At 44.3% G+C, this 60,948-nt stretch overlaps 1 protein-coding gene and 1 pseudogene across 1 annotated transcript; both read right to left on the reverse strand.

Moving 5' to 3' along the window:
• Positions 1 to 16,112: 16,112 nt before the first annotated feature.
• GMFG (glia maturation factor gamma) lies at positions 16,113 to 46,146 on the reverse strand. The gene is made up of 7 exons (XM_077479893.1): positions 45,999 to 46,146; positions 34,921 to 35,017; positions 34,734 to 34,783; positions 27,414 to 27,465; positions 22,219 to 22,299; positions 20,468 to 20,541; positions 16,113 to 17,008 (listed from the first exon to the last, which is right to left on the reverse strand). Exons 1-7 carry the CDS (start codon positions 46,140 to 46,142, stop codon positions 16,937 to 16,939), a joined length of 570 nt encoding a protein of 189 aa, XP_077336019.1. The 5' UTR covers positions 46,143 to 46,146; the 3' UTR covers positions 16,113 to 16,936.
• On the reverse strand, positions 19,884 to 20,002 carry LOC143989552 (U2 spliceosomal RNA; annotated as a pseudogene).
• Positions 46,147 to 60,948: the final 14,802 nt, after the last annotated feature.

A 60,948-nucleotide genomic window follows, 5' to 3' on the forward strand; every position in this document is an offset into this window, starting at 1 on the left:
ACTGCATCATCCGCTACACTAGTTATAAAAAACGCCAATTTATTAATACCAAAACAAATGAGAACAAAGTACTAAGAGAAGAAAAAATAAAAAATAATGTGAAAAATAAAGATGAAAATAAATATAAAATGAAATAACAATGAAAATAAAAATGAGAAGAGAAAATTTGTAATTAAATAAAATTGAAATAAAAAATAAAAAATTGAAAAAATAATAAATTAAAATAAAAATGAAAAAAAGAATAAAATTATGAGGATGAAAATAAGAATAAAATTATAAAAAAAATTATGAAAAATATTGAAAGACTGGATAAGTAAAAAATAAAAAATATGTATATATCCAAAGAAAATTACATCCGCTTCCTCATAATTCATTTATGCTTTGCGATTTTAATATCTGATGTACCTTGTTATAATAATATTTGGACCGGAATCCTAAAAAGTTCCTAGAGGAGATGATCCATTTTATTTTTTATTTTATTTTTTATTTTATAAAAAATATATATACCTAGAAGAATTATTAGGATATACTAAGAAAAATCATAGAGGGTAATAAAATGAAGGTAATATGTCCTTCAGTTTCAGGTCTTATTACTGGAAATGTATTTATTATGCTGGGGAATTTTATATATATATATATATATATATATATATATATATATATATATATATTCACCTATTTTTTAAAAAGAATTATGAAGTTAAAAATAAAAAATTTGTGATAAAACAATTTAGATCCACATCTATATTCATTCCTTTTGGTTGGAGGGTATCCATTAAAAAAATCCACTTTGTTTCGTTTTGCGAAAATTTAATTCTCTTATTATCGCCTCTCCAGTGGCCCTTAATCTTATCTATGGCATAAAAAGTCATGCAGGTGGGGTCTCTATGATGATGTTCCCTAAAATGTCTCGAGACACTATGTTTTTTTTAATCCATTTTTTATGTTAGTTATATGTTCCCGAATTCTGACATGTAATTGTCTGGTGGTCCTGCCTATATTGCTTTTTGCATGGGCATTCCAATACATATGTTACATGTGTACTGTTGCATGTAATCAATTCCTTTAATTTAAACTTTCTGCCATTGGATTGTGAGTTAAAATTTGTTTTCTTTTTCTCTGTTTTTTTTACTGGTTCTACATGGTAGACACCTCCCACATTTAAAAAAGCCTTTTAGACTATTAAATATTTTTATTTCTTTAGGTGGATCCAGAGCATTATGTACTAGTTTGTTCCTTAACACTGGAGCTCTCCTATAAATAAAGCTGGGGTTTCCTGCTAATATAGGCCCCAAAATTTTGTCTGATTGTAATATGGGCCAGTGTTTTTTAATTATTGCTTCCATAGACTTATGTTGTCTACTTTCACCCGTAAGAAAAACCATATCTATTTTGTTGTTTATCTTCTTCTTTTTTCTCTCATCTGGTTTGTCTTCTATTGTTTATTTCTGTCCATTTGCTTGATTTTCTCTCTTATTTTAATTAATTTGTTTTTTTTTATATCCCTTTTCTGTAAATCTATTAATTATTATATTTGATTGGGTCTCATAATCTTTTGGATCACTACAGTTTCTGTATATTCTCAATAATTGTCCTTTCGGTATATTATTGATCCACTGCGGATGGTGACAGCTGCTGGTTGAAATGTATCCATTCTTATCTGTGGATTTGAAGAATGTTTTAGTATTAATGTGTCCATTATTTTTGAATATTTGTATATCCAGATAGTTAATACTCTGGATATTCCAAGATCCTGAGAAGGTTATGCCATAAATGTTTTGATTAATCTCATTAAAGAAATCCTGCAGTTCGGCCTATGTGCCTTTCCATAAAATTACAATGTCATCAATGTATCGTCTGTACAGCTTGATGTTTTTTCTTGGTATGCTGTATATTTGTTCCGCCTCCCACCGGTTCAGAAACAGGTTAGCCACACTGGGGGCATACTTTTCCCCCATGTCCACCCCCTTTGTTTGGGTATAATATTCTCCTTTATGCCAAAAATAATTGTGGTTCATGGCCAATTTTAATCCCTCCAGGATGAATTTAATTTGCTCCTCCTTCAGGTCAGTATGTTTATATAAGGCCCATTCTGCACTGCTCAGACCATCCTCCTGCACTATGTTTGTGTACAATGAATTTACATCAGTTGTTACTAAGATGTCACCCTCATTTGTATCTAGATTTCTAAGGTCGGCAATTAGTGGTTTACTATCCCTTAGATAGGATTTGCCTTCTGCTACCAGCGGTTGTAGATATACATCAATGTAAGCTCCCAATCTTGAAAAAAGTGCATCTATGCCACTTATTATTGGTCTTCCTGGTGGATGTTCCTGATCCTTGTGTATTTTAGGGACATAATAAATTAACAGAGTTTTTGGTGCGTCTGGGGTCAGGAACCTAGCTTCTTTTTTGGCCAGAATTCCCTTTTCTTCCCCACGTTTAACATAAAGCTTCAATTTCTTCTTGTATTCTGCTTTTGGATTTCCCTTCAATTTCTTATAGGTGTCTAGTACGTTTAAAAGTTTTTTCCTTTCCGTTTCATAATCCTTTTTGTTCAATATTACTAGTCTTTCCCCCTTTGTCTGCTGGGCGGATGATTATAGCTTTCTTTTTTTCAATCTCTTTTGTAGTACTTCAAATGTTCTTTTTATTTGTTTTCTTCACTTTAAGCTTCCTAATATCATCCTCCACCATTTTCTTAAATACAAGTAGACTCTCATTATGTTGCATTTTGGGGTTAAAAGTGGAATTATTTCTCATATTGGAATGCTTGAATCGGGATGGTTCTTTTTCCTTTTGAATGGTGTCTTTGGATGCGAAAACATTTTTTATGTTTATTTTTCTCACAAATTTTTGTACATCTATATAGGCTTCAAATTTATCCAGGTCTTTGTCAGGTGCGTATTTTAAGCCTAGATCCAATACCTTAAGTTCTTCTTCATTAAAAATAGCTTCACTTAAATTGAAGATACCCTTTCCTAATATTCTCTTCTCCTTTTTCTTCTCGATTCCTCCACTCTTCCCTCTTGTTCTTCTCTTCTTGTCACCTCTGGGCACTGTAGGGTTGGTCTCTCCTTTCTTCTTCTTGTGTATGATCCTCGTGTCCATAATTCCTTGGATGTTTGGATGCTCTTGGGTTCCACCCTTGATATTCCCTTTGACTCCAATAATTCCCCTGTCTCGGATTCCTTGCTGGATACCGAAAAGGTCTCCATCCTCCTTGAGGCCTGTAAGGACCGTTTCTTCCCCTGAAGGCTGGGGGCCTTCCTCCTTGGGCCCTGGAAAAAAAAATTTTGTCTGGGATGTGGTTCCCTATATGGAGTTTCTTGGTATTCGTACCTCAAAGGTGAATATCTATTAGGGTGTCTTGGTATTCTCGGCATAATAGGTGTGGTGAAAAAACGCTTGTATATTATATGGAAATGTGAGTAGCTTATTTTATTTGAATAAAACCTTTTAAAAAAATAAAGTTACGCTATGTGCATCCCCTTCTCTTTCACATGATGAATACATGAGATTGACAATCGCCAGCATAACGAAGTCGAGGAATTCTCACCTTTTTTGCTCCACAGTGGCATACCCCGTGCAATACCCCGGGAGGGGTTAGAGGCTCTGGTGAGTTCAGTAACAATAAGGGAACGTATTACTCGGATCACCCCGCACAACTCACCTGTGAAGGAATTTCCCCTGAGAAGCTTGTTTTTTTCACTCATGGGAATTTTTTTCACTCATGGGACTTTTCTGATAATCACTCAGGCACTTTGTATTTGCTTCATTTGTTTACACAAGGCACTAATCACTTTATTTAAATAGCACATGTCACTTCATATATATTTTTTGTTGCATGCTTTTTTTGCATTTTTGTGTGCTTTTTTGTGATAAACTTTGGTTATATTTATGGTTGATTTAGCTTTGTAAAAATCATAACAGTACTTGTGGTTTTGGATAGCACATTTATCACTTTTTAATATATCATCTGCACTGGTCACTTTACATGAAAACAACAGGAGGATTGCGCTGTTGCTTTATATTAATATTAATGATGCACTTTTTACAAGAGAGCCAAGAGAGATAAATTTACATAATTCCCAATAGGCCCTTTTTTCCTTAGAAATTCACAGAAGGATTATTATTGATTTTTCTCAACACGTTAAAAATAATTAAATTCATAAATATTATTGCGGGGTCCTTGCACATATAAAAATTACAGAGGCCTCAACACAGGGCATAGTTTTTAGAAGGATTTTTTTAAAGGTTCTTTGTTTTTCACGTGATGTCACTTATGCCAATTTGCCTAATATAAGATAAAAGATAACAACCTTAATGTATTTTTTTGATAAAATCTATAAGCAGGCTTAGACTAATACACAAATTATTTTCCTTTCGCTTATACTGTATAAAAAACAGCATTTCCCGTGTAGTTTTTAGAATTTTCTACCTCGCAAAAAGTGTGATTTAAACATAAAATTTATCAACCTAAGAAGCAGCGCCAAGACCTACTGTTTCATTCCTTTTATTTTTCATCTTGAAGCTCTGTATAGTGCATGAAGGTTCAGCAAAGCCAATTGAAATAAATAAACAAACACTTTTTTGTACCAGTGTCTGGCCTTACGGGCAATTAAGTATGGCACCAACAACTGGTCATTGAGGCCCACCCCTCCCATGTTAAGGTTGCATTCGTGGACACAGAGGGGTTTCTCCACAACACCACTCGCCGTAGGAATTTGGACTGCTGTATCTGCATGAAGCGAGGACAGAACGAAAACATTCTGTGAATCCCTCCACTTGACTTCTAACAAATTATTACACCTCAAGCAGGCTCTCTCCTCCCATCTAATTCGGGATTCTACAAGCCGTTGGGGGAAGCCCCGGTGATTAGATCGCACAGTGCCACATGTGCCAATTCCAAAATCAAAAAGGTGACTAAAAAGTGGCATGCTTGTGTAATAATTGTCCACATACAAGTGGTACCCCTTTCTGAATAAGGGTGACACCAAGACCCACACTATCTTACCAGCGCTCCCTATATAATCTGGTCAGTTTTCCGTCTCTATGTGACTATCTTTTCCCTCGTAAAACCATAAAACTATATGTATAGCCTTTGGCCCTGTCACAGAGCTTATACATCTTGACCCCATATCTGGCACGCTTGCTGGGAAGATACTGTTTGATAGACAAGCAGCCAGAAAACGTAATCAGGGACTCATCAACGCAGACAACTTCGGGAGTAAACAAGGCTGCAAAACCTTGGTTGAAGTGGTTTACAAGGGGCTGAATTTTGTAGAGCCAGGGTTACCCTGAGTTCATTGTCGCTGAAGTGCATGAACCGCAAGATCTGCTCGTATTGTGTCCTGGTCATGGGGGCAGAGAACATTGGCGTATGGTGAATTGGGTTAGTGGACCAATATGACCACAACTGACTCTTTTTGGTTATGCCCATGAGGTGGGATAGGTACAGAAAGGTCTTAAATTTGGAAACTGTAATTGGTCTCCAATCTCTGGCAAGGGTCAGCTGGGGATTAGTTGCGATGAATCGACCAGCATACAAATTGCTTTGGTCCACAATAGATCTATAGAGATCTTCAGTGAAAAACAGCAAATAAAAATCAAGTGACGTAAAATCAACTGTTTCCACCTAATTCCGGGTTGGCCAGTGAATGGGGGTGCTGCAGAAGTGGTGGGCTCCCAATTAGGATTGGCGAATGCAGCAGGAAGGGCACAATGGCTTTGACAGGCCTGTGTTTCTCTTCTTGGTGGCAGCGGGACACTACTAGTGCTTGCCACCTCACCAGCTTGAACTGCACTTATGGGACTCACCACGTCACCAAGTGTTACTGCAGTGCTGGATGTATGACCAGGATGTACTAGGCCACTGTTGCTTGCGAGTTCACCAGAAGGAATAGTGGCGCTAGAACTTCTCTGTTCCATACTAGAGCCCTGTGGTTCTTCCACCTCAACAGCAGAAGAAGATAGGGGTCTGGTATGCCTAACCTTGGCAGGGAGCACAACTCCGTCGTCAGAGCTATCTGTCAGGGTGCCGCTGTCATCTACAGGTTTGTATTCTGAGCCTGAATCTGACAGATGAGTGACCTCCTCTTCCCTATCTGTCATTCTCAGAAACATGTAGGCCTCTTCACTAGTGTACCTTCGATTTGACATTTTGGTCTCAAAATTTATTGGTACACTAGTGAGACTCAAAGGAAAAAAAGCTGTTAACGACTGATTCAAATGCTACCAAAAAAGACGTTAACGATCACAGGGATCAGGCCTGACACTGCGAACGCTGCAGTTATTTTTTGTGTTTTGTAAGTGACAGTGATCGATTGATACTGTACTTGGGTGGGCTGGGCTGGACGGAGGGGCTAATCGCAGGTGCTAGCAGGTATCTGGGCTGATCCCGTTAACAATGTGTTTTTGAGAACCCTAAACTGCTGGGGACGCTAGTATAGATCTGATCAGATCAGATATGGATCCGTTCAGACACTATACTACTAAAGGCGGCGCATGGTGCGTGCGTGGGTGTTAGCGGTACTGGCACTAATCTGACGCTGCCTGGGGCGACGCAGACCCTATCTGGTGCTAAAACCTAACTTTGATCACCCTCCGGGTGATCAGGGGGTTAAACCTTTATTGGGTAAAATACGGCAGGTGCCCTGACGCTATAAAATATAAAATATCGAAACTACATCACCAGTGACACTTATACACTGGTTTATAGCTGTTATCACAGGTGACAGGGGGTAATCCTTAATAAAGGTGTTAAACCTTTATTGGGGGGGTTAGGGGGGTCCCTAGACCTATCTGGGCCCAAGACTAATTACCCTAACACTGATTTATGTCACTAATGACACTAGTACAGCGATCAAAAAAAATCTGACTGCTGTACTTGGGTGACACAGTGACAGGTGGTGAAGGGGTTAACTGGGAGGGGTGATCGGGGGTGATTGGGGGCGAAATGTGTGCCTACATGACCTGGCGTCAGTGTAGCGTTGGTGTAACTCACTGTTTGATGCTCTCTCCTCTCGGTCTGGAATGAAATGACCGACACAATTGAGATGACATCACTTCCCTTGTCAGTGTTTACAGTTACACAGACAGGGGAAGGATCTCATTTGTCAGGAGCGATCACCAGGTCCAAGACAGATTTCACTGGTCTGGGCCTGGGGATTGATCAGTTCCTGATTGAATCCAATTGTAGTGGACGGCAGGGGGAGCGCTCAGTCTTTTTCGTCGGCGCTCAGTATTTTTCGGCGGCGCTTGGTATTTTTTGGTGGCGCTCGCTTTTTTTCGGCTTCGCTCGCTATTTTCGGCTCACAGTAGGGATCGGTGTATAACACGCACCCACGACTTTCCCCCGATTTTAAGGGGGAAAAAGTGTGCGTTATAAGCAGATAAATACGGTAGCTATATATATATATGTGGGTGCAGCTGCAGGCATCATTCAGATATTGCCACTCAAAGTCCAGGACGTCATATGTCATCCTTGGTCAGGAAGTGGTTAATAAGATCTTAATAAGTTTGATAATGGGTCAAGGAGAGCAGGGATTTGTAGAGCTGTGGGTGGAAAAGTCTCCATTCCCTGGTCAGTAGGGATGAGCTTCGAGTTCGAGTCTCGCAGGTTTCTGTTACATCAGAGGGGGGAGGGGTCACCCATATGTCATTGGGGAACCCCTGGCTTCCCTCGCTAGCATCAGAGGGGGCGGGGTCAGGTGACGGGTGGCCCCGCCCTCCTAATATAAGAAACGTCAGGTGCTGGGCTCCCTGCAGTGTCTCCTCAGTGGAGACAGAAGATGGATGCATGGATGGACTGCGGTGGACTGAAAATCACCCGTCGCTGGATCAGATCAGCCATAGCTGGACCCCGGAGAGATAATCATCCGTCGCTGGATAGCAAGAGTGGATTACCACCGCTGGAATCTTTTTTTTATTTTTTTTATTTTTAATAAAGGAATTTTTCAAAAGTGTGTTTGTCTTATTTAACCATTTTTTTACACTTTCTTTGTGAAATGGTAGGGGTACTTTTGTACCCCCTTACCATTTCAAACAGGGGGGGCTGGGATCTGGGGGTCCCCTTGTTAAAGGGGGCTTCCAGATTCCGATAAGCCCCCCGCCCGCAGACCCCCACAACCACCGGCCAGGGTTGTGGGGATGAGGCCCTTGTCCCCATCAACATGGGGACATGGTGCTTTGAGGGGTCACAGACCCCCAAAACATCCTCCCAATGTTGAGGGCATGTGGCCTGGTACGGTTCAGGAGGGGGGGCACTCTCTCATCCCCCCCTCTTTTCCTGTGGCCTGCCAGGTTGCGTGCTCGGATAAAGGGTCTGGTATGGATTTTTAGAGGGACCCCGCGTCATTTTTTTTTAAAATTTCCCTTAATATCCATACCAGACCTGAAGGGCCTGGTAATTGAATTTAGGGGAACCCCACGCTTTTTTTTTTAATCAATAAATAAATTGTCAGCTCCCGTAATACAGAGAACACTCATTGAGTGTTCTCTGTATTACGCCGCAAGTGATTTTAAAAGACTTTTTTTCCTGCAGAAATTACACTTTGTGCAGGGACAGTTCTAAGCACAGGAAACATGTGCCCCTTCACAGGCATACTATAGACACCCCCAGGTACGAAATTTAAAATAATATTACACTTTTATTGTTTCACTTTAATCATTATTAAAATCACTGCTCCTGAAAAAACTGCCGTTTTTAAAACTTTTTTTTTGCATTGATCCATGTCCCCTGGGGCAGGACCCAGATCCCCAAACACTTTTTAGGACAGTAACTTGCATATTAGCCTTTAAAATTAGCACTTTAGATTTTGAACGTTCGAGTCCCATAGACTTTAATAGGGTTCTAAAGTTCACACAAAGTTTAGGTCTGTTCGCAGTTTCTGGTGCGAACCGAACGGGGGTGTTCGGCTCATCCTTACTGGTCAGTACCATTACCAGATAACCAGATTATTAGTCACAGCTGGGCAGGCTTTTATATATATTAGCAGACTGACATTTAAAGTCAAAGTCCACCCTAACACTAAAATGTCTAAATCTACAGGCATCCACAATCTAAGACTAACCTGTCCAGCCCTGAAAAGAAGAAATCAATATACATACCTTTTTTGAAGCCGATCCAGTCCAGTCTCCAGTGGCGGAAGCTCTACAGAGGAGACAGCCGACTGGGAAATGAATGGGAAATGATCCCACTCATAGAGTTACTATGAGGCTTCCATTGTTGGCAGCCTCCTCTACACCCACCTCTACAGCAAAGCCACCACTGACAGCTCAGCGTATGATTGGATCGAAAAAGTTATGTATAGCAATTTCTTCTTTACAGGGTTAGATAGTTTAATGTTAGATCTTGGATGCCTGTAGATTTAGAGATTTTAGTGTTAGGGTGGACTTCTACTTTAAGGCTCTCTTGCTGCTGGATTGGAAGGCTGAGTGCTAACAGAATGCTAAAAGGGTTGAAGTGCTGCAAATTTGTTTTGGGGAACTCATTAGCCTTAATCTAGGCTTACCTGTAGGTAAAAGTCGTCTGCAAGGGTTTACAACCACTTTAAGAATGTTTAAAATATTGATTACCTGTGGCTCCTCTTTTAACGACCTGGTCGTTGGAATGGAACCTAGTCATTAAGTGAGGAGTACTTGTATTAAGGAAAATAGTTTTCATACTTACCATAATTTTCCTTTCCTGGATCCTCCTCATGTCAGCCTACTATGTGTCAGCTCCCCTCTGACCCCTCTAAGACAGCCTCTGACAAGCCTATGAAGTGTGGCTGTCTCCTATAGGAAAAGTTCCCTTTACAAGCCTCGCGACTGAGACCTGGGTGCGAAATCCTCAACTGGAATCTGGAGGATACAGGAAAGGAAAATTATGGTATGAAAACAATTTTCCTTATTCCTGGACCTCCTTATGTGAGCCTACTACGGGACGTAACAAGCAATGCGATTTAAGAAAGGGGGGGAAAAAAGACTCATAGAATAAATCAACCGTGCTGTCTAAACCCATTTACACAAAAGACAGCCGTAGAAAAAAACATAAGAAGTGCCTTGGAAGGCAGTCAGGCCAGGTCCAATCTACAGTGGTGAAAGAAAGTGTGTCAGGTCACCTTGAGGCGAGGTGACAGGTGCACACCGAAGGATCAGGAGTGCACCGCAAGGTTGTGGACCCTACGGCTGACTGCTGCGGACGGGGGACAGATCCCACTGGGGTTAGAGTGTAAGATTCCCTGGGGCGCGGAGTCTAAGAGCCAGCAGGTGTTCACCAGAGCCTCCAGTGGTGAGGATGGACTTGGCTGCAACTGGCTCCAGGTCGCGACCCCCAGGGTCCCCCAGCTCACACCCACAGTAGGCAACAGGAGGATAGGGAAGGTGAGGGACAAAGCCAAGGTCGGGGCCACAAGCAGACAAGAATAGTCGGGTACACGCCAAAAGGTCAGGATCACAGGCAAACTAGGATAGTCAAGACATGCCAAAGTCGGTAACGGAAAACAGTAGCAGAGCACACGGCAGGAAACAGGAAGCTAACACACAAAGGAATACACAATGGTTGATCAGCACTCATGGCCTGCAGTGCGCAGGTTAATATAGGGCTCCCTGATAGGGCCTGGGGTGGAGCCATGCTTAGAGGGGAGGTTATAAAAACCACCAGGTGGAAGTGGCTGACCTCTTAGTCTGAATGCATGGGGGAAGGTAAGCAAACACAGGAAGATCACTGCATAACCATGACAAAGTGCCAGCCACCCTGGGACTGCCCTAATTTTTGTGGAATGTGCTGTAAACTCTGAGGTGGAGGAACCCCCAGAGAGCTAGGCCAACTGAATCATCTTGACTGTTCAGGGAGAACTAATCCTTGTCAGTACAGTGAAACTCTCCTTGACCAACTTGGGACACAAAGTGGCTATCTTGTCTTTGACCGCCCAATTTATGCCAGGTAGGCCGAAAAGGAAAGAACCAGCTCAAATTCCTTCCATAATTCCATTCATTTATCATTTGGAAGGGCAGGGAGAGCCGCTTCCCAGTTCACCTGGAAAGCCTAAAAGAGACATCTTCATTTATTTAAAATTATTATTGTTTTTTTTCATCATAAAACTCACACAATCCAGATATTCTGCCCTTGGAAGCATTACAGTAAGGAATATTGACTTCAGTTTAGACAAAACAAAGGATGAGCGATAATAAGGTCTTTAGGACAAAAGATAGATTTCACAGAGGCAAGAATGGTGGTCTAATTCACTGCAGTGTTTAAAAAGAAAAAACAAAACAACCTAGGGACCTTCAATGAGTATGCCACGTAGTTCTCTAACCCATTTTCTCACATACATGAAAAATTTTAACCTGAAGGAGACAAGGAATTCCAAAGAACTACTCAAGAAAGCCTGCCACCTGCGGTGATAAGCTAAATAGTCCTCATTTATAGATTTTGCCACAAGGAAAAGCTTGTGCCCTCTGGCAATGTAAGATGATCATAGATATCACATTTGAACCTACAGGCCATCCATCTCAGACTTCCAGGAGTCAGATGAACATACTCATGCTTGTGGAGTATGCAGTCTAGGCAACAAAATAGCAGAAATGGACATTGAGTCTTTGACATCAGCTTGAGAATCAGCAGAGTTGCGAGAAAGACAAGCACCAGGTGGGACTCCCACATTTTAGACAGGGAGTCCTGACCTATGGCCTGTGAGTTCCAGAACCAGGAAAGTGGAAAGGACAGGAATTCTCTGCTGACCCTATCAGACCTATGGGTAGCGCAACCTGAAGTTTGAAAAACAACCACATGAATTCAAGGTTGAGAGTCAATTCATAGGGATCTATACATTTCCTGGTCAATCATTATGGTACAAATTTCTGTCCCTGGAGAATACAACACCACCCAAGATTAAATTTGCACTCAGGCAAATTTCAGCACAATACACTCTAGAGTGGGAGACTAGTGGGAGACTCTTAGCTTCCCCTTTGTGGGCTAAGTAAACCACCATGGCCCAATATCAGAAAGTCACTGCCTGAGCTCTTACAAGAGACCAAACCGCATTAGAGCATATCAAGCTGCCTCTGGTTTCAACAGATTGGGGCTTGACGTAGAGCCCTGCCATCTCCGATCCTTGATATAATGATTGACACACGGAAGCCCCAGTTCCGGAGAGCTGACATCTGTAAACACTAGTTTGGAGTGGAATAATGGAGGCTAAATAGCAACAATATAAACCCATATAAGTGGGCTAATGGAACTGGGAAGAATGACTTCTACAACTGAAGAATGGCGACCTCATTGCCAAAGACAAGTAAATGAAAGCCATCTACTTCACCGCTTGACCCTTGCCAGCTTAGGCACGGTGGAGGATAAAACATCCAAGCACAGCAAACATTCCTTGTAAATAGACAGAACCTGACCATCACCACCTTCATATTGCACAAAATCTTCAGGATCCCAGGGCCCAGAGGGAAAGGCATGCCCTTAATTGGTAATGGACAGTGTTCCAGGACTTAAGTAGACTGAAGTTGACAAGCTACTCTACATTCTTGAGTGACCAGCAGGGTATAGCCTTATCTAGCAGCGGGGCTAGATAAGAAAGCGGCAGTGATGGCTCCATCATTAAGCACAGTAATTTATACTGCAATGTAACTCACTCCGGCACCGAGGGTGCCCACCTTCGAGGGAAATTTACAGCCAAAAAGAGGGGTACTTCTTGCCCAGGGGAGGCTTAACCTGGGAAGGCCACAAGGAAAGGTAAAAACTTTTTTTTTTTAAGTGTCTGGAGCAAGGACAAAAAAAGAACATTTCCTATGGGAGACAGCCGCACTTTATAGGCTTCTTAGAGCTTGTTCTAGAGGGATCGGAGGGGCGGAGCAGACCCATAGTAGGCTGACATGAGGAGGTCCCAGAAATATATTTATATATATGAGAAATTGATCAATAACTACTATACTTGCCCCCTGTGTTCTCTGTACCCTTCACAGCTGCCTTACCCTAGTTTTTTCTCAATGCAGACTTTTCTCTGGCCATTGTTCTCATGGCAAAATTTGAATGCAATGCACGTTGCTGTGCTTTTAGAGTTTGAAGGCATCGTCCTTAACATTGTGGTGTACAATGTTCTTATATGCATACATTTATTCTTATAGCATCACTAGCTACTGACAGGTTTACATTATAGTATTAAAGAGCTACAAAAAGCCAGCTACTCAATCTATTTTTTATGAGCAGAGAACAACATGTTCTCTCTGCAATCTAACACAACAAAGAAGACCTTGTTTAGAATCTTGAGTTAAAGATGTATCAAAGGCAAAGATTTGTGCGGCAGAGTATACACTTATACAGTTAGCCGGGTTTTATAATAAAATAAAACTATGGTGTATTTTCAGGGTGTACATATTTTGGGAAATTACTGTAATGTTTGCACTCAAATCATTTTTTATGTCAGTTTAAGATTTTTATATGCACTTTGTGCCTTCCATTACTTTATTACGTACATGGGCATCAGACCAAGAGATAAGTCTAATGTGGCATATTTTCCACTGCTTCTTTGCTTTTGTTTCAAACTTAAAGATTCCTCTTTTCCCCTTTACATTTGTTTACCCTCTTACTTGTACCATTGGGTGGGCCACAAAAAACATACCCAACCACCTTGCAAATCCAGCAATCGTTTGGTGTAGCCCCCATATACAAAAACCAGTGTCTCCAACCACTACTGGTGCTAGCTTCTATAGGGCCTGTACTGCCCAATACAACCACAATCTATCAAGCGCACACCAGGAGACCTCCCAGTCTATTGTGTAGCATCTTGGCCTCAGCTTGTCTCCTCCCAAGCCACGCTACTGTAACAAGATTCACCCACTCACTACAATTTAGCCCATGATTAAAACACGTTAGTTGGGAGTGGTGCAGGAGGACATAAGCTGAAGCCGAACTGTTATACAATAGACGGAGCAGTCTCCCAGGGTGCGCTCTTATGATAGATGATTGTCTGGTGTAATCCACTCCTCTATCTAAGACCTTTGGGTTGCATGCCACTGTCTTCTGTGATGTCATTGAAGTCTCTTCCATGTTCTTTGAGTTGGCCCACTTATGAAGTGGCGGTGTATGTGCAGTACAAGGATCTTTTTCCAGAGCGTATGCAGTATGGACAATATTGTCAAAGCCTCCTAGGATATGTGATGTCAGTATTTCAGGAGGCTTCAGACCACAAGGTGAGTGGATTTGGAGACATCATTCTCACCCAGGCAAGAAGGAAGTCCAGGTCTGGATCATACAGAATTCTTTATTTATAAACAAGATACATACACTAGTTACAAAGCAGTCACAAAGCAGCAGCTGTGGATGGAGGGGGGTACAGAGGTGAACTGTGAATGGAGGTGGAGAGGCAGATGGTAGTCCGACTGACGCTGGTGGCTCCCAGCGCTTCCAGACTCTCAGAACGGCTCTGGGGTGGTGATACACGCCACTTCCGGTTGAAGAAAAAGTAGGGGGGAGCACACGTTCAGAGCATGCAAGCTCCTTCGTTAGGCAAGCCACTCCTTCTCCAATTGAAAGTGAAATGTATTGCTGCCCCAGAGCCGTTCTGAGAGTCTGGAAGCGCTGTGAGCCACCAGCATCAGCCGGACTACCAGCTTCCCCTCCACCTGCAACAGACCGCCTTCCCATAATGAGTGGATGAACCTCCTTAACATTCCAATGCGCTGACAAGGCTATGATCTTGTGCGTTACCAATTGTCTACTTTGAAATAAAAGTTTTTACATTGTTGCACTTAAATTGGCGTTGCTCTCCTTTGTGTCATATAATTCATAAATAAACTGGTTTATGTCTGTAGCACTGACCCCCGAAGGAGCGGCTGATTTTAATGGGTTTACCGTTACCTTCTTCACCTCGATTTGCATCTAGGGGTTTCCCGTGGTAGTCATCCGGGCATTTGCTAATTTCTAGACTGATGGTTGTCACTGGCCCTTCATTGTAGCATTCACATCACACCTACTTTGTGTCTCTTTTTGCCCTCTTTTAGGCATGCTGACCAGCTAGGCCAAGGCACACCTCAGGTCTTGGTAATTAGGATTATCGCATTTCCAAGTGAAGATTCTGACTACAAGTTAGAAGGCTGGTCGCAGGCTAGCCTGAATTTGTAGGAGGAGTCTGAAGGCTATATATCCCTCCTACTCCTCCATCAGATCTTTTGTTGGCTCATTTCTGGGTTCCCACCCACTTGTTTCCCCATGCTTTCATCATTTCATTTACATTTCATACATATTCATTCAGAGTATGCCCTCTTTTAGGCATGCTGACCAGCTAGGCCAAGGCATACCAAAGGTCTTGTTAGTTAGGATTATCACATTTCCAAGTGAAGACTCCAAATATAAATAAATGTCCAAAGAAAAAAACAGTCCCATAAAATTAATGATGAGCAGTGAGTGATCCACACAGCCAAGATCAAAGATGGTTAAAATTAATTCCTTCCACTATAAAGGCCAATCACCAACACCCAGATAAGATCAGGTCAAATAGGCTTTTGGGGACATATTCCCTGCAACAGCACTCCAGCAGAGTTTAAAGCAGGAGTCCGCTGGGAGTTCCGCCTTTTTTTTTTTAAAGCCAGCAGCTACAAATACTGCAGCTGCTGGTTTTTAAAATAAGGACACTTACCCGCCCAGCGCGCCCGCGATGACGGCACCCGAAGCCGATCTCTCGATCGTCTCTTGGGTGCTGCCGCCGCCATCTTGGGTATGGAAATCAGGAAGTGGAGCCTTTCGGCTTCATTTCCCGGTTCCCTACTGCGCATGCGCGAGTCGCGCTGCGCAATAAGGATGGTCCCGCTGCCTCTGGGATCCGTGTGTTTCCCAGCAGGCAGCGGGGGACTTTCGGAAAGGGGCGTAATCTACGCCCCTTTCCGCAGATAGCTATGCCGGAAGTGGGTGCAGATACCTGTACTGTACAGGTACCTGCACCCCCCTCCCCCTGAAAGGTGCCAATTGTGGCGCCGGAGGGGGGGAGGGTTCCAATGAGCGGAAGGTCCACTTTAGGGTGGACCTCCGCTTTAACCAGCCACGGGAACGATGCCTCTGCATATATCTCAGGATGGATACCCCGACTCCCATAAGTGTAATAGATAGATAAAAAGACACTGGATAGTGTAAAACCTTATGACAGATCCTTTATTAAAAACGAGTACTACTCACAATGTATATAAAATTCATGCGCATGTCTCCAAAAATCAATCCTGGGCAAGAAAGATATGAAACCCATTGTAACCACCCATTTATCTTTTGACGTTCATTCTTCAACAAGTGCATTTCTCAGGCAATTTTGGTTCTATAGCAAGCTTCAATATCTCAATCAGACACCAGGTTCCTTCCCACATAATGTAGTATATTGGTAGTCAAAATGCAGAAAAATTGCACATTCCCATTCCATATTTTTATCTGAAGATTTTTGTGTGCTCAGGGCCACAAAGGGCTGATGAACGTGAGAACTCAACTAGGATCACATGGTCTCTGCTCTTCAAGAGCGAAAAATAAAACACATTTATAAAAGACCTGTCATGAGAGAGATATGGACCTTACTACTGCCGGCCTTTTCCTAAAAATGCTCATTGCCTGGCTGTTATCCTAACCTGTTGACTTCAATTAACCATTCACTGACCTACAACAATTATGCAGCGCAGAACTGTCAGAAGTCCTTATCTGCAATCATGTTCCAAGTCAATAAAAAATGATTGAAACCACAGGGTCAGGATCACTGCCAGGCAACCAACAAATTCAGAAGGAGAGGTCAGCAATGGCAGCCCCATATTTCTCTCATTAAAGATTTACCATAACCTATTAACACTTATAATTGGACATTTTTCCAATCACGGTTCTTATTCACATCATCGCCCAGACTGCAGGGGGCGACCTGTTGGTGAGACTGATTTTGGAAAATGTGCTTGTCTCTAGCATCCATATTGGTCCACTTCATCGGAAGAAAGCCAGGCGCTCCCTCAGCCATTCCTCTGTAAGGTCGCTGGTGTTTCTAATCTCAAATACCTGCAATCAGCATAGAAAGAACATTCTATTTGTTAAAGCATATCCAGACTCAAGAACAAAATACATTGATGTGGTGGCTGAATTAATTTTCCTTTTTTTTCCATTTATTTTACCCTGGTAAACCCGCCATTAACTCAATTCCTATCCTAGGGTGACAACTGTACTGAGCAGTGTTGCCTTCCTGGTACGTTAGGGAGTGCGTTAGAACGAAACCACTTCACATCACGAAGATTTACCCCCCTTCATGACTAGGCCATTTTTTTGACAAATGGCACTGTTTTACTATTTACTTGCCTGTGTACTAAACAATCAGCGGGTGCTGGTGGACATCGTGTCTACAGTACCTGCCGATGGGCTCCCACTGTATCTGATCATAGTGGGAGTGGGTCTCCAGCAGCACGCAAGCCTGCCCCAGACCCGTAAGTGTCAGATCACATACTAGGTACTAGGTAAGTGATCTGGCACGGAGCGAGCGTCCTGCCACAGTATATGTGCAGTGGGCGGTCGTGAAGCGCATAACACCTCCCTCTCTTCTTCATAACATGGGGAGGTACTTTGTAGTCCACAGAGATATCAGGGAACAGTGAAACAATAACAGTCCAGAAGCAGAGGGTAGGGGAAGTTATCAGCTCACAAGATTTCTGGCTGGATGAATTTTTTTTTTTTTTGTGTTTTCTTTTTTTGGTGAACAGATATAATAAAGGCCCTGCAATGCATTTCTGTTCCTTCAAAACCCTAAAATTATATCTGCTACGTATAGCGTATTGAGGAGCTATAGTAGTGTAATTTTAGGACCCCTAAACCGGGGAAAGCTTAGGGAAAATGGGTGTAGTTTGCCCAATTATGGTCAGATAGGGCAGGATTTGATAGGTCGGAGGTTGGTGATAAAATTAGTCTAATGCCAAACAAGTGTCACTAAGACCCCATTCACACCTGAGCGTTTTGTAGCTTGAAGCCTGAAGCTACAAAACGCTAGAGGGGGAAAAATTCTATTATTCTCAATGGAGATGGTTCACATCTCCACTACATGTCGCCTGAAGTTCCGAACCCTTTTTTGTCGCTCGAATTGAGCAGATTTGGGCGTTTTTCTTCTTTTAACATTGGTGACCTTTTGCCCTGCACAAAATCGCGGCAAATCACGGTAAAAACCGAATCGTGGGAAAAAACGCAGCAAAAAACGCTTGAAAACGCTACGCTCAGGTGCGAATGCAGCCTAAGAGCTTTCATTTGTTACAAAAAGACATGCAAGCTTTCAGCGCCATCCAGTGGCGGCTGGTGCTCAAAATTTGGGGGGGGGCGCAAAACAAACTGAAAACTGTGCCCATGAAATGCAGCCATTGTGCCCATCATATGCAGCCACTTGTTTCACATCATATGTAGCCACTTGTGCCCATAAAATGAAGCCACTTCTTCCCATCAAATATGGTCACACAATTGGGTGGGATCAGGGCCCCGAACCCACTCTTTTTTGAAACCGATTAGAGCCTCTAGCTCTAATCACGTGCTTAAAAAAAAACACCCCTTCCACCCCCTCATAGGAATCCATGTGTCCAGCGTCATGAAAGGGGCCGGGCACATGGATAGGGAGGCGGCGGCAGGGAAAGGGGTGGCGGCGCCCGTGCGCCCTCAATGCACGGGCCGCCATTGGAGCCATCAATAGGCCTCTTCATCTGCCAACATTAATGACAAATAAAAGTTCATAATGAGTATTGTTTTGGTGTGCTGGTGACACTTGAAATGCATTGGATATATTGACAATGGTGTCATCCATTGATGAGTCACTACAGAAATAGGTGTAGAATGGGAAAAGGAAATACAGCCCCTTGAAGGAACCTGACCCCCGGGGTGCAAGGCTCCTGACCGGGACATAGGTTTACGTGGTCTGTCTAGCCAGAGGGCTTGGCAGACCCCGTAATTTTAAGTCAGCCAAAGCCATCCTTGAATACTAGGTCGGGGGAGCTCTCCTGAAGAGAGACCTCCAGAGGCAGGGGAGGAAGGAACCTGATGGCCACACATCCTCCCCGTAGACGTCAGGGTAAGCCCGAGGACTCAGACACTTCACCCATCAAAAATCACCTACAAAAGTGAAGGGTGAAAAACAGTGGGGGAAAAATAAACATAAAATAAAAAACTGGCCATGCTAAATAGTGCACTGGTCGGGCCCTGAGGCCTGGTAGACAAAAACTTCCCCCGGATTTTAGCCAAAAGGCCCAGCCAATGAGGTGCAATGCAGAAAGTAAGCATAATTTGGTGCTGTGACCATGTGTTCTGTTCACACCGTGGGGTCCCACACCCAAGTGTTACTAAGAGCACCCCTAGGCCGATTACTCCCAGGGGGCACTGCGGACCTTCTGCCTTCCCAGCCCATTGCCAGACAAGGTAGAACGTTCAGATTAGGAGGTAATGGGGAGTACTCCTGTGCCCAACCTGCCTGTGGGCTCCCTGGTTTCTGTTCCAGCTGGGACTAAGCTTCCAAGCCCCCATCACTCCAGCACGTTTGCATAGCCACCACCATACCTTCCCAACTTTTTGAGATGGGAATGAGGGACACCTATCAGCAAAAGTATGCAAGCATAGGACACACCCCTTGCCCTGCCCCCTTAAAGGAAAACTGTACAAACAAAACAAGATTGGTTGAACTCACAAGTGCTTTTTTTACCACTACTATTCCTTTATATTGGATTTTGGAATTTACAAATGCAGCAATTTAGAAATCAGATGACATATTTAGCACTGGGAACACTTTTTGATAGATAAAGTGCATTTTATATACAACTATATAGATCAGACCAAAATGAGGGACAAATAAGGAGGAATGAGGGACAGAGGCACATTGCTCCAAATCAGGGACAGTCCCTTGAAATCAGGGACAGTTGGAAGCTATGGCCACCACTCCAACCTTGGTTAGATCAGGATAATAGCACACCAGCCACACTGGATCACTGATAAGAACATATACTACATTTGATCTTAGCCAAAGGGCCGAGAAGCGTAGGGGTCTCATATGGATTTTGAGGGAGTCCCCATGCTGTTTGTTCCTTTTCTTTTACATTTCAACTTTAAGTGGGGAAGCCCGCTGACAGCTGATGAGTCATCGATTGTTAAGGACGCGGCTTCCCGCCTTCTCCTTAACAACCAGCTATTCTTCACACAGATATCAAATTGGTCAATAATTTTTCAACTGATCTGAATTTGAATCATTTCAAAAATTTGGAATTTGTTAGAAAACAAATAAAAAAAACGAAAATTTCAATGAAATTCCTTACTATTTCATTATAACCAAAAATTTGTCCGAACTTAAATTTGGACTGAAATGAATGTCACATCTAAAAGGATCTGCTACTGATGGTTTGGTGCCAAAGCATACTTTCACAAGCCTAGTGGAGTTAATGCTCCCATGAGTGGTCATATTGTTACTGATGATCGGCGTATACTGTACGTTCTCTTTAATTTGTTTACCTTAGTAAGCTCGGCAATTTGTACCAGTCTGTTCTTACTTCCTGCGTACATCATTTGCTGCTCAGGTTTACAACCTGTTCACAGGGAAAATATAATGTTGAATGTATGGGAATGAGGGCAGGTGCTTAATCAATAACAGTGCAAGGGATAAAGCAGAAGTTCAGAGTGGTAACATATAGCAACTACTATGCCAAAGGGTCCCCACACATCTTATAATCTGACGATACAATTTTTGATGCAGTCAACTTTAGATTTACCAATTCAATGTAATATGTGATCAGTCGCCATTTGTGTGTAATATGTAAACCTTCCTACTTTATTCAAACAATTTTTATCCAAACATACAAGCCCTTGCACTACATAGTTGTTGGTAGATCTAAAGGAGATTGTACAATTAGATTGTAAGCCAGGTGAGCTTTAGTCAAATCACTGAAAGATTTGAAGGCATGATGGCTGAACTTGGCACAAAAGGAAACATATAAAGAAAACATGGCCCCCTAATGCTGGCCGTACACATGCCAATTTTGCTGCTTTCCATCAATGAGCAAACAAGTAAGACTCATGTTAAAGTGGTTGTAAACCCTCACATATACCCATTGAAGTGAAGAGCCTCAGGTAGGACACAGAGATAAAACAAATCCTCCTTCATAATTTGTACCTGTTTATCTGCAGTCTTCTCTTCTCTACATCAGTTCAAAATGCAGAATTTATAAAGCTTGTCTGGTAGTCAGAAAATAGGGGTTGGAGTTACGCTGAAGTTACACTCTACAGAGATTAGCGAGGAGCACTCTGAGAGCTGATTGGAGGGAAGAGACTAACCCCCTTCACACAGCACACAGAAACAGTTGAGGCTGTCAAGCACAGGCTGTGTTCTGGAGCTCCCTCCCTTGTCACTTTTTTTTTCTCTTGGTGTCAAGAACACTTGTCAGAAGTGATTTATGCTGATAGCAGAGGAATGAGGCAGCAGACAGAAATTACATTTAGTGCTCTTAATTAAGGCAAGTACACACTATAGATGGATATGCTTTGTTCATATTTCATGTCAGAGGTTTACAACCACTTTAAACTGTCACATTTTATATATTTTTTCCCTCCCAGTGGCAAAGTTGTCACTGAAACAGGAAGTGAGAGAAATTCTCCAATGGGTAAACAGACAGGAGCAGAAAACTGATAAATGTTCTAAATTTCCTAGATTGCGGAAACGAGTATTTGTGGGGTCCCCTAGTGGTGCTCCTGGCTCCTTGTCTTCTCGAGCACCCCCTCAGAGAACCACTTTCCATAGGGGCAATCGTGCGGGCACGCTTCTGAGTGCTTCTGATTTGTCCATTGACACAGACAGCAGGACTCGGCTCCACCCCTGGGTCCCGTGTCACTGAAGTTGATTGACAGCAGCGTGAGCCAATGGCTCCTACTGCTATCAATCTATCCAATGAGGACCTGAGATAGCGGCAGGAGCTGCTGTGCTTGCTGTCGTTGCTGGAAAGATAGCATTCAGGTAAGTAAATGGGGGGATCTGGGGGGCTGCTGCACTACAGAAGATTTTTCATGCATAGGATGCATTTAGGTGAAAAACCTTGAGGGTTTGCAACCCCTTTAAAGGAACTATGTGCATTATCTGAGATCAGTAATTACATTGTTCTATTTATATCTGTAGTGTAATGTGAACTGAGTACGTCTAGTTCTGGCCTTAAAGAGGGCATAGTATACAGGTAATCTGGATGTCCCACTACTTCCCAGATGTGGACACTTACCGACTGGGCTGGAGAAGATCATGCACAGTGGGTATGAGACGCGCCCATCGTCATGCGTGTACTTGTAACTGTATACCAGAAATGTGTCCTGTGGTTAAGGAAGTCAACAAACACAATATACTCCACAATACACTCTAACCCTGTGCCAGGTTCTCTTCCCGCTAGAGCAGCTCAGGCAGGCAAAATCCTTCTGGCCCAAGAAACAGTCTAGAGAAATGGTCTCCAACCTCCTCAGCGACCAAAACCTCTCCTCTGTGTAAGTGGGGGGGGGGGGGGGGCGGGTTTAAGTTTAGAGGGTTGGGGTTGTGTATGTGTGTGTGCTGCCTGGATGGAGAGTGCTTGGTGTCACCTCGGGGGTGGTGGGCGCTTGGTGAAGTGTAGCCTATGACCTCAGGGTGGGGAGTGCTCGGTGTAGCCTGTCACCTTGGGGGCTGGGGAGTGCTTGATGTAGTCTGTCACCTCAGGGGTAGGGGGTGCTTGGTGCAGCCTGTCACCTCCTGGTGCCGTGCAACTTGTCACCTCTCTTGTGTGTGTTCTGTTCTCTGTCACCTGAGAGGGGGTGTTGCTGCAATCTGTCACCTCTGGGGGGGTGGGGCCATGAGCGGCCTGTCACTTTCGGGTAAGAGCAGCTTCTTCTCCCCCTTCCTCTCTGTAGGTAAGGTGACCACAGTCAGGGAAGGGTTTAGTGGTGGTGGAGAAAGGGAGTTGGTGCCCTCTGGTGGTGGGAGGGTGCTAGTGCAGGTTATGCTGGCTCGCTCGCCAGCTGCCCACCCACAGCCACACGGTCCGGCCCCCAACAAGCCATGGACTGGCACTGGTCTGCGGCCCAGGGTTGGGGACCCCTGGTCTAGGGGTTACCTCTTGAGAAGTTTTATTACAGATCAACTTGGATGAGGATCAGGGAGCTCCAGAACACTAAACAAGAATGCAAGGACACTATCCCCTTTGCAACTAAATCCTCCAAATATTAGGACATGTAGTAGACAGCACTGACGCACCATTAACAATGTCCCAAGCTAAGGCAAGTCTTATTAGTGTGGCAGGGGTTAGCAGTAGTAACAGTCACAAGGATCCCTTTCTCGCTCTGGTCTGTACTCACAGTGTCCCCAGGACTTAAATGTTTCCTTCAGACTCCCGCAGGCAGACTCCTCAGCAGGAACCTTGATGAGCAGGTTGGATCCTCATCGGGATGGCCAGGAAGGACTAGTAGCCCACTGTCTGGGAACCTCTCCTCTAGGGAAAAGAATCCTTCTCTCTGGTACTCCAAACTATTTATGCATCCTCCAACCACCATCTAGGCACACTTATCCAGGGATTGGCTGGAACTACATAAATATTTGGGCTGCTCATCTGAGTCTCCCACCCACTATAGTTTCCAGAAAACAGCAGTCAAACTTGCAGTCTGCAGAGCCCAGAGCAGCCTTAATGTGTTACTAAACCCACAACAGCAAAACCAGTCTGTATATGCAGTAAAGCATGCTTGTTATACTCTCTGTGGAACCTAAGGGATTAATCCTGTGAACTGTGTAAAAATGCTGTTAGAATCTGCCTGCTCTTCCACAGTCCCCAATCCATCTCCTGATAGTATAGAGCCTTGGAGGCAATCTGCACATGCTCAGTTTAGTGGGTATTGCTAGAGAGGTTTTTTTTTTTTTTTTTTTTTTTTTTGATAGGGCATATGTGATCGACACGTAGCCAATCAGCACTTTCCAGACAGAGGGTCAGGAGTCATGCAGCCTCATAAGACAGCCAGAGAAGACTCAAAACTCCTTCTACAAGCTTTAACCAGTGCTTGGCCAGACACTGATAGAAGTCACAAGCCTGCTGTATACTGCTGATGAGAAATGGTATTTAGCAGCTTACTGTATATCTACTCAATTAATAGCATTTCCATGTTTTGTGTACCGTGGGAGGCCAAATATAGTGAATACAGGGTCCTGGGTTTAGTAACACTTTAAGTAATCACATACTGCTCTCCTGATTACAGGAGAGGCACAGCACTAAATTTACTTAGTCCCTAGCAGCCTACAGTATCTAGGAGGTTGCTACACTTTTTTTATTCCTGATAATGCAGGAGAGTATACAGTATGCTCCTGGGGAAGCAAGAAAGAAAACATGTTGCTAAGTTCTGCCTCAATATGCTTGTGCAGATAATTCCGATCTATGGATCAGTCTCCTGAGGCTGGAGACACTCGGGCAGACTGCCCTATGTAGATCGACCACAGGCATGGCCCCTGTACAGAAAATGTTATTGTAGGCCAGCCTTTCCTAACCAGCGCTCCATGGAACACTAGGACTCCTCCTGAAGTTGCTAGGGGGTCTTTGATCAGTGAACAATGACAAATTAATCTGCCACCTGCAATGGCCACCAATTGAAGAGGGCACTTCTACATTGACCACTAATGTGAGGGAACACTACAATTTTAACTGCCTGTGTTTTTTTCTTTAATTCCTTTTTTATTTCAAGATTTTTTTTTTGCCCTGGGTGTCAATTATGATAGGTAGGTCATGTTGTTAATTTTTTTTTTTTTTTAACCTTGTACAAATGATTGATCATGCATTGCTAATGTACTGTGAGTGGTGGGTATAATTATTTATACCAAGATCTGTTCCCCAAGATCTGAAAATTATATCAAGGGTTCCTCAGGGGTAAAATGTTAGGATAGGCTGCTATAAGCAGTCAGCATTACAGGGTGGCAGCTTTGGAATAGAGGTAGGTATTTTTAGGTCAGGAGGGTGCACTAAAAAAAAAAAATGTGCTTTGATTGAAAATGTATCCTGTATCCTTTTATGTCAAAAATACCCTGTGCTTCTGGAACTGGTGGAACATGTGATTTCATACCATGTGACAGTGCTAGGGTTACCATTTGGCCAGTATTTTAATGAATTGAGAGGTATAACTGGGGCTTCTTGCCAATGTTGTTAATAGGAAAGAGTTCATAAGACTGGTATTTTTCCCTGAAAAGAATGCATCCTTAGCCCTTGTACACACGGCCCGACAATTTCCAATGGAAAATGTCCGATCGGACCATGTTGTCGGATAATCCGACCATGTGTGGGCTCCATCGGACTGTTTCCGTTGGAATATCCATCCGACAAAGTTTTAGAGCTGGGCTATAACATTTTCCGACAACATGATCCGATCGGACTTTGTCCGATCGTTTGTAGAGAATTCCGATCGGACAAAGTGCCACGCATGCTCAGATCAAATTTCTAGACCAAAGCTATTGGCTACTAGCCTTAAAGTAGTCCCGTTGGAATGAACAAACGTCATCACGTTCCGAACGATCGGATTTTCCGACAACTTTGTCCGACTGTGTGTATGCAATACCAGTTTCGGACAAAATCCGTCGGACAAAATCCGACGGATTTTGTTGTCGGAAAGTCCAACCGTGTGTACAAGGGCTTAGACAAAGCTTAAGTCTAACATTCAATCACTACGTCCGAATGCTGACACATTATGGAGGCGGTGATGTCACTGCGTCGGACACCATCCAGCACTGGAGATTTGGCTTCAGCAGAGGTAGAAGTGGCTGAGGAGAGTGGACAAGGTGAATATTAGAGGATCAGGGGTCCCCCTTTAGACAGACACTGTCACTTTGCCCTGAACGGAAATGCTGACAATACCTGTTTAACAAAAGATCTGTGGGAATACAATTTTGTCGCTTGGTTGCTGAGCAACTGCCTTTTTCATCTTTTTGACCTAGCTACTGAATTTTCATCTTCAGCAGCTCATCAGGTTATGTAATGCATCTGCTAGTGATCACGGCGCACTATTGATTTGTGGCTGGGTAAAGAAGCATTGAGGCCAGCTACAATATTATTTGTATACCATCTATAAAATTGCCATTATTATTATTATTAATATACAGGATTTATATAGCACCAACAGTCAGCGCTTTACAAAATAGAGGGAGACTGCATGGTTACGATACAATTCAGTACTGGAGAGATCAGAGAGCCCCGTTAATTAGGGCTTACAACCTAAATGGAAGGGTCAAGTGGTAGAAACGGTATTAACTGTGAGCTTATAGAGAAAGTAAATGTTTAGTTTACTATTTAAAGGCAGGATAGGCCTCTCTAAAGTTATGAGTTTTCAGGTATCACTTAAAGGTGGATAGAGTAGGAGTTACCCGTTGAGCATGGGAATTTTTTGATATGGAATTTTTATTGGTTTCAATAAATTTATATGAGGTAGCTCTAGTGGGTATTGTGTTTTCCACAGCTTCTTTTTTTCTGTTTTGTGTTATCAGTACATTTGTGGTGACAGCCTCCTAAATGATAGGGATGGGCACCTCTAATAATTAGTGGATTCCCCCAATCATTCTGAATAGATTTTTTGTGTTAGCCCTTGTACACACGGTCGGACATTCCGACAACCGAAACTGTTGCATACACACAGTCGGACAAAGTCAGAAAATCCAATCGTACTTAACGTGATGAGGTTATTTCGTTAGGACGGGACTACGTTCAGGCTAGTAGCCAATATCTTTGGTCTAGGAATTTGATCTGAGCATGCGTGGCACTTTGTCTGATCGGAATTCTCTACACATGATCGGACAAAGTCTGATCGGATCATATTGTCGGAAAATTTTAAAGCCCAGCTGGAAAACTTGGTCCGTCGGATACTCCGACGGAAACAGTCCGATGGAGCCCACACACTGTTGGATTATCCGACAACACGGTCCTATCGGACATTGTCCATTGGAATGTCCGACCCTGTGTACAAGGGCTTAGAGTAGTAGTTAGCCAGACATATTGGGATAATGAGTTTCAGAGGATGGGAGAAGCTCTGGAAAAGTGGAGGCGAATATGAGAAGAGATAACAAGGGAGCTGAAGAGTGGGAGATCTGATGAGAAGTGAAGACAATAATTAAAGAAATTTGTAGATGCTACAAAGTTGCTGGTGCAACATAGATCTAAAGATGTATAGTATAATTTTAATACGGCAGAGATGATGTCATACAGGGTACCTGGCTTCTCGATACTCTGGGGGAGTGCACTGCCACTCTGCAGCCAGAATTGAACTGGTAGGTAGTCCTTTGGACCACTTTACCAAGTCATGTGAAGAAATTTATATCTTTCTGAGAGCCCTGCCTTGGAGGATTGCACAAAGATATTTGCTCATCCCTATTTATAAAAAGCCACTGGCAGCTTCATGCATAACTACAACATGGTACATGTCTGGTAAGGATATCTGGGTTGACGTTCTGGTAGCTCATTCTGTAGGTCATCAGGGGAAATGTCCTGAAATAGAAATACAAATTTCAGAATGATGAAATTATCAGTGATTGACTGCTGCACATAAGTTATTCTATTAGACCAATAATACTGAAGTATCGATTTGCTAACGAAGGAGAATTTTTGCTCGGACATGTAGACGTGTGTTTACTTTGAATACCCCCAGGAATTCAAATGAATAGGATTTTCCCTTGCATATGTTTGAATGTTTGAATTGGATGGTGCTTCACTCAACATTTGCCATCGAACCTTGTTATTAAAGTCAATCATGCATGTCAAAGTTGACCAGCTAATGAGAAAATATGTATGTAGTGTATGTATTGGCTCAGGTAGAAGTGAATACAAACCCCAAAGAGGCAAAAAAAACCTTAACCAGTCAAAGAGGTAGGTAAACCCATAAACCTATCCTCCATGCATATCTTAAACCACTTGGTCAGGAGCATGGGTTTGCTGGTTTACTTATCTCTTTGACTGGTTAAAGGTAGCCTGAAAACTTATTAATAAGGTAAATAAAAAAAATCAAGACGTATGACAGGAGGGACTTCAGTGTGAGCACTGGGTTTGGGAGCTGAGCTCAGTGTTGGGTTTTAATTTTTCATTCCGACATGTAATGCACCAAGTATTGGAGGGAAATCTCCCCAATTAGGCAGCAAACAAGAATAAAAAGCTGACAGAGGTAACCTTTTCCTACCCTGTCAGGATAAAAGAAAAGGTTCTGCCTGGAGTACTGCTTTACTACAATAATAAAACTATAGAGAGCAAACCTGTAAACATGTGAACGTCAAATCAATTTGTCTGTGCATTCTTTAGTGCCCTCTTCCCCAGCAAAACATATAAGAGTTGTGCCTAAAAAGTTTGGTGAATGGTATCAGAAAACAAAACAGAAGATATGAACAAATTCCCTTTATAGTCACCATCCTTCATAACACACTTTTTGGAATGTTCATAAAGCTTCTAGAAACTGTTGCAAATGCCTCTTTAGGAATCGATCATAGAACCATTGTCACACATTCTTGGACTGCTGATCAACATTGTCTTGAACTTGGACTTTTGCAGGCAACTCTTTTTGGGTCGCAGGGAAGTCGGTGAAAGCCATTCCATTGATTGCCGATTGGATGCTAGGTGGAACTGGTAGCACCTGTGACAATGGTTCGCAGAAAGGATGGATTCTGTTTCCATCCATTTTGCTTTCTGTCAGCTTGTGTGTCACAAATCAGGAACAGCTCTTCCACTTACCCAAATCTGCTAATGCCCAGTTCCTCATCCATCAATTGTAGAGTCAGTCATCAATCTCATGCCAGCATTTGTCACACTCGCTCTATTGCCTTCGGGGTTCTGCTTGTCGACAGCCGACCAGAATTCCGTCTCGAAAGCATTTGAACCAGTTGTAAACACACATTTTCTGCTTACTGCTTCTGTCCCGTACACTTGCACCAACATTTCATGCATATCCCTCATTGTTTTTCCTAATTTGTACCAGAACTTGATGTTCCCTCATGGCTCCATTGCACTGTGACCCTGCCTCTCACACTGACTATGTTTGACTGCCCACAGCAGGTTTACCCTGACAGTTACATGTACTCCACGCTAGGTGGCACTTCTCAATGTGTCTTTGGATAGCCATGTGCATGTGTGCGCACCTGGTCCATGTTGCCGTTAAAGAGGACGTAAACTCTCCCATTCTGATGCTTATTTTCATTTAGTCCATTATAATAAGTAATTATCAAACTATAGCCACTGTAATCCAGCCCAAATTGCAAATTACACACTGTTTAAAGAAATTTCAAAAAACTTGTTTCCAGGGGTAAGGCAGCGCTATCTTAAGTATTGTTTTCTGAGTCCTTACATTGAGCACTTCCTTTACTGTTAACCAAGCCTCCGTCTCAATCCAACGTTTCTATGGCAACCCTGCTTCCCTGCTCATAGCTGACTTGTTTTATTTCATAGTATTTACTTGTGCTGATTATCTAGTGTTTGCCTATGTCAGTCTTATCAGCTTCAGCTGATAAGACTACAGAAATGATGTCCAATGCCTTTTTTTCCACTCCATGTGATGTCACATGGTCACATGGGGTATAGGAGAAATCTCTGAGTGATTATGCAGTCTTGTGGGATTTCTGTGTTGTGCCATAGGAAGTCCTGATAATAGATAGAGAAGCACATAGAGTGTGCCATAAATCATGGGAGATATGGGCATGTTCAGTGACGTCATTCTAAAGAACAAAAAGGATTACAACAATACTATGCAATTAAGGAGATAGCTACAAGCAGTGTTCATTTGTTTTATTTTTTATACTGATTCACATGGGACAAAGGTGTGGGGGAGAGTTTACAACCACTTTGAAATATCGGACCATTTACCAAACTTTTTAGACACACCTTGTATTTCTTTAATTTCCCTGCCACTCTATTTGGCTTCTAGAATTGAGGAAAGAAGGCCTTGTGCAAGGTCGGAGTCGCTCTAGTCAGAGCTAATTATACCACCATGTCACAGCCCTGAACCAATCACCTAGCACCAATATTGTCACATCGATCCCTATGATTAAGCTCTAATTGTGGGCAAGATATGTTTTCAGTAATGCTAAGTTTACATGTGTGGCTAAATTGCCGCACCTCCTGTGAATCTGGAACACTGAAGTGTAGAACTAATGTGCCTTGCAAAAGTATTCACCCCCTTGGTTTTTTATATATTTTGTTACATTACAGCCATTAGTTCAATGTTTTTTTTTTTTATTTGAATTATATGTGATGGATCAGAACACAATAGTCTAAGTTGGTGAAGTAAAATTAGAAAAATATATACATAAAACATTAAAATATTTTTCAGAAATAAAAAACTGATTATGGGCACGTGCGTATGTATTCACCCCCTTTGTTATGAAGCCCATGGTGCAACCAATTACCTTCAGAAGTCACATAATTAGTGAAATGGTGTCCACTTGTCTGCAATCTAAGTGTCACATGATCTGTCTTTACATATACACATTTGAAAGGCCCCAGAGACTGCAACATCTAAGCAAGAGGCACCACTAACCAAACACTGCCGTGAAGACCAAGGAACTCTCCAAACAAGAAAGGGACAATGCTGTTGAGAAGTACAAGTCAGGGTTGGGTTATTAAAAAAAAATCCAAATCTTTGATGATCCCTAGGAGCACCATGAAATCTATCATAACCAAATGGAAAGAACATAGCACAACAGCAAACCCGCCAAGAGACGACCGCACACCAAAACTCATGGACCAGGCAAGGAGGGCATTAATCAGAGAGGCAGCACAGAGACCTAAGGTAACCCTGGAGGAGCTGCAGAGTTCCAAGCAGAGACTGGAGTATCTGTACATAGGACGACAATAAGCCATACGCTCCATAGAGTTGGGCTTTATGGTAGCGTGGCCAGAAGAAAGCCATTACTTTCAGCAAAAAACAAAATGGCACGTTTTGAGTTTGCGAAAAGGCATGTGGGAGACTCTCAAAATGTATGGAGGAAGGTGCTCTGGTCCGATGAGACTAAAATTTAAAAATTTTGCCATCAAAGAAAACCCTATGTCTGGCACAAACCCAACACATCACATCACCCAAAAAATGCCATCCCCATAGTGAAATGTGGTGGCAGCATCATGCTGTGGGGATGTTTTTCAGCAGTTGGGACTGGGAAACTGGTTAGAGTTAAGGAAAAGATGGATGGTGCTAAATACAGGGATATTCTTGAGCAAAACCTGTATCACACTGTGTGGGATTTGTATGGCAAATCCTCAAACAATCCATGTTAATTCCAGGTTGTGAGGCAACAAAACACGAAAAATGCCAAGGGGGTGAATACTTTTGCAAGGCACTGTAAGTGCACTCCTTGATCCCCAGGACAAGTGTGGCCAAATAAGCTCTGACAATACTTCTCCTTAAAACCCTATGAATGCCACACCAACATGCTGCAACTGCATGCATTGCACGTGGTTGCAGGGCCGTAACTGCATCTGGACACTATAGCTAGAACATACTTCTAATCCGGAGCAGCTCTCGTCCAGGTCCAGCCTTGATGTCGCATTATTGGAGCTGGCAGAGCCTTCATTAAAGGGACGCCTCCATCACTAGAGCCCTTGAGACTAGAGCTATTCTCTGGCTGCTGAAGGACCAATTTTCTGTCATTATCAACCTTTCAGCAGAGATCTTCGGTGTGAGCGATCGTGGACAACTCTTCTTTGTTTCTTTAGTGGGAGTGTAAGAATATGTCCGGAGGAGGAGTTTTTTTTCCACTCCCTTCTTCTCTTTTTTTCATTTTTTGGTTTGGGTTATTTTTTTGCTGTTTGTTCTCTAAGGTTTAAATAAAATGTTCTGCTTTAATGAAACCAATTGCTGATGCTGACCAGATACTCCACGGTGGAGGGTGCCCCCTCTTATGTATCGGTTGCCAGTACATAACACAGTATAGATGGATGCTACTCATATGCATGGTTGTGTTGCTTATATGACTCTGGGTCTGTTCTGACATGGTCCTGGTTATGGCTCTTGGCTAGGGGAGGTATGACGGAGGCCCTTTTGTGCCCCCCTCCCCGGTTGGGAGCTGATAGGGCCATTATGGGATAGACCTACTGTTTTAGCTATAACACCTTGTATGGGTACATCCCTTGGGCTTGTCTGTGATTGCTTTTTCTGGATATGTTCAGTGGTACATTGTATTCAGATGTGTTTCTGGTGTTATTTTATTTTGTCTTAAATAAAGAATATATAAAAAAAAAAAAAAATTACCATCGCACATGCTCGTCAACTGTGATCACATGCCTGATGAAGGGGTCCTGCGTGGCCTCGAAACATCACAAATCTTTGCTGTGATCTAATCACTTTAATAAACTTTTCATATTAAGCTGGCGATATACATTATGTCTTAACCCTATGGGTCAGTTGCAGTGTGTCTCCATTCGCTTGAATGGTTTGCATTTGCTGGGGGTATAGCCCACCGAATATGACAAGTATTGACGAGCCCCAAAATTCACTGGGATTGAAGAAAACCACAAGCACCCAGACATTCATTTGCCAGTAACATAGAAGGAAGGGGAGTAGATCACATGCTCCTCTATTCTCAGATGTACCAGGTATCTTCTTTGCGACCAGCAAATGAGAGAAGGTGAATGTGTGCACCTGGGAATCAGGGACTTAAAGAGGTTTTTCACCCTAGGAATAAAAAATTAAAAGTCAGCAGCTACAAATACTATAGCTGCTGGCTTTAAAAAAAAAAAAGGACACTTACCTGTCCAGGGATCCAGCTCAGTCCTCACCAGAGACAGTTCTTCACTGGTCTTCGGTCCCCAGAACCTGCATGTTAACTATGGGCAGCCAACTGTGACTTGTTGGTGCTTCTGAGCTGCACTGCGCTTTGTGAATGGTCTTGTACCCTTCTGGAATCTGTAACGTGTCCCATAAGGTTGTGGGCATATGGAATGGAGGATAACTTCTGGTGGATCTGCACCACCCCCTCCCACCGCACCCCCCCCCCCTTAAAAAAAAAGCTGTCCAAATTTAGTAGAGCAGTGGGGCAGGAGGCAGAAAATTGGAACTTCCCTTTTTGGGCTTTAAAGAAAACCTGTTTCTTTTTTGCCACTAGAAAATACACTATACTTTTCTTTTAAAATAAAAAATGGATGGCTGTTATAGGAGCATGGGCCCACCTCAGACATCAAGGACTTTTGTGTAATATTGGATGAAAAAAGAACATTGTAGGAATCCGCTGAATTCTTTTGTTTAGTTCCTTATGCAAAAAAGTATCTACTGCAAACAATTAGCCTGCCATAAATAATCATCAAAAAAATGTGAGAGAAAGACAGAGCACTCTGTGAGTCTTCCTGATGTTTTTCTGATGTTCATTTGTGGTAGGAAGTAAATTAGCATCAAATGTGTTTTTGCATTCAAAACACTTCTCTAACCCGTGGGGGGGCTCCAAATTTTATTTAAAAAATGGACAGTTTACTTTTCTTCAGACTTTGGAGGCTGGACTGTGGCCAGTAGGATTAAACATTGCCCCAGGTTTCAGTGTCAGTGGGATTTTAAAAAATTACATAGCACCTGTAGTCAGTAGGAGAAAGAATAGTACTCCATCGTTGGTATAAGCAGAATTAATATTGCCACATCGCTGATGTCAGTGGAAGGAATATGGCCCTGTGGTTGGTGTCAGTATGAGGAATAGTGGACACATTGTTGGGGTCAGTGGGAGGAATCGTGCCCCATCATTCTTCTCAATGGAAGGAGTAGTGCCCCGTGTTTGGTTTCATTGGGAAGAAGAGTACATCATTGTTGGTGTCAGTGAGAGAAATAGCCCCCCGTGGTTGGTGTCAGAGGGAGGAATAGTGCTTCATCACTGGTGTTAGTGGGAGGAATAGTGCCCCATCATTGATGTTAGTGGGAGCAATAGTGCCCCATCATTGGAGTCAGTGGGAGAAATAGTGCCCTAAGGGCCAGGTGATAGTACCCCATGGTGGGTGTCAGTATGAGGAATAGTGGCCTCATTGCTGGTGTTAGTGGGAGGAATAGTGCCCCATGGCTGGTGTCAGTGGGAGGAATAGTGCCCCATGGCTGGTGTCAGTGGGAGGAATAGTGCCCCCATCATTCTTCTCAGTGCCCCATGGTTGGTGTCATTGGGAAGAATAGCGTGTCATCGTTGATGTCAGTGGGAGAAATAGTGCCCCATGGTTGGTGTCAGAGGCAGGAATAGTGCTTCATCGCTGGTATCAGTGGGAGAAATAGTGCATTGTATTAGTGGGAGGAATAGTGCCCTAAGGGCCAGATAATAGTGCTACATGGTTGGTGTCAGTAAATAGTGACTCATCATTGGTGTCAGTGGGGGGGATAGTCCCCATCATTCTTCTTAATGGAAGGAATAGTGCCCCATGGTTGGTGTCATTGAGAAGAATAGTACGTCATCGTTGGTGTCAGCAGAAGGAATAGTGCCCCATGGTTGGTGTCATTGGGAAGAATAGTATGTCATCGTTAGTGTCAGCAGAAGGAATAGTGCCCCATGGCTGGTGTCAGTGGGAGAAATATTGCCCCATGGTTGGTGTCAGAGAGAGGAATAGTGCCTCACGATTGGTGTCAGTATGAGGAATAGTGCCCTATGGGCCAGATAAAAGGCAAGCAAATGGCTACATCTGGCCCACAGGCTGCTGTTTGGAGACCACTGCTCTGTATTATCCCATTCCACTTTCAATCCCTTTCCCATTTATTGACAAATCCCAGATGATTAGAGAATGAACAGAAGATGAGTATGGTGTATATGACATGGACAACCCACCTCAAACTCTTCCTGTAGGACCACAAGCTGTTTGTCCTTGTCAATTTTCACTAGGAAACAAATAAGAAAGATGAGTGTGAGGGGAGAACAGACTTTGCGGCTCCATATAATACATCCACACGTGTCCACTTGGATTTGTTGGCACAGGAGGTCCCAGTGTCCTGTATCTCTATGCGTGGTAACTCACTCAAGATGGCTGCATTATTGGTCTCCTTCCTGAAGCGGAATTTCCTCAGCCTGTCTTTCAGCTCAGGGTCCACATCACACACTACCAACGAGTCCGACTGGAAAGAGGAAAGCAGATGTGACGGTTATTTTAATTCCAGCTAGGATAAAACAAACAAATCAGTGATTTCCAGTCTAAGGGGTCGTTCATACTAGCATTTGACAGGCAGTGAGGAGGCATTGTATCGTCTCCTGTTTTAACCCCTTGAACCCCGCACTAGCATGCTGCAACTGCACACAGTTTCAGGATGCTTGCAAAGTGGCCCTATTCACTTGAATGGGTCACGTTCAGCAGGGGCTGCGCCTGCAGAAAGCAGAAGGGGGTATAATTGCTGCCATGGCTGCAAAGCAAAGCATCATGCCCATGGCATATGTAAACCCCTGTCCCTGCCTCTGCAGCTAAAGGGGGTAGTGGTTGGGGGGCAGTAAATGCATGGATGTGCTGTATTGCAAAGGTGAAACTGCCTAAAGAATATTAAGCGCTCAACACACTTCCAGGTCTTTCAGATGTCTGGTCCCCTGATGTAATGCTGTAGGGGCCAGCAGAAGGCTAAAAATTCGAATTCAGACATAGTTGCACCTTTAAGAAATTATTTCAGCTATCTACATGTGGAATCAATATGACGACCAAAAAAAACAACTCTCATGCATTTTTACTTTAGTTTATGTTGAAACTACTTTCAAAGAGGAACTGAACTCTGGACACTCTTCCCAACAAAGATAGGCAGAGAGCAAGGCACTCGTCTCCAGTATTGCCTATGGCCTCATTGCAGCTGATCCTTATCCCATTACCATACCTCCCAACATTTTAAATGGAAACAAGGAACACCTATAAGCAAAAGTATGTAGGCATAAGACACGCTGAAAGGTTTAGCACTGGGAAACACTTTTTGAAAGATAAAAAGTGTGTTTTATATACAGTATCTCACAAAAATTTGTATATTCCTCACCTTTTTGCAAATATTTTATTATATCTTTTCATGTGACAACACTGAAGAAATGACACTTTGCTACAATGTAAAGTAGTGAGTGTACAGCTTGTATAACAGTGTAAATTGGCTGCTTCCTCAAAATAATTCAACACACAGCCATTAATGTCTAAACTGCTGGCAACAAAAGTGAGAAAAATTCCCTTTAAATTCCAGCAGATGTCACATAGGACTGTAATAATCTATTGTATCCTCTAGATGGTGCTAGCATTGCATTCACATGGAAGCTCAAACACCTGTCTTAACCTTTTACTCATTTTAGAGAATGTAAGATCCCTTTTAGCTGATGTTATTCATAGACTGACAACTCTCAAGTCATCCACGTCACATTTTACTGCTTTTGTCTTGTGATAATGCTTACAATATATTGGGCATACAATGCCACTGTCATCATCTTTTATAGCTTTACCATGTTGATTTTTCATCAAGCTTAGAGTTGTGCATTTATCAGTTGAAGGTGATGGCAATGATCATCTAATGACTATGACTATTGTTCTCTGCTATGTGTAGTAATAGCAGGGCTTTTTTTCAGGTGGAACTCATTTCCACCACCTCTGACTCAGACCCTTTGGTGCCTGCACACCACAATCACTTGTAAACAAAGAAGTCCGGTTTCTGTGTTTACAAGTGACAGCTCTGCCCTCTGCCTGTAACACCCCTGAATTCTGCACTCTGTATGTAATGTAATCCTGGTATTTATTGCCCCTTTAAGACCCTCCTACTGTTTGTGAAATTTGACTGACCACACCCACTATTTGATGTGATTTGGAGGGTGTGTGTAGGGAAGGTTTGGGGGGGTCGTGGTTGAGTTCCAGCACCTATTGTTTGAGAAAAAAAAAAACCCGTGAGTAATAGGATAGGTATAAAGACTTTGAACATTCCTATATCCTCTCTGTTACAAAATGCACTGAGATTTCATAACCACTGCTGTCATATATTGCCTAAGCCAGCTCTGCAGAAGTCAAGACCACAGTTCCATTACACACAGTTACAGCAATATCATTCAAGTTTCTGTTAGTTCTTCAAAAGGTTTAAAAGGAGCTGTAAATTTTCCTGCAGTCTTGTTTAATTTGGGTCTTTTATTTTGCCACATTTTTAATACTTGACTTCAGTAGGGCCAGCATGCATCAGTGGCCACTATCAAACAGTGGCAGCTGGTGCTAAAGTTTTTTGGGGGGGCGGCAAACAACCCCCCCCAGGTCCGCACTCACCCCTCCACGGTCACGGCGCCATGGCTTCCTCGACTTCTCCCAGGCCAACCCGATCCGCCTCCTGTCCTGATTGGTCAGGAGGAGAAGCCAGAAGACAATAGCGAATATTTTATTTGCTAGTGTCACAAGTCGGTGGGTTCGGGACACAGTTCTCTGTGCCCCCAAGTCCAACCTTTTTCAAGCCAATTAGAGCCTCAGGCTCTAATCATGTGGCATGAAAAAAAAACGCATAGAAACCTATGAGTCCGGTGCCCTGCATGCATCCCCACATGCATCCCCCAGGGGCCCTAAAATGTCATTTAATTTTGAGACTTTTAAAACAATTCTTCAGATATACAATATATCATCCAACATCAGTGCATGACTTCACAAATGCGCTGCTAGAAGAATGACCAAACATTCCCATAGACACACTCCTAAACCTTGTGGACAGCCTTCCCAGAAGAGTTGAAGCTGTTATAGCAGCAAAGGGTGGGCCAACTCAATATTGAACCCTGCAGACCGGGATGCCATTAAATTTCATGTGCGTGTAAAGGCAGGTGTCCCAATACTTTTGGTAATATAGTGTATGTATGTATGTGTGTATATACATGTATATATATATATATATACATATATATATATATATATATATATATATATATATATACACACATACATACATACATACATACACATATATATATATATATATATATATATATATATATATATATATATATATATATATATATATATTGTATATTTAAGCTAAGAGTCCAATGAGCTTTCAAAATTGCAATCAGATGCCTGAAAACAAAATCCTTATCCTTGTGTCAAAGCGGGGCTCTCCAAACTTTCTAAACAAATTACCAAATTACAGTCCTTCAGGCTTTAGGGGGGCTGGACTGAGGCCAGTGGGAGTAGAAAATGCCCCAGTTTCAGTGGGAGTAAGAAAATTAAATAGTGCCTCAGTAGGAGGAGAAATAGTCTCCCATCATAAGCAGGGCTGGTGCAAGGATTTTTGACACCCTAGGCGAAACCTCATTTTGCGGCCCCCATTGGCTCCACCCCTGACCCCACCCCTTTGCCTGCTCATTTGATAGAAGGAGACGCTATACAGCAAGCATTGGCTCTGTTTCCTCTAGCGCTGGCTCCAATGCTGCGCTGCGCCTCTAATTACACTACCGGTCAGACTGAGTTAGTTACATGCTGCAGCCTGCAGAGCATGACGCGGAGGGAAACCAGCGTCCGGGCGCCCCTAGGCAGCAGTGGGCCCAAGCGGCTGCCTAGTTTGCCCAGTGGTAGCCCGGCCCTGATCATAAGTGTCAGTGGAAGGAATAGTAACCTATTGTTGGTACAAGAGGGAGGAATAGTACCCCCCATTGTTGGTGTCAGGTAAAGGAATAGTGACCAATTTGGGTGTCATTGTGAGGAACAGTGTCCCACAGTTGGTGTCTGTGGGAGGAATGAGACCCTGTTACTTGCTTCAGTGGAAAGAATAATGCACCATCCCTGGTATCAGTGGGAGGAATAATGTCCCATTGTTGGTGCCAGTGGAGGAAATAGTGAATCACTGGTGTCAGTAGAAAGAATAGTGCCTCACTGTTGGTGTCAGTGGGAGGAATAGTGCCCCAAGGACTAGATAAACGCAAGCAAAGGGCTACATTTGGCCTGTGGGTACCTGTTTGGAGACCACTGTGTTAAAGCATTGCATACTGAACCTATTGTATATTACTGAGAATTACAATTACAATAGTATTCTTAGTACAGGGTTCATCAGCATCTGGTGGTAGAGAAGATCCTTGCACATCTATAGATGACTCAAATCAACTGACTGCAGATTATTAGGTAAGTGAGTTGAAACTACTGTATATGGACAAATAAAATACAAGTAAGTGTGCCCCTTTAAGTGATATTAAAGTCTTAATAAAATAAAAAAGATGTTATACTTGCCTGCATTTTGCAATACTATTGCACAGAGCAGGTAAGTATACATTTTTTTTTTTTATAAGCGGTCCCTAACCTCTTCTTTTGTGGTTCCCCCACCTGCACTGTCCACTGATTCTTCTTCTGGGTGCCCTGTGCTATAGGGGCACTTGTGTGGGCACACTCATGAGCTGGACTGCGTGCGTACATAGACAAACGTAGCTCTGCCACGGTCCCAGCCCACTCACTTCTCACTGGATTTGACTGACAGCAGCAGGAGCTAATGCTCCCCTGCTCTCAGTGAAGCCTGTGAATTCATAAAGAGAGGAGAGCAGGGCTGCCGGTGGGGACATCGCTGGATTGTTAGAGGTGTTAGGTAAGTGTTGGGAGTGGGGCTGAAAAAGTAGTATGACGTTTTTTACCTTAGTGCAGGAAATGCATTAAGGTAAAAAAAAATGTGTCTTTATAACCACTTTAAAGCGGAATTCTTGAATGAATGACTTCTTCTAAGAAGTGGAACTTCCACTTATCCATCCCCCCCCCCCCCCCCCGGTGCCATATTTCAAGGGGGAGGGGGGGTACCTGTTTTTGACAGATATCGTTTCCCACTTCCGGAGACAGCGCTGTGGCGCAGTCTTTCGGTAGTTCGGGCCCCTCCTTCTTCCTCCGCTGCCATGCCAATTAGAAAACGCAGTGCTCTTCACGCATACGCAGTAGGGAGCCAGCAGTGAAGCCTTGTGGCTTCACTGCTGGGTTCCCTTACCAGGAATGTCGGCGGCTGCACCCGACAGCCGATCCAAATATCTACTGGGGTGAAGACATCGCAAAGCTCCCTGGACAGTATTCATATATTAAAAGTCAGGTGGGCCTCCTTTTTAAGTAAACCTGTCACACAATTTGGCAAGAAATGCATACACAAAGGTCTCCTTCCATGAAAATTACAGTTTAAAATGATCAGAAGATCCACAGATATAGTCAGCTAACGTTGCAAATTTAAACTTTTCCTGTAAGGCTTAACCACTTGCTTACTGGGCACTTAAACACCCTTCCTGCCCAGACCAATTTTCAGCTTTCGGTGCTCTCACACTTTGAATGACAATTACTCAGTCATGCAACACTGTACCCAAATGAATTTTGTGTCCTTTTTTTCCCACAAATAGAGCTTTCTTTTGGTGGTATTTGATCACCTCTGGGGTTTTTATTTTTTGCGCTATAAATGAAAAAAGACCGAAAATTTTGAAAAAAAACGCATATTTCTTTGTTTCTGTGACAGAATTATGCAAATTATTAATTTTTCTTCATAAATTTTGGCCACAATTTATACTGCTACATATCTTTGGTAAAAATAACCCAAATTAGTGGATATTATTTGGTCTTTGTGAAAGTTAGAGAGTCTACAAGCTGTGGTGCGAATCGCACAAAATTGATCACATCTGATGTACTGGTGGCCTATCTCGCTTCTTGTGACCCAAACAAGTCAGGAAAGTACAAATACCCCCCAAATGACCCCTTTTTGGAAAGTAGACATTCCAAGGTATTTAGTAAGAGGCATGGTGAGCTTTTTGATGTTGTCATTTTTTTCCCACAATTCTTTGCAAAATGAAGATTTTTCATTTTCTTTATTTTTCTCCACAAAATTGTCATTGTAATAGGTTATTTCTCTCACGTGGCATGTGTATACCACAAATGACACCCCCCAAAAAATTCTGCTACTCCTCCTGAGTATTACAATACCACATGTGTGGGACTTTTTCGCAGCCTGGCCACATAGAGAGGCCCAACATGCAGGGAGCGCCATCACGTGTTCTAGGAGCATAAATTACACATCTAACTTGTTGACTACTTATTACACTTTTGAAATACCAGGACAATGACACGTGACACTGATGACAGATGGCACTGATACGTGGCAATGATGACACTTATACGTGGCACTGATGACACGTGGCACTGATGACAGATGACACTAATATGTGGCACTGATGACACGTGGCACTAATACGTGGCACTGATGACACGTGGCACTAATACGTGGCACTGATGACACGTGGCACTAATATGTGGCACTGATGACACGTGGCACTAATACGTGGCACTGATGACATGTGGCACTAATACGTGGCACTAATACGTGCCACCGGTGACAGATGGCACTAATACGTGGCACCAATGACACGTGACACTGATGACAGATGGCACTGATAAGTGGCATTGATGACACGTGACACTGACAACAGATGGCACGTGACACTGACAGGTGGCACTGATGACAAATGGCACTGATACGTGGCACTGATGACAGATGGCACTAATACGTGGCACTGATGACAGATGGCACTATGTGGCACTAATAACACGTGGCACTGATGACAGATGCCACTTATACGTGGCACTGATGACAGATGGCACTGGGGACAAATGGCACTGACAACAGGTGGCACTGGGGACAGATAGCACTGCGGGCAGGTGGCACTGGGGTGGGGTGGATTGCACTGGGGTGGATGGCACTGGGGCGGATGGCACTGGGGCGGATGGCACTGGGGCAGGATGGCACTGGGGCGGATGGCACTGGGGCGGATGGCACTGGGGCAGGATGGCACTGGGGGGGGGGCATGGCACTGGGGGGGGGGTGGCACTGGGGGAGGATGGCTCTGGGGGAGGATGGCACTTTTTATTAAACTTTTTTTTTACTTTTTTTTTTTTTTTTTTTTCTTTTTTACACTGACGGCTGCTGCAGCCGTTCTTCTCTCCCCTCTCACACGCTGTCTGTGTGAGGAGGGAGAGCGGCGCTGAGAGATGATCTCATATGTTTACATATGAGATCATCTCCCATTGGACACGCCGATCACGCTGTAAACGGCCGCTGTGATTGGCCGTTTACAGCGATCTGTGTTTGCCTGTCCCCGGGGGACACGGCAAACACAGAACTTCCGCGATGCGCGCCCGCGGCGGCGCGCATTGCGGAAGTAAACACCAGGCCGTCCAGGGACAGCCAGGCACGGGAAGCCGCCCGCCCTAAGGCCGGCATTCGGCTATAGGGCGGGCAGGAAGCGGTTAATGTACACGGGACGTTTTTACAACCTCTCGTGAACGATTTAACTTGACAGATAGTAATCTACGTTTAAAACATCAGTTTTGCTGCGTTTACATGCCACGTTTAGAAGCTTTTATAAAATAGGCAAAAACGAAAAACGTCTATAAACGAAATGCGGCTAAATGCGGGTTACGGCGCTTAGCTGCGTTTAGTCACGTTTGGCGTCTGAAACGTGGAACTCTTCGGCGTCTGAACCCATTTTTTTTCTTTAGAAGAAACGCTGTTAAGTGCAACTGCCTAAAAACGGCAATAAACGAGACTGTGTACATGGTCACATAGGATAACATTGAATGAGTTCAGGGGCAGTTGAAAAAAGCGTCCAACTGCCTCTGAAAGTACATTTAGCAGCGTCCCCTGTACATGGTGCCTAAAAGTCAAGCTTCGCCCTGCTCCCTGCTACCCACCAAAGTCAACAACATTGACCAATAGTGAGGCGGAAGGGAGTATGCCCATGCAAAGTTAGGGTCCTTTCACACGGGTACCCTCCGTGTTGCGGATTCCGCTTGCTCAGCGCAGGGATCACTGTGCAGACCGGACACGGACACAGTCCCACTCTCCTCTATGGGGAAATCAAATGGAAACAAACCACCTGTCTGATCGTATCCGATCCGCCAGACGCATGGAAAATAGGACCGCCATCTGTTTGTTTTTTGCGGGCAGGATCAGATAGGATGGCAGCATGTGTCCACTGACATCCACCGATCCATAGAGGAGACTGCAGGGTCTGATCAGTCAAAAAAAAACCTGAACTGAAAAACTGACAAGCGGACCTGATCAGACAGCCTCTGTGAAAGGACTCTTAAGATCTTTAAATAACTAAAGCTACCTATACATGTTTATAATGTTTCTCTCATTTGGTGTGCCCCTAACCTCAGTGTTCCTGTTACTTCTGCCTGCTGATAGTAGGTTTGGCTGGTACCTCGGTCAATAGAGTGAGAGGTGACAGTAGCACTGGGCATAGCTGTCAACTGTCCTTGATTTGTAGCAATGTCCCTCTGTCCCTCTTTCCTGCTCATTTGTTCCTCATTTTGGTCTGATCTATATACTTGTATATAAAATACACTTTTTATCTTTCAAAAAGTGTTTCCCAGTACTAAATATTTGGGGGCAAATCCCATGAGCTCTCTTTCCCCTAGGCCCCAGAGAATAAACATCCTTGTGACATAAATAGGCATGTGACAGGTACTCTCCTCTGGCCTTATAAGCATTCAAAACACCAGAATCTGTGCTTTTGAATGCTTTTAATTCTAATTGAATTAACATTTTTTTTAATGCTTTTAATTCCGGGTTACCTTAGCAGAGAGACGATCAAGGCCGATCTCGGCTTTGTTTGTTGGTTGCTCAGGTCCCAAGGTGGGATGAGAGACCACGAGCAATCCACGGAAGGTGGCGGGTGGGGCATCCCCTGCTGCTGCAGCTTGTAAAAGCAGTCCAGCAGCTAGTTAGCTGCTAGGATTGCTTTTACAAGCCGACCGCCAGCTCTAAAAAAAACACTACCGGAGTGATGCCTACAGCTGCAGACATCGTCCCAGTATAACCAACCAAAGTCATGCGTCCCACGGTACGTCGCTGGTCTGGAAGTGGTATTTTTTCTGCCGAGCGAACTGGCCTTTTTTTAAAGTGGTTGTAAACCCGGTTACACCACTTTTACCTACAGGTAAGCCTATAATAAGGCTTACCTGTAGGTACCGTGAATATCTCCTAAACATGCACAGTTTAGGAGATATTCACTACATCCGCATGTGCCAACGTCATCCGCTTGTGCCATTTCTTCAATAGCCATGCCGCGAACGGCGGCTCCCAGGCACATACGTGGGAGTGACGTCATCGCAGCTCCGGCCAATTACAGCGCCAGAGCTCATGAACCCAGAAATAACTCTGGAAGACATGTCGCCGGTCACAGAGGTGTGAGGGGACCGCTGCAACAGCTTCAATCTAAGGAAATTATTTCATAATGAGCTAGGGTGCGGCATACTAGCTCATCATGCCTTTGTCTTGCAGTTTTTTAAAGTAGTATACAACTACTTTAAAGAGGAAGTAAAGGTTACTGAAAAAAAAAATGCAACCTGCAAGACAAAGGCATAATGAGCTAGTATGCTCCGTCTTCATCTTCGCTGCTGCCATGTATCCCGGAGTGACTTCCAGGTCTCGCTGCTCCTGCTCTGTGATTCGCTGGAGCCGCGATGACGTCACTCCCACGCATGCGCACGGGAGCCGGCACGAGTGGCATATCGCCGTGATCTGCGGCCTGCTCAGTGCGAGTGTGCATGCGCCGTAGACAGCGGTGTCTGTCTTTTTGTAAATATCTCCTAAACCGTATAGGTTTAGGAGATATTTCTTGGACCTACAGGTAAGCCTTATGCCCCGTACACAAGACCAGACTTTTCAACATCAAAAGTCTGACGGAAAGATTCCGGCAGACTATTCGAACGTGTGTGGGCTGCAGCGGACTTTTGATTTGCAAAAGTCTGACAGACTTTAGAAATGGAACATGTTTCAAATTTTTCCGACAGAACTCTGCCGGACCCAGAAATCCGCTCGTGTGTGTGCTAGTCTGACGGACTAAAACCGACGTTAGGGCAGCTATTGGCTACTGGCTATGAACTTCCTTATTCTAGTCCAGTCATACGTCATAACGTTCAAATCTGTCGGACTTTGGTGTGATTGTGTGTGGCCAAGTCCGTTCATTCGGAAAGTCCGTCAGAACTCTGTCAGAACTCCATCGAAAGTCTGCCGGACTTAAGTCCTGTCGTGTGTACGCGGCATAAATCTAGGCTTACCTGTAGGTCAAAGTGGTTTGTAATGCCGCGTACACACAACCGGACTTAGGTCCGACAGACTTTCGACGGAGTTCTGACAGAGTTCTGACGGACTTTTCGAATGAGCGGACTTGGCCACACACAATCACACCAAAGTCCGACGGATTTGAACGTGATGACGTACGACTGGACTAGAATAAGGAAGTTCATAGCCAGTAGCCAATAGCTTCCCTAGCGTCAGTTTTTGTCTGTCGGACTAGCATACACATGAGCGGATTTCTCGGTAGGAACTGGGTCCGGCGGAGTTCTGGCGGAAAAATTTGAAACATGTTCCATTTCTAAAGTCTGTCAGACTTTTGCAAATCAAAAGTCCGCTGCAGCCCACACACGATCGAATGGTCTGCCGGAATCATTCCGTCAGACTTTTGATGTTGAAAAGTCTGGTCGTGTGTACGCGGCATAAGGGTTTACAACCACTTTAAGAACGGTGTGCATGGACCCTTACAGACAAACAGCACCAGAGTCGTCCATTGATTTGTGCAAAGTACAAATCTGACAGCCGCTGCTGGTTGCACATAGTGGGGTTGATTTACTAAAAGCAAACAGACTGTGCACTCTACAAGTGCAGTTGCTCCAGAGCTTAGTAAATGAGGGAAAGTCTGCTGATTTCCATTATCCAATCATGAGCAAGCAAAAATGCATTATTATTTTTTTATTGTCCTTGCATGTGATTGGGTATTCTTTGCACAATTAAGCTTCAACTCATTTACTAAACTCTGGAGCAACTACACTTGCAAAGTGCACAACCTATATGTCTTTAGTAAATCAACCCCACTGTGTGCATGCAGCATTTTAAAACTGCCGGCAGGAATCTACCTGTGCAGCCATATGAATGCAGAAATGCAGTATGCGCAGAAATCTCTAGTAACCGATCACTGATCCAACTTCAGAAAACCGAAACCTGTGTTTTGTGACTAATGCACGTTGCTTGTTGTCAGTTTTAATTCCATTAAATAACTCTGCAAAGCTCCGCATTTTTGCAAAAAATAAACCAGCAAGACAAGATAAAAGCATCTTACCATCCTGCAGGGCGTTTCCTCTATGACTGGGTTCCTGTCTGCTGGTTTTGTACCTCTTGCCTGGATGACAGCAGGATGTAAGAGGCAGGAGGAGGAGGAGAGGGGTGCACAGCAAAGCACTGTCTCTGCAGCTGCTTGGAACATGCGTCCTCTGACCACATCCTGTTATCACAGCCATAGTTAGCAGCGATTCAGCTGACTAGGAAGAAACATAGTTAAAAAGGCTGAGGGGAGACTTTGTGTCCGATATATACAGTCATTTTTCTGTAAGTTCTGACTTCACTTTAAATTTCACAATTTCAAAGCCGCATGTCAGTGCGACTTCAGGTGCACCAAGGCTGACATCTGTGCTACTTCATGCACAGATGTCCATGCAAGTCGCACCTGAAATCGCCAAAAGTAGTGCAGGAACTTCTTTTTCAAATCAGTGTGGCACCGCAAAGTTGGTTTCACACCAAATTGAACAGTTCCATTGCCGACAATAGGGTGCGACTTGTCATACCACGACATGTTGCACCAGTGTGAACGTTACAGTAACCACTTCAGGCCTGGGAGGTTTTACCCACTTCCTGACCAGGCCATTTTTTGGGATACTGCATTGCTTTAATGGACAATTTCGTGGTCATGCAACGCTGGACCCAAATAAAATTGATGTCCTTATTTTCCCACAAATAGAGCTTCCTTTTGGAGGTATTTGATCACCTCTGCCGTTTTTATTTTTTGCGCTATAAACAAAAAAAGAGCAGCAATTTTGAATGAAATATTCCTTACTTTCTGCTATAAAACATTCCCAATAAAAAAAGTTTAGTCCAATATGTAGCAAAAATCCCATTAAGCATTTATTGATTGGTTTGCGCAAAAGTTATCATGTCTACAAACTATGGTTTCGATTTAGCCCTGGTTCACACTGGTGCGATTTGATACGATTGCCGGCAATGGCAGCGTCCTAATCGTGCTAAGCCACATTTGCGGCGCCACAACGATTTCAAAAAGTTGCAATTTCAGGTTAAGGAAACAGGTTGCAGAAACCTGCACAGATCTCTGTGAAATCGCTGGTGATATTGGGACTGACATGCGGGAGTGAAATCATGCGAGTTCAGCTGAACTCGCACGGCTTCATTCCCCCAGTTCAGTGTGCAGTGATCCCTGAATAAATGACACTGGCAAGGAAGGGGTTAATGTCAGGAGTGATCAAAAGGCTATGTGTGTCCTAGGGAGGTGCTTTATAACTGTGGGGAGTCTTACACTTGAGGAAAACAGAGATCATGTTTCAGCTTAGCTGATACCGTAGATCTCTCTTTTTCTCACTGACAGATCAGCGATGTGCCCTGTTCACATAGGCACACAGCTGCTCCGTGTCACCTGTGAATGATCAGCGGGTCACGGCGGCCATCGCGGCCGTGGGACCCACTGATTGGCTCCCACTGTGTCCAATCACAGCGGGCGCAGCACTTCAGTGGCACACACGCACCTCCTACACTGATTTTGCGCAGCTAGGCCACTAGGTGTACAACCACTTTAATACATTTTGGAATAAGGCTGTAACATTTTTGCAGGTACAAAATATGCATTTATTATGTTTTTCTTAGCAGCCTGCAGAGCATTGCATCCAAGATCAGTAAATCACAGGTACAATGTCAGACTCCTGCAGACTCTCAGTACAGCTGTCTACTCGTATCTCCCTTATGCCGCGTACACACGTAGCCGACTATCCGACGGACTTAGTCTGGCGGACTTCCCGCCAGACTGTCCGTCGGACTTTCCGAACGGGCTACTTGCCCACACACGGCACTTTTTCAGCGGACTAATACGGCGTACTAAGTCCGCCAGACTATCCGCCGTACTTTTGAAATGAACGGACTCGCCCACACACGCGGAGGAAAGTCCACTCATTTCGAGCGTGTCTCCAGGTAGGCGGGGCCCGCGAAGGAGACGTCGCAGGCCCCGCCACCTGATATGGACATAAAGGGGAACCCCAACGCCAAAAAAAAATCGGCGTGGGGGTCCCCCCCAGGTCCACATCAGACTCTTGTCCGAGCACGCTACCCGGCCGGCCAGGAAAGGGGGGGGCGAGCGAGCGCCCCCACCCTCCGCGCCTTACCAGGCCGCGTGCCCTCAACATGGGGGGTGCCTTGGGGAAGTGGGGGGGCCGCGCGGCCCCCCCCACCCCAAAGCACCTTGTCCCAATGTTGATGAGGACAAGGGCCTCTTCCCGACAACCCTGGCCATTGGTTGTCGGGGTCTGCGGGCGGGGGGCTTATCAGAATCCGGGAGCCCCCTTTAATAAGGGGGCCCCCGGATACCGGCCCCCCACCCTATGTGAATGAGTATGGGGTACAATGTACCCCTACCCATTCACCTGTGAAAAAAGTACAAAAAAAACACAACACAGGGTAAAAATAGTTTATTGCACAGCTCCGGGGGTCTTCCGTCTTCGGGGGTCTTCTCGCCGGACTCCTCCGCTATATTCTTCTAGCTCTTTTGCTAGCGGAGGAGCCCGGCTTTCTTCCTCGCTGCCGCCTCTTCTTCCGACTTCGGGGGTCTTGTCCCCCTCTTCGGTTCTTCTGCCTTCTGTCGCCGCCGCCTTCCGTTCTTCTTCTTCTTCTTCTCCTCTTTCTTCTTCTTCTCTGTTGACTCGACGCTCTCTCCGGCCGCAATGCCAGGGACGCGCTGCGCGGCGACTTATATAGGGACAAGGGGCGGGGTCATCGGTTGATGTCACATGGGTTGATGTCACATGGTGACCCCGCCTCCTTACGATGTCACAGTCCCGGAGGATGCTGGGACTGTCGCCATGTGACATCAACCCATGTGACATCAACCCATGTGACATCAACCGATGACCCCGCCCCTTGTCCCTATATAAGTCGCCGCGCAGCGCGTCCCTGGCATTGCGGCCGGAGAGAGCGTCGAGTCAACATCTCCAGGAGAAGAAGAAGAAGGAGGAGAAGAAGAAGAACGGAAGGCGGAAGCGGCGGCGGTGGCGACAGACGACCGGGCCACCGCCTGTTAAAGAGCTATAAGAAGGCGCGGTGGCCCGGCAGAAGAACCGAAAGGGGGACAAGACACCCGAAGTCGGAAGAAGAGGCGGCGGCGAGGAAGAAAGCAGGGCTCCTCCGCTAGCAAAAGAGCTAGAAGAAGATAGCGGAGGAGTCCGGCAAGAAGACCCCCGAAGATCGAAGACCCCCGGATCTGTGCAATAAACTATTTTTACCCTGTGTTGTGTTTTTTTTTTTACTTTTTTCACAGGTGAATGGGTAGGGGTACATTGTACCCCATACTCATTCACATAGGGTGGGGAGCCGGTATCCGGGGCCCCCTTATTAAAGGGGGCTCCCGGATTCCGATAAGCCCCCTGCCCGCAGACCCCGACAACCAACGGCCAGGATTGTCGGGAAGAGGCCCTTGTCCTCATCAACATGGGGACAAGGTGCTTTGGGGTGGGGGAGCCGCGCGGCCCCCCCCTTCCCCAAGGCACCCCCCATGTTGAGGGCACGCGGCCTGGTACGGCTTGGAGGGGGGGGGGCGCTCGCTCATCCCCCCCTTTCCTGGCCGGCCGGGCAGCGTGCTCGGACAAGGGTCTGATATGGACCTGGGGGGGACCCACACGCCGATTTTTTTCGGCGTTGGGGTTCCCCTTTAAGTCCATACCAGGTGGCGGGGCCAGCGACGTCTCCTTCGCGGGCCCCGCCTACGGGAGACCCGCTCGAATGAGCGGACTTTTCTCCGGGCGGGAAAAGTCCGTTCATTTCAAATGTACGGCGGACTGGCATACACACGGCCGGATTGTCCACCGAAATGCGAGTCCGGCGGGAAGATTGGAGTGCAAAACTACTTTCTAAGTCCACTGTACTTTCGGGTCAAAAAAGTATGCCGGGGGCTACACACGGTGGGATTGTCCGGCGGACTTGAGTTTGCCGGACTTTTCCACCCGATTGTTTGATCGTGTGTACGCGGCATTACAGGCAGACAGTTACTTAAGTCTAGAAGAATCTACAAGAGAGATCACCAGCACCCTCACAGTTCATTGAAAACTACAAGCTGTCTTCCACGATGGAAAATGGGATTTGTAGTTTATTCATTCACAGAACTCTGTGAATGAATGATGTGGCTGTGTGGGCGGAGTCCCACACAGATGCGCTGTTTTTAAATTGTGACAGTGATTGCATGGAGAGCATCTCCCACCTGCTGTCACAATGGGGAATCGGGGGGTGTTGTGGACAAGTGCTTTAGTAACATGCTACATGTTTCACCCTGAATATTCCATCTTTTTCTATGAGCTCAAGTATTGGCAAACTACTCAAAACTATATTAGCATATAGGAAATAGCAGTAGTTAAGTGGTTAAGAATAGGGATGAGCCGAACACCCCCCCAGTTCGGTTCGCACCAGAACATACCAAACAGGCAAAAAATTCAGCAGAACACACGAACACCGTTAAAGTCTTTGTGAAGAAGAAGATGAATGGACATCGTGGGACTTTTATTTTTTTTTAAATAAAGGACTTGTCCCAAGCTGTGTCTTGTTGTTTTTAACCTTTTGACACCTTTTTTGTGAAATGGTAGGGGTAGTTGTACCCTGTTACCATTTCACACAAGTGAGAGGCCGGCATCTGGGGGTCCCCTTGTTAAAGGGGGCTTCCAGATTCCGACAAGCCCCCAAAGCACCTTCCCCATGTTGAGGGCATATGGCCTGGTACAGTTCAGGAAGGGGGGAGCTATCTCATCCCCCCCCCTTTTCCTGTGGCCTGCCAGGCTGTGTGCTCGGATAAGGGTCTGGTATGGATTTTGAGTGGGACCCCTACTCCATTTTATTTTAATTTTGGTGCAGGGTTCCCCTTAAAATGAAGGGCCTGGTATGGATTTTGGAAGGGCTACGCCATTTTCTTTTTAATTTGCAGGTTCCCCTTAATTTCCATATCAGACCCGAAGAGCTTTTATGAATTTAGGGGGACCCCCACACAATTTTTAAAAAATTTAGTTCGGAGTTCCCCTTAATATTCATACCAGACCCAAAGGGCCTGGTAATGGACTGGGGGGGGGGGGCCATGCTCTTTTTTTTAATGTATTTTATCTATATTGCCGAGACCCGACAATTCATTACAGCCACAATCAGTTTTAATTGACAATTTTTCCTTTAGAAATGTCATTTTGCTGTGGTACTGTTCTAAACACGGGAAAAATGCGCCACTTTACAGGCACCTCCCAGGCATGATATTTAAAGGAATATTTCATTTTTATTGTTTCACTTTAGGCATTAACCTATGTTTGGGCCGAACCGTTCACCAATCCCTAGTTAAGAACCTCCAATGGAAGGAATGAACCATTCAAGTGTACTGTATTTAAACCCCAAACACAACAATGTTACAAATTGCAGCTTACCAGCCATTATATGTGGTGGCTGAATGAGGGCTTGTTTACACTTGTGGCCAGAGGTGGTTTTAAACCCCTCACCAACATAAAACCATTTGGTGACTTGATAGTTGGGTGAAATACACAAGCAACTGTGACAGGTAGCGCACGACATGAAAGTAACTTTTTGGGGAAACAGTTAAAGTGGAACTGAATTTGGAACAATAACAATTGCAAACAGGTAGTCTATTCATTGCATGTCTCTTCTGCAATAAAATAACCTTAATGGGTAACTCCACTTTCGTACTGAAAAAAAATAGCAAACAAAGAAAAAATAATATAGCGTATACAATTGCGATATAAGTCATATTGTAATTGAATGTTATTAAAAATGACCTTTCCTTTTCAATCTGCAGCTCTGTAATTTTCTGTGAAAGGCAATTCAATATGGCTGGCTACCTGGAGTTGTCCTGTAAACAGAATGGGTACTGACCACTCCCCACAAACATAATTTCCTGCTTGTGTGATTGACTCACCAATTTTCCCAGAAGTCTGCCTAAGATACAAGTCAGATTTCAGGCATCCCCTGCAACAAAAATCTAATTTTTGGTGAGATACTCCCAATAGGAATATGTCTAAAGCAGGGGTCATCAACCCCCGGGCCACGGCCCACTGCCGGGCCGTGGCCTGCTTGCAGCCGGGCCGCAAAGGCTGCACTCTCTGATGAGCGGCGGCGGAGCAGGCAGAGAGATGAAATCATCTCTCACCGCCCGCCCGCCCGCATCACCGCTGTTCCGCGCTCACAGCGGGGCCGCTGTACGGAGGTGAGCGAGCAGTGAGATGAGATCATCTCCAATCGCCCACCCGCCTGCATCGCCGCTCTTCCACGCTCACAGCGGGGATGCTATACCGTTGGAGGTGAAGCGGGGAATAGAGAGATGAGATCATCTCTCACTGCCCGCCCACTTTACTGCTCCTCTGCCGACACAGCGCGGCAGAACACTGATATACTGTTGAAGCTGAGGCAAGTGAGATCATCTCTCACTACTGGCGCCCCACCGCTGTTCTTCCTTACTACCCATTAGTGCAGGCTTGCCTCTTTACTAATGTGCACACCTGTGCTGCCACCACTGCAGTGACAACAGTCATGTGGTGGTAGGTGACAATCCACATTTGGTAGCAGGTGTCGTGGCAAATGACAAGCTGCATCTGATGGCAGGCGACATCGCAAATGACAAGCTGCATCTGATGGCAGGCGATGTGGCAAGTGACAATCCAAATCTGGTGGCAGGTGACGTGGCAAGGGACAAAATGCATCTGGTGGCAGATGACATGGAAAGGGACAAAAAAGCATCTGGTGCCAGGCGACGTGGCAAGGGATAAAATGCATCTGGTGACAAGTGACGTGGCAAGTGACAAGCTGCATCTGGTGGCAGGTGACATGGAAAGGGACAAAAAAGCATCTGGTGCCAGGCGACGTGGCAAGGGATAAAATGCTTCTGGTGACAAGCGACGTGACAAGCTGCATCTGAAGGCAGGCGATGTGGAAAGTGACAATCTGCATCTGGTGACAGGCGACGTGGCAAGTGACACTCTGGCACATTCTGCGTTATGGTGAGTTAAACTATTTCATTATATATTACAATGTAATAATAGAAATAATGCGCTTCAATCATCCTAACATCATATCAATGATGGTGCCGGGATGATTGAAGCGCCAACGCCAGCCATCGCCCGATAAATTGTCCGCGAAAAGCTGCATACACCCCCCTGGGCCTTGGCACAATTTTCTTCAACTACGCCGGTCCCCGGTGCCAAAAAGGTTGGGGACCACTGGTCTAAAGGGATGCAGGCCCAGCAGCTTTCCTCATTAGTGCTCTGCAGCTGCACAGCTGACTGATAATTATGAAACCACTCCCATTAGACCTACTGAGCACAGAGGCACAAGCAAACACACATGGATTTTTTTTATTTCAGAATAACAAAACGTAGGAATCTGCAACAAAGGTTGTTATAATCCTTGCAATGTACATAGATCACCCAGAGGGGAATGTTTAGAGAGCTACGCTTTAAACTAGCCATACATTATACAATTTTCTTGTTCAATTTCCTTTAGATTTACCTTCAATTATGTAGTACAAGGGTCTACCTGACTGCATACAAATTAAATTGAAAGTGTTTAGGTTTGACCCCATATTATATGATTTTGGTAAATCTGCAGGAAAATTGTACACGAAAATTGTATAATGTATATTCAGCCTTACCTGCCTGTTCGCATTACCTTGTAGAATGTACGCTGAGCTGCCTATGTGCCAGGAGGACTGCACTGTTGTGTTTGCACAGGAGTGATGTCATTGCATGCCGTCCATTAATGATGGCCAAAGACGCCGGTCCTGGTAAGGCCCAATGAGGGGTGTTGGACTGTTGGAACAGAGGTAAGTATTATTGCCTTTAGTTTCATATTTTCATATTTAGTTTTCATACACAGAGTTTAGATGCGTGCAGCATATAGTTTTGCATGCATCTCATTGCAAAACTATATTTACCAATAAGCCCATACACACAGCTGCTTTTTCATGCAAAAATATGTGCTGCACTTAGATCCTTTTCACACTGGGGCTGCCTATGTCGGAAAAGCGCTGCTCATTCATTGCAATGGGCAGGGGTGTTTTGGGAGTGCTGTATACAGCTTTCCCAAACCACCCCAAAGATGTTGCCTGCAGGACTTTTTCTAACATCCTGCAAGCACACATTCCCAGTGTGAAGGCACTCAGGCTTTCACATTTGGGTGGCATGGGAAGCAGTTTTCACGCGCCTTATAAGCACTATTTCTAAAACGCCTGAAAACTGCCTTAGTGTGAAAGGGGTCTTACTGTAGCTGAACACAGGACACAGCTGTGTCTAATGCCGCGTACACACGATCGAATTGTCCAGCGGACTTAGTCAGCCGGACCACAGTACGCCGGACAATTAGATCATGTGTGGGCTCCAGCGGACTTAGAAAGTAGTTTTTACTCAAAATTTGTCCGCCGGACTTGGCTTTCAGCGGACAATCCGTTCGTCAGTGTGCTAGTCCGGCGGACTAAGAATGACGCATGCTCTGAAGCAAGTATGAGAAGGAAGCTATTGGCTACTGGCTATTGAACTTCCTTTTTCTAGTCCCGTCGTACGTGCTGTACGTCATCACGTTAGAGATCGCCGGACTTTCGGAGTGTCGGTGTGTGGCCAAGTCTGTTCGTTATAAAGTCCGGCGGATTGTTTGCCGGACCAAGTCCGCCGGACAATTCGATCGTGTGTACGCGGCATAAGGCCACATAGATCTATAGATTGTATGCATGTACACTCATAAATGCATGTAAACATTTACACAAACACGCATGCTATATTATAGTAATAAAAATAAATAAAATAAAATATACTATTGGAGGAACTGTATGCATCTAAATGCAAGTACTTTAGGCAAGTATGTAATGCAGGATCTTCTGCTAGCTCTGCCAACAAGAACCTGCATTTTGTGCAGAAAATATGCATATGTCATGTTAATGAAGCCCAAAACCAAAAAATATATGCTGGCAGGTAGTATTTTTATCGGAGAAGAACCCTATCAGTCCCTCCTGCCATCAGCCCTTCACCCTGCCAGTCATTGTTTATGTACGCAGGAGTGACTTCATCACTGTCTAGCCAACCAAATTACCACAATTAATGCACATCTTTTTGCAGGTAAAAAAAAGTTTGCATTTATTTTTTATTTTTGTTTATTGGTAGCTTTGAAGGCATTGCACCCACGATCAGTAGATTGTGGATGCAATGTAAGGCTCTTGTGTGTAAACTACTTGGCCGTACAGCATACGGCCAAGAAGTTACACATTAACAGGAAGCATCAATGAACTACCTAGAAAGCTCAAATGCGCCATGGTCAGGGCTGGCGCATGGATTTTTGACACCCTAGGCCAGTGATGGTGAACCTTGGCACCCCAGATGTTTTAGAACTACATTTCCCATGATGCTCATGCACTCTGCAGTATAGTTGAGCATCATGGGAAATGTAGTTCCAAAACATCTGGGGTGCCAAGGTTCGCCATCACTGCCCTAGGCGAAACCTCATTTTGCCACCTCCCCCTTGGCTCCACCCCTGATTCCACCCTCTTCCCTGCCTATGTAAACTCCACCTTTTTAATGAAGTTCACCAGCACAAATCAAATGCAGCCTCACCAGCGCCCATCAAATGCAGCCTTATCAGCACCCATCAGATGCAGCCTCACCAGCGTCCATCAAATGCAACCTCACCAGCGCCCATCAAATGCAGCCTTACCAGCGCCCATCAAATGCAGCCTTACCGGTGCCCATCAAATGCAGCCTCACCAGCGCCCATCAAATACAGCCTCACCAGCGCCCATCAATGCAGCCTCACCAGTGCCCATTAATGCAGCCTCCTCAGCGCCCATAAAATTCAGCCTACCAGCGCCCGTCAAATGCAGCCTCACCAGCGCCCATCAAATGTAGCCTCCCCAGTGCCCATCAAATGCAGCCAACCAGCACCCATCAATGCAGCCTACCAGTGCGCATCAATAAATGTTTGCTTGCTTCCATTCATTCGGGAGTCAGGACCCCAACACAGTCCCCTGCCGCCACTGCACCTCTGACACTATGGGGGTTATTTACTAAGGGCAAATCCACTTTGCACTACAAGTGCACTAAAAGTGCAGTCGCTGTAGATCCGAGGGGGTCATGCAAGGAAAATGAAAAACAAAATTTTAGCTTGCACATGATTGGATGATAAAACCACCAGAGCTTCCACTCATTTCAGATCTACCCCTTAGATTTAGAGCGAGTGCACTTGTAGTGAAAGTGATTCAAGTCCATAGTGATCCCACGCAAACATACTAGTGTATATAAAACATATATATATAAAAAAGCAATCATAAAGTGACAAGTGCTGATAAATATACAGATTGTAAACACTAATAATAGTCCAAAATATTGAGGAAAGTATGCACCATTTCATAAATCCATATACGTGAGTCTCTCAATAGCATAAATCACACGGAGGGTACTAAAACTTATTCCCATAAGCAGAGAAAAACATTGAAGTGAACCAAAGTCTGGGCTCTCAGAACTCTCACCTCCACTCCTTAGTTATAACCACATCAGGTAAAAGTAAATCTTCAGTTTGTCCTATTATCCACCACCAGGGGGTCTTCCACTGTTGTACTCTGCAGCTCGATAATGTGGGCAAATGGGTTAGACCACCAGGGGGCCATCCATCCCTGCAGCAGATGTATTATACTCCAGGCAGCTACCTCTGCAAAGATATGTCACTCAACAGAAAATAGAGGGAGGGGAAACAAAGGCTCCAATAGTGTAGTATTTAAAAAACTTTTCAAACTTTTGATTTATTAATAGCAACAATTAAACTCTCACATTTGATAAAAACAACAACAGCTCAAAAGAAAAATGACTGCTTGGCATCTTCCGCCAGTCTTACGTCACTTCTGGTATTATGTTTGGATCACGGCCACTCCCTACGCGTTACGTCAATCACGTGATGAAGTGATTTAAGACTTTCAGGGTTCCTGGTAAATAGAATGAACTAAAGATACGCCAGAAGATATATAAAAAAGATATTCAAATTTATTAAACAAAAAAACAACAAAAGTTTTTGTTAAAAACAATGATTTTGGCTATACAGACATTACGCAGACATGAATACACATCTACATTTTTAGATCTTTTTTTATATATCTTATGGCATATATATTTAGTGCATTCTATTTACAAGGCACCCTGAAAGTCCCAATTAAATCACCCATCTATATATACATAAGTTTATCTTTGATAGATGATCCAAGAGGTCAACACGATTCACATCTAACTGCTTCCTCAGGACCTCATTGACTTAGTACCAAAGGACATTGGCACATTGCCTTGTGAGTATGGCATGAAGATGGTGGGACAGTGTTTGGTGTAAAATGGATACTTTGGATGGTGCTGAAAATTAAGGGTATGGAGGGTACGACATATATCCTTGAATGTAAGCCACTGATCACTGGTAAAGGAAGATATCATATTCCAATATCCTCTCCACAACCGGGACCTGCATTCATAGGGTGTAACTCAAGAATTCCTCAAAGGAACATCAGTTCACCAAACAGTATCCAGCAATTGCGTCCCATCATCTGCCAATTAATACAGTATATATACAAAAAAGTACAGTATGTGTACATAAAATAAGTTAAATGAACAAGCCTGTGCATGATTGGAAACAACCTGATTCTACGCTGGAGCGTAATTACATACATGGGAACTTTTCCTTTGTATTTTAAGAATATTTGTACTTTTGATCGTATTCTCATTTTAAACATGGTACGAGTATTCGGAAAAAAACTGAACGGTTATTTGTACAATTTTCTAATAATGCGTACTAGGCTTTAACCTGCATGCTCACATTTTTCTATTTAGTGTAAATATGCAAATCATCATGCATTCCCAATAAACTATGGGGCTGATCTACTAAAGGCAAATGGATTTGGAAAGTGAAGTTGCTCCACAACTTTGTAAACAAGGCAAAGCTTCACTTTGCAAAGAATACCCAATTACGTGCAAGAAAACAAAAAAAAAGCATTTTTGCTTGCACATCATTGGATGATGGAAGTCGGCAGAGCTTCCCCTCATTTACTAAGCTCTGGAGCAACTGCACTTTGTAAAGTGGACAATCTTTTTTCCTTTAGTAAATCAACCCCTATGGCTGTGCTGGAATGACTGACTCCCGTGCATGTGCGCAGGATGATGCTTTTTACCGCTGGACAATCAAGAGGCTGAAAAAACAGCACTCATTAGAAGATAACAGCAGCCCGTGAGGGATGTAACTGCTGCATCGCTGGAAAGTAAGGATGAGCCGAACATCCCCCTGTTCGGTTCGTACCTGAACCTGCGAACGGACCGAAAATTCTTTCAAACTTTAGAACCCCGTTGAAGTCTATGGGACTCGAACGTTCGAAATCAAAAGTGCTATTTTTAAAGGCTAATATGTAAGTCATTGTCCTAAAAAGGGTTTGGGGACCTGGGTCCTGCCTCATGGGACATGTATCAATGCAAAAAAAAGTTTTTAAAACTGTTGTTTTTTCGGAAGCAGTGATTTTAATGATGCTTAAACTGAAAAAAAAAAAAAAACCTGGGGGGTGTCTATAGTATGCCTATAAAGTGGCGCGTGTTTCCCATGCTTAGAACAGTCTCTGCACAAAATTACATTTTTAAAGGCATAAAAGTAATTTAAAACTGCTTGTGGCTTTAATATAATGTCTGGTCCTGGCAATATGGATGAACATCAGTGAGACAAATGGCATGGCTACCCCCCCCCCCCCCCCCCGGCCCTACAGTTGCAATAAAAAGTATGTGAACCCTTTTGGAATGATATGTATTTCTGCACAAATTGGTCATAAAACACACAAAGAATTAAATGTTACCGTGTTTTTATTGAACACACCATGTAAACATTTACAGTGCAGGTGTGCAAAGTATGTGAACCCTTGGATTTAATAACTGGTTGAACCTCCTTTGGCAGCAATAACCTTAACCAAACGTTTCCGGTAGTTGCAGATGAGACGTGCGCAATGGTCGAGAATAATTCTTGACCATTTCTCTTTACAGAACTGTTTCAGTTCAGCAATATTCTTGGAAGGTCTGGTGTGAATCGTTTTCTTGAGGTCATCCCACAGCATCTCAATCGGGTTGAGGTCAGGACTCTGACTGGGCCTCTCCAGAAGGCGTATTTTCTTCTGTTTAAGCCATTCTGTTGTTGATTTACTTCTATGCTTTAGGTTGTTGTCCTGTTGCAAAACCCATCTTCGGTTGAGCTTCAGCTGGTGGACAGATGGTCTTAAGTTCTCCTGCAAAATGTCTTGATGAACTTGGGAATGAATTTTTCCTTCGACAATAGCAATCCTTCAAGGCCCTGACAAAGCAAAGCAGCCCCAAACCATGATGCCCCCACCACCATACTTCACAGTTGGGATGAGGTTTTGATGTTGGTGTGCTGTGCCTCTTTTTCTCCACACATAGTTGTTTCTTCCAAACAACTCAACTTTGGTTTCATCTGTCCACAGAATATTTTGCCAGTACTGCTGTGGAACATCCAGGTGCTTTTGTGCAAACTGTAAATGTGCAGCAATTTTTTTTGGACAGCAGTGGCTTCCTCTGTGGTATCCTCCCATGAAATCCATTCTTGTTTAGTGTTTTACGTATCATAGATTGGCTAACAGGGATGTTAGCATATGCCAGAGATTTTTGTAAGTCTTTAGCTGACACTCTAGGATTCTTCTTCACCTCATTGAGCAGTCTGCGCTGTGCTCTTGCAGTCATCTTTACAGGACGCCCACTCCTAGGGAGAGTAGCAGCAGTGCTGAACTTTCTCCATTTATAGACAATTTGTCTTACCGTGGACTGATGAACAGCAAGGCTTTTGGAGATACTTTTATAACCTTTTCCAGCTTTATGCAAGTCAACAATTCTTAATCGTAGGTCTTCTGAGAGCTCTTTTGTGCGAGGCATCATTCACATCAGGCAATGCTTCTTGTGAAAAGCAAACCCAGAACTGGTGTGTGTTTAGTGCAGGGCAGCTGTAACCAACACCTCCAATCTGATCTTATTGATTGGACTCCAATTGGATGACATCTCACCCTAATTAGCTCCTGGAGATCTCACTGTAAAAAAAAAATGTGCTGTCTGTGCACCTCTTCAAAAGATTTCACCTCACTTTCTGTCCCAATGACAAATGTTTTTTGAAAATGTGGAGTTTTTAGTGAAACATGGATTGGTGACAGGGGCGTAACTATAGGGGGTGCAGCAGTCGCGACTGCAACCGGGCCCTGTGCTGCAGGGGGCCCATGCAGCCCCCTCTACATATGGCCGGCAGCAGCATAGGCAGCTAGGGGTACCAGTGCACCATGCACACGGGTGGGTGGAGGGTGACTAGCAGAGCTCCATGCTCAACTATCGCACTGGCTGCTCTTTAGTTGTGCATTCCCCGCATGACCTGTGTCCTCGGCCGGCTCCTCAGAGTACCCCTCTCCTGCTCCATGCATTGCCGCTCAGTCCGATGTCTGTTCTCCCCAGCCAGAGTCCCTGGGGGCAGTAACTTCATCTGCCTTGGAGAAAGGGACCTCATCTCTTCTGGGGACGGGGATCCCATCCTGCCTAGGGACAGTCCCCCAATGGGGCACCTAAAAATAAAAAAATAATAATAAACAAACTACTGATGCCAGTGGTGGAACTACAGGGCTCGCAAAGTTCATACCTGTGACCAAGCCCTGGAGTTCCACCGCTGGACTCGGAGGGAAGGGCCCTGGCTTGGGTTCAGGGGGGCCCTTCATGGTTTCTTGCATTGGGGTCCTGAAGGTTCTAGTTACGCCACTGATTGGTGATAAAGCATCAGTGGAGAGGAGACATGTTTTTCCCATATCAACTCTTACAGAGAGAATTTCCCTTCCTAGGGGTAGATTTCATCTCACTTCCTGTTGTCTCCTTCCGTTTGCAAGTAGGATGTTTGTAAGTTGGATGTTTGAAAGTAGGGGCCTGTCCTATATGCTCTGCAGAAATTTGGGC

Source organism: Lithobates pipiens, unplaced genomic scaffold, assembly GCF_037356315.1.
Source record: "Lithobates pipiens isolate NorthernLeopardFrog02 unplaced genomic scaffold, aLitPip1_a1.2 Scaffold_1, whole genome shotgun sequence".
NCBI classification, from domain to species: Eukaryota; Metazoa; Chordata; class Amphibia; order Anura; family Ranidae; genus Lithobates; species Lithobates pipiens.

Coding starts and splice junctions, on each gene's coding strand:
- GMFG (XM_077479893.1), bottom strand. CDS start 46,142: ATGTTCCAAGCAGCTGCAGAGACAGTGCTTTGCTGTGCACCCCTCTCC. Junction 34,784..34,920: donor CAATAATGCAGCCATCTTGA/GTGAGTTACCAC, acceptor TTTGTTTCCTAG/TGAAAATTGACAAGGACAAA. Junction 20,542..22,218: donor GATCTTCTCCAGCCCAGTCG/GTAAGTGTCCAC, acceptor CCCTGTGAACAG/GTTGTAAACCTGAGCAGCAA.